The 72,089-nt window shown below is 28.1% G+C and overlaps 3 protein-coding genes across 3 annotated transcripts; all 3 read left to right on the top strand.

The window, feature by feature from the left end:
* The first annotated feature begins 20,563 nt into the window (after window positions 1–20,563).
* Window positions 20,564–21,297, top strand: LOC119684713 (mitochondrial fission process protein 1-like). The gene is made up of 2 exons (XM_038098812.1): window positions 20,564–20,735; window positions 20,802–21,297. Exon 2 carries the CDS (start codon window positions 20,804–20,806, stop codon window positions 21,269–21,271), a length of 468 nt encoding a protein of 155 aa, XP_037954740.1. The 5' UTR covers window positions 20,564–20,735; window positions 20,802–20,803; the 3' UTR covers window positions 21,272–21,297.
* Window positions 21,298–53,493: 32,196 nt separating this feature from the next.
* LOC119675104 lies at window positions 53,494–53,806 on the top strand. The gene is made up of 2 exons (XM_038086291.1): window positions 53,494–53,645; window positions 53,715–53,806. Exons 1-2 carry the CDS (start codon window positions 53,522–53,524, stop codon window positions 53,804–53,806), a joined length of 216 nt encoding a protein of 71 aa, XP_037942219.1. The 5' UTR covers window positions 53,494–53,521.
* Window positions 53,807–63,029: 9,223 nt separating this feature from the next.
* Window positions 63,030–65,482, top strand: LOC119682217 (zinc finger and BTB domain-containing protein 11-like). The gene is made up of 4 exons (XM_038095589.1): window positions 63,030–63,078; window positions 63,177–63,379; window positions 63,588–64,932; window positions 65,382–65,482. Exons 2-4 carry the CDS (start codon window positions 63,272–63,274, stop codon window positions 65,450–65,452), a joined length of 1,524 nt encoding a protein of 507 aa, XP_037951517.1. The 5' UTR covers window positions 63,030–63,078; window positions 63,177–63,271; the 3' UTR covers window positions 65,453–65,482.
* Window positions 65,483–72,089: the final 6,607 nt, after the last annotated feature.

Genomic DNA, 72,089 nt, shown 5'->3' with positions numbered 1-72,089 from the left:
AAGTAACGCAATTACAAATACGTAAACATATTTAATACTTTTTTCCATTTACAACGATTATACTTATAAGTGTATGTGTGCGTCAGACTATGTTTGTAGTACATCAAATTTGTGGTTTCGGAATTTAGGGTAGCAACATAAGAATTTTGATGGCGTCATTTCGGGCGCCAGCATTTCTTTTATGATTTTACCAGGTTGTACTTTTAAGTCGGTACTCTTAGTTTGTGAGATACTCTAGAATTCAAATTCATAATATCTCGAGAGAAAGATACTGGAACACTTATTGTTCAAATATTATTAAAATAAAAAGTTCAAATATTCTTCAAATATAAACTCTCTGTCTTAATCCATAGAACTAATTCGAAAGTATCTAACATAATATAGATTGGATTATAGAACGGCGTACTCTGCTGAAATGTTTACGGAAGGGCGAGAGAAAAATACTGTAACATTTATAGTATTTTTGTCAAGGCTCATCAAGACTCAGGTTTAAGATTTAGGGCGATTCATTCTTTAATTCATTGAACGATGTTTTCAACATAAGTTTTGAGTAGATCTTTGCATTAATGAATAAGTCCGGTTTGTTCTAGTATGCTTAACTATAGACGGCAAATATTTTAAATGACATTTAAGCATCAAATTTCGGTCAGGAATTTTTAAATAGATTCGAGCCTGATGAGCAGCAGAATCAGGGCTTAAAGGGGTGTTGATTTAAAATGATGTTTCTTTAATTGAAGAAAACGCAAGAGTAATTATGAAAATAAAGAGATGATATGCGATCACCACAGAAACTACAGCGATCTTGAGGAATACCGGTGATTAGGTGTTGGTCGGATACAAAAGTGTGTTCGATTCTTTCTGTAGACAAAATAATATTGTATATAAAATTGTTCCTAGAAAAGCAAAAGTTTTTTTATATATCTGTACATAGTAATCAGTTTTATAATAACTAAAATAATTAATAAATATAATAAATATTAATAATATATGAAATCTGTTTTCATCAGTTACTTACACGTTAGATTTAACAGGTAGAAACATTGTTGTTCAGTTATTTTCTTCTCAAAAAGAACGTGATGCAATTCCTTTAAGCCTTCAGGACTTATGTGTAATTTGGCATTGGCATTTTTGTGCCTTTCTTACAATGTTTTCCTTATAATGTTACTCTTTTTTTGATTTTTTTAAATGCTAAAGTTTTCAATGTTGTCCTGTCGTCTACTTTGTAAATGCTTTAAAAGTCTTTTGTTTTTGATTATTTTTCGGCAGTCTTCAACCTCACCCTTAATGTGTTCCGTCTACTGGGGGTTGCTGAAAAGATAAAGGCAGAAATTGGATACAGTTTGCAAATGCATCAGAATTTTGTGAATATCATAAAATGTTATTGACATTGTACATAATAAACATACATATTAACATATACATAAAATGGCCAAATGAATTCATCAAAGAAACACTCATTCTAACATCAGCAAATACGTAGATATGTCAAATTTTAGACAAAAACGTTTTTATTTTGTGGAGGTAGTGTGGAATATATAGGGTAAATATATAAACATAGCTATACATTGTACATGAACCAACAAAAGTACTGAAACTAGGTCAAATGACATTTGTACTTTTTAGATAGAATGAAGTCACGTTAACAATACATAAAAACATTTTGTTATTTAGAAATTTGTACAGAAGTTTTGTCTTTTCATCAAAGTTACTCCTTGCTGACATAATTAATGTTTCAAAAGGAATTGAATAATTAACACCAGCAAAGCTATTTTTATTTTAAATTAATATAGGTAAGTATGACTGTTAATTTTTCCTTAACAATGTTAAGTCACAAGCATATTTTCGCTCAAAGTCATATTTTCTTATATTAAATAAGGAAAGGATTTTTATAATGGATGCCTTCACGTTAGTTGAGTTTTTTAATAAGGAAACTACTTACAATTTAATTTGAAAAGTTTTTTGTATAAAATACTGCATCTACGCCAAACTAAAACAAAAGATTCTTGGGGTAAAAGAAAAAAATTCTCTCAGCTCAACACTTCAAAAACACGTATGAATATTTTCACATGGCATTTTGCCAAAAACCGTCTGAACAATAGAACATTTGTTAGATAAAACTCATTAGGGGGTTAGGTGGATACAAAGTGTCTACACTTGTAGAGGTTAAACTATGTTTGTAAAAACACAATGTTTACAACCATAGAATCCTCTGATAGCCTTTTGTTTCCAATTAGTGAATGCATAAACCACAGCAGATATAGACTCATAAAAACGTTTGTACGTAGTTGCAAGGATTTTTAATATTGTGCCTGTTGATTACAGACTAAATTGATGAACAAACTTTGATGGGTAAAGATAATTTTTATTAATTGTTGTTATTTATGTTTTGAAATCTAATTTGTTAATATGTGAACATATCAAAATCTTAATTGCTTAATTTTAATTAAAAGAATGAAGTACATTCGACGGAGATGCAGTATTATATTTAATGCTAACAGGTAATTTCATTTACTTACAAACGTTTATTTTGTGAAATAAACATCGAAAGTTATTAATTCTATTTAAAATACAAAAATTTAGAAAATAAACATTAATTTAAAAAACTTTTAAACAAAATACGAAGAGCATTTGTAGAGTTCTGCGTCTAATATAGAAGCTACAACACATTTATTGGAATACACTTATTTCAACAATAATTTGACTTCCGCGCATCTAAATAATGTTTTTCCTTTCAAGTTAAAGTTTCAATTTTAGAAACTATAAAAAATCTGGAACCGAAATGGTACCGAAGTATGTTCTAATGCATTGTCTTGATGGAACAAAATTTTAAAAAACTCTGGTTTAGACAAATTAGTCTGGTTTTGTTATACAGTCAAACTTCCATAACTCGAACTTCTATAACTCAAATTTTCTATAACTCGAACCAAAAACAGTGCACCAAGGTTTTAGAAAACAAATTACAATTCTACTTCCATAACACGAACTTCTATAACTAGAACTTCTGTATAACTCGAATAAAAATTTTGTACAGTGCCGATAAGAATATTGGAAAGTGCATTCTTTAAGTCGAATGTTTGTTTTAAGTATAAATGCATTTTGCTTTTACGGAAAGTCTCTTTTTCCAAACTAAATGTTTAATTTTTTTTTCTTATGTTGCTTCTTTGTGCAAATGCCAATCGTTGGCAGAGTGGTTTAAAGTAAATCAAATAACTTCCAATGCTACTCTTAACGATTATATTAAGCTTGACAATGAAATTTGTACATCAAGTTTTCCTACAGATGACGATATTATTGATCACTATAGCTCTAAATTACTGGATCCAATTCTATGCGCAACGGAAAGTGATGATGAGGCTTCGGTGGATGTAATTATTTATCAGCCTTCCAAGAATGAAGTAGAAGACTCATTCAAAATTCTGAATTTATATTGGAACATTTTCCATAAGTCGAACATTTTCTTTGCAAAATTGGACTTCGAGTTATGGAAGTTTGACTGTAGATTAAAAGGAAAATATTATATAGTTTAGAGAGAAAATATTCAAAATTGAAAGCAATTTTTTCTCAAAATATGTCTTTTCATATGTAAAGCGAAAAAAGTATTTAGCTTATTTGTTATTAAGAAATTACATCTCTCCCTTAAATCTGTTCAAATTCGCACAGTGAGCACATTCATATTTCATATTTTCATATTTGATGTTGTAGTATTATATCTAGATTTATAAAATATATACCATAAAAGTTACAGCAGTGGCAACACAACATATATATAGGACTGTTTTTTGCACTAACAAACCTTGGAGAAAAATATTTCTTCAAACCAATAAAATCTCATATTTCATTAAGGACAATATTAATTTATTCTTAATAATAATATTTGAAATTTCAAAATCAGAAATCGATATAAAAGAACATAATGTTTATTAAATTCTCATGCATAATCATATCGATAAAATTATTAAAGTATTGCTAGCAAATATTATTCATATAATCACATCCCAAATATATATAAGGTATTCATCTTCAAGGACCAAGGATGCTTTTGAAATTCTATTGCTTAAATTTGAAGCACCTCTTATTTAGTTGATTTTGTTGAATCCAGTGCATCAATACTTCTTATTATATCTATCATTGATAATAAGGATTTTATTTTCCTTTTATTCAATTTAAATGAAATTGCATCGATATTATATTCAGTTGTGTTTGTTTATCTATAATATTTTTATTTGTAAATATTTTTCTGAACATTTCAGTATCGCATTCCTTTTATGCATTAAGTGTTTTCATTGCAGCAGGTCCATAATGTTTCCATACAGCCACAAGCCAAGTAGGTCAACAATGCCGCAAAAAGCTGAACTTAAGTATAAATTGAATCGCGATGAGAGGGGTTCAAATTTGATTTAGTCCTTACAGCAACAGAGCAAACGAAGCAAAAAAAATAAACACTTTTTCTCAAAGGAAAAGGATATAGCGAAGCAGTTTGTACAAGTTTTTCTGTATTACAAGCTGCGAGTTGTATGAGTAATATATATTTGTGCTATCAGTACTACATGAGACTGAGTTCTTAATGGATTGTCATAATTGTAGCATCATTTAATGCTACATAATAGCGTTATACAATATAAAATATTAAAAAGAATGCTGATAATATTATTTTCCAGAGTAAATCACTTTTCAGTAAACATTTTTCAAAAGACTTTTTGTTGCATAAATTATAGCAATTTGAATGAGTAATTTTCAATTAAAAGGATAATAAATAATAATAAATTTTTAACTGAAATTGTTATAATAGCGAAATTACAGGCATATCACAATTGATGGATGGCAAATTAAAATTTAATTAAATCACTTTTCAGTCAATGAAATGATTCTCGTTGCTTTAAATTACAAACCATAAAACGAGAAAGCATTTCAATAAATTTCTTATGTTAAAATAATATAATAGAAATTGGAATTTCTACTATAAAATGTTCAATGCTATACACAACAAATGCAATGGATCCATACCAACAACAACATTAATCCGACATGTAACAATAGAAAAAAGCGCACACAATACTTTAAGTCCATAAAATAGGTTAACCATGAGTAAAATTCTACTTTAATTCGCAACCAAGGACATCTCACAAAAAAAAAAAAAAATCCTTTTTAAATGAAAGAATAAAAACAAACGCATGTTAAAAAATAAATGGAACATTGCTGCATTTTCAGGGCTTTATTGCATTTTAACCACGCCACCAAAATCGAGGACATCCATCGACAACTTTGTTGAGTGTTGCAAACCTACTTTTATTTCCCTTGACTTGAAGTACACATAACAGGAAATGGAAGTGAAAGCGAAAGTGAAAGCAGTGAGGGAAGTGCATTATATCCTGACTGCCAAATTAATGAAAGCTGTAAGCACGGAAAGGATATTGTAAAACATGCAATAAAACACGGTAAGCATTAAGAAACCCCCATTGAAAATTCTTTCAATGGATGTACTAGTGGGAATGGTTTGATATGTTCAAACCATTATGCATTTATAATGTATAACAGAAAATATACTATGGACGTAGTCATGTTATTAATAACATATTAATATTATTTATTTATATTATTATATTGCGTCTGCCACTAGGATGATTGAGTTTTTATTGAAGTAACTGAAGGTTTACTATGTAGTACAAATATCATACGTTGATAATAAATAACTTACATATATATATATGTGTATTACCGTATACCATATAGGTATATATATGTATATGCCTATATGAAGCTATATATATAATATAAAGGTTCACACTACTAGGATTACATTTAGTGTGAACTTTACATGTGCATGTGATAATATTTCGTTTTACTACGAGTATCACAGGTAATAGGTAATAAAATTTCTGACAGCATTGAAATTTTAATGTCAGTCAAATTTTAATATAATAAAGTAGGATTCTTGACTCGAAATGATGTAATAGAAATAGTTAAAGCCTTTAATATAGCGAACATAAAATTGAATATACATTATAAAGTTAATGCAAAATGAATTTATTGCTTCATGATATTTAAATTAAATTTCAACCTCAGTATTACCAACACCACACTAAAAATATTTAATATTTCGAATTAATGTGTTAAGCCAATGTATAAAAAAGATATTTTAATAGGTTTAAACAAAAGGAGATTTTATCTTTAAGGAGTTAAGTGCTTTTTTATTGACAGTTAAATTGTATATGATCCTATAAAATTTTAAAGGTAGATTAAAATATGTTATTATCAATTTACTGCCACCTAATTTTATCCATAAAGCATCTGTGAGGTCATAGGTGTAACCAAAGTAATATGAGCGTATGTCTAAACTAATATTTTATAACGAAAAAGGGTGCCAAACGTATTTCTCTCCTAAATGTGATTAATCAATGATGATAATGGTCATGTGTATGTATACAAGTAATGTTGTGCAATAACAGAAATCAGATTTCCAATTTTAGTGCAAATTTTTTTTTAATAATATAATCATAGACATTAAATGAAAGTACAATAATTTTATTTTAATAATTTCTATTTTACTAGTCAAGTAACGTAGGGCGTTTTTTTAATTGATATTATGCTCTTACTTCCTTGACATTTACATTTACAAAAATACCACCGATGATGAGTAGTGGGCAATACTCGAAACAAAATTCATTTCATTAAAAATAATAAAATTTTGTTGTAATCCACTACTACTCAAATGTTATATTAAGAGTTCAACAGCAACCTCAGGTATATGCTCCAATCGTGTAAAAATGACAGCCCCTAAGTATATTTGTCCAGATCTCGAGAGAGCCGGGCAGTTACACAGCAAATGCTCCAGAATTTTCTTTGCATCCGGCTCGTATTTCCTACAAGCATCGTTGCGAATTAAGCTTATTTTGTGCACACGTGATGCGACCAGACAGTGACCTGTCAATACACCAATTAATGCTCTACATTTTCTTCGGCTAGACAAATCTTTATGTCCCACAATTTATATAAAACATAAATTCTTTTTTAATAATTTTCATTTCTGTTATTTTATTAAATTTATATATACTTTTTGATTTTTTAATTAATGAATATTAAAACATAATACAAATATATGCTAAGTACTTCCTGATTATGAGGAAACATGAACTCTCACTATTGAACAAGTCGGAAACCTATTCGCTTGCACAAAACGTAGCCGACGAAATACTACTGTTAATTAATATTGCCATGTAGTCTTTTTATCATGGTATTATTAAACAGTATGTTTGTCTACCACAAATAATCTTTACTTATAACATATACATATAATAAAAATTAGTTAATATATATAAAATAGTTTTTTCTAATTATTGATATATATATTCAAGCAACATAATAGACCATTCTTGTTCTGTATTTTAAAACAGACTCAATTTATTATATTAACGTTTATACAGAATAGTGTTCTTAGGTCTTAATTCTACACTAAGAGAAAGAGATTGAGTGGGAGAGATTATATACATACATATCAATTATAATATAGAATACTTTAATTTTTTAATGTCTATAAAAAACACCAAAACAAAACAAAAACCTACTCATTTTGTTCCCCTAAAATGCATAATAGATGTCAAGAACGGCTATCAAGTCTATGTTTTGTGTTTCACTATTCACAAAAAAAACTAATCATGCAGACGTTGTTAAGAATAGGGATCTATCTGGTTTAAAATTACAATAAAATATAAATCATAATTATTATAAATAATAATAACACTAAATACAAGAAAAACTGAAACAAAGGAACTACTCACCTCTACAAATATCTGTAGCTAAGATAATTACTAGTGTAATCACATTTAGATAAATATAAGAAAACAACTGTGCAATTTCTCATTTAAAAAATAAAACTATTAAATTATTTTTCAAAATGTTAATTAGTTTCACGTAGGCATCAAAGCAAGCAAATTTATACCCCTTAACCTACTAACTAAGTACCGGATTTGTTGACTTGGTGTTGTCTTTTATCGTCACTTCTGACTGTCATTGTTTACATTGCTTCGCCATAGTTCCGCACAATTTTTACACGCTGCTGGTCTGCCAGGTAGTTGACCAATATTTTGTTTTTGTTGTTGTTGTTGTTGTAGTAATGTTAATTTTACACGCTTGTTTATTTTCGCAAACAAAACAACAAAAAAAAAAAACGAGTAATATGAAAAACTGTAATGAACGTATTGAATATGTGAAAAAAGTTAATAAAAAAAAAACAGCCAGCATACGGAAAAAGTTTTATTTTATAGTAAAATTAGTGACGGCCAACGTACAAAACTTTTGAGCCCATAAAAAACTCATATATACGGAACATGGGGGTATGTGCCTGCTAATAAGTCCATTTGCATACAACATATCAACAATTTAAAGGCAGAAGCGTCGATTCGTCACGTAGTTTGTGACGAGCCGGGTATGTTGAACTCTTTTTTATTTTTTTATTTTTTGTTTTTTTTTTTCACATTATTTTTTCTTTTTAATTATTTACTGTTTTAACTTAAAAACTGTCATTTTACAGCAGAAAAGTAAATTAGCCGTACTGTACATGCGGCAGGTTGATGTACAAAAGGGCGGACAGACTGGCAAATGGTCTCATTAATTCTGTGCGCACCAAAAATCACAACAATCGGGTACAAACTTTGTACTTTTGTAAGGGAATTGAGAGCAAAAAAATAAAAAAAGAAGAAAAAAATAAAACTAAAATGGAAAATAAAAATAAAAACAAAAACGGAAATAATGTGAAACAACAAAAGTTGTTTGCATTTTTATGCAATTTTGGAAGAGGAAGGAAGTGTAAAAGAGTTAAACTTTAACTTAAATGTATGGGAAAATCATGGGCCCTCATATTTCCTGAAGTTAAAAGTATTAAGTTTAGAGAACAACATAGTTTTACTGGAATAACTTTAGTATTAAAAGTTTAAAGTAATAAAATATTTAAAAATGATTCTAAAAATTTATGATTTTAATACCGATGAAAACATATTCTCAGGTACTATTAACACAGCAGCAGATAAATCCACAGGATAACCAATTGTATCAGTATATAGCCTTCACTTGGTGCTCTTATATGCTGTAACCAGATGTATCAGTCTATAGGATATTTTTATTTTAATTTTTCTCTTAAGAAATTTATCACGTATTATCAATTCACTTAAGTTACAAATTGTAGATATTTCTTTTCATCAATATTAAATGTTATATCCAAATCACGTAATTTTGTTAAATTCATTCAGTTATTTTATTTTATCGAATATTTTTTTGACTGCATGAGAAATATCGATATCGATAACTATGGTTTCAAAGCTAAGAATGTCAAACTGTGTTGACATTCCTGTTAGGTAAGTTTTGGCATCATAAATCATACATCATGAATCGTTTAACGCTAGAACAAAGCTTTCGAATTGTGGAAATTTATTTTGAAAAATATAAATTTCTTCGCGAAGTTCATAGAGCATTTCGTTCATTTTCCGATCAACATAAGCGGCCTAGCAAAATCATTGTACATGGAGAGAAGATAATCCTCAAACCGTTCAGGAATCACCATCACATCCATTAAAATTGACTGTTTAATATGGTTTACACGCTGACGGTATTATCGATCTTTATTTCGAAATGAGGAAGGAATGTTATGGGTACGACGAGCGCTATCAAGCCATGTTGACTAAATTTTTGTTTCCGTAAATTAATCAGTCAAACATCGACGACATTTGGTTCTAACAAGACGACGCGGCGCGAGTTACGATACAGCGTGCTTCGATTTATGTGAAATCAATGTGGTAACAAGTTTATTTCGAGAAGTGGTCCTGTTAATTAAGGACCCCCTCTTAAATTATGGAGTTATTGAAAGCCCATGTTCATGCCAACATTGAAATGAATGGCGATACACACATTTATAGCAAATAATAGTCAAAAATTGGACTGATCAAATGGACGATGTAACTCGTAGCCGAGGCGAAAATTTCATTTCAATAATATTTCTGTCTTGTATTATCATTTTAAGTTCTCATTCAGCTAATGAAGTACCCGGTATAAAGATCTAACTTTAGCTTTCAGAGACTACTTTTTTAGTGTCATTATGGTGCTTACAAGGAAATTTAAGTAAATATATTGTAGACTTATAGCAGATAGAGATTTACTTTTTTTGGTAACATTATAAGAATTAATAGTGCATCTCTGTGTTTTACAGAGATGTGTAAGTTCGTAAAACTCACTTGGACTAAGGGGAATGTATGGTGCTCTACATATAAGGCTGTAATAAGAATTTACGCATCACCGACATAAAGCGATAGAATAGATTCAAATTACAAAAATTTAAAAATTGATTAGTATGATAATAATTATTAGTATAATAAAATTAAATAATTAAGATTTAAATAATTTATGCGATATTTTTTAATTGTTGTTTGAAACCATTATAAGGAATCATTATCATTGTAAGGAAACATACTTAAAAGGACAACTAAAACTATAGCGTATACTTCTCAATCTCAATTTCTTTATTATTTTAATATAAAAATAATTTGTTTTATTTATTTTTTTTATATTTATTTCGCTTCAGATACTTTATATTTACATTACAATAATATTTATATCTATACATGTTATTTATTAATTTATATTATTAATGCATATATTATGTTTTCTAATCAGTTTCTTTTATATTACTTTATATATTTTTATTTATAATACTATTTTTAATTTAAATAATTTTTTTAAATATTTTTTTTTGGAGTCAGTTTTACTTTTTTTTATAAAATTTTAAATTTTATTTTATTTTTTTCACATTTTTAGCGAAAGTTTCGCCGTCATTCATGCAAAATTAAATTTCTGCACTTGCAGTTGTTGCAAGTTCGGTTCGGCTTCCATAGTTGAAAGTGCATATTCTGACACGTAGTAACGTTAAACCAAATTGAAAAATACGTTTTCTCTATTCGATTTCACCAAATAAAAACTTTTCAGATTAAAGTTTTTAAAACAAAGTTAATAGATTTGAAACTCTTTTGTGGAATATATTTTAATTACTCTGAATTGATTAAAAATAATTCAAATGGATAGATTTAAATTCACTTTTAAATAATATATAATAATAATAAATTATATATATTATATTAATATATTCTTATATTTATATATAATATAAATATTAATAAATATCTAATTAATATAACAAGTTCGTTCCTTTTAAGGGTTCTTGTTGTTTAATTAAAATATTAGTCAAAATTTTTGCTTAAATCGTATATGATGATTAGTTATAAAGTATTACATATTAAGGCATATTTTTAGCAGTTCTTAGACCGTGTTATAAGGACTAATGGTCTCAGAGCGACAAAACTGTTGAAAATAAACAGGACAACTGTTCGAATTAAAACATTTTCTTCAAGTGAAAAAAAAACATATAAACTGTCAAAATAATCAGATAAATAATTGCACAAAGATGCATCTTTAACAATACTTTAATTAATATATTAGTATATTTTCAACTAACACAACCCCAACTGAGTCTTTATTTTTTCACCCTAATGACTGACAGTTGTGCTTCGGGTCAAACAGCATACTCTAACTAATATAATTAACCGCCTCATCGTTTGCAATTACTCTAAGGGTTGTCCGAGATCAACTCTTTCCAATTTGGTGCAATACAATCAAATATTCACATCTCCATAATAGAAATTAGCACAGCGACAATCTGTATTTCAACTTCAACTACAATATTTCAACTTCTTTTAAAATGTAGTTAATCTTAAAAACAGATGTTGAGGACCGAATCATAGATGATTAGCTATGTTTCATTAAAAGTAGTACACAACATTCTGTAACATAAGTAGTAAATATGAGCAGCCAAACTAATTTTACGAATAAAATTAGTTAAAAAGGTGAGTCACTACTGATTCCAAGATTACGTATGTAAACAAACTGCACGGTCTTCGTGCAACCAGAAAAACTCAAATCAACTAATAGGTTTTATTTTTTTCTAGTTGCTCAATGAAAATATTTAAATTATGCAGCCATACCAACCGAATAGAGGCTTATTGCAACGACTACTGTTATAGCTGTGGGGCAAGAGAGGAATAGGCTACTCTGTCACCTATTCCTTCGTGATAAAGTATTCCTGTAGATATTTAGAAATCATATACATACTAGGCGCTTCATATCTCTAACCGATATATATATAATCGGGTCCGATAAATAATCGACAACTGATACATATAATCGATATATACAAATAAACACAGTCTGCATTTTTTTAAAGCGACACAGTATTTTCCCAGCCCAAAATACGGGTAAATTTTCCAATACCTTTTTTAGTATGAGTGCTTTAAAACTTGTTTTCTGCTTCATAGGTTGGCACTCATACCCATCAACTCTATTATATAAAGTAATGGAAGATTTTTGAACTTTCCTAAACAACTTTATTAAAAATTTTCGAAAACGGATTTCTGTTAACATATATTCGGTATAGTTTTAACAATAATCATGTTGTAGTACCTATGAATTCTCAACACTAAGTTTCGGAAAAATATCACAAACTAATTGTGACTGTATGATGAAAAAAATCGACTTATATCTATTGCATTCATTGCAATATAACTGTAAGAATAGTTCATCTATTTGATATTACCTCAACCGTATTCTAACTGTATTACGAAAAACCCCATCTGCGGTATTCTAAGTTGCATAAACCTATTAAATTACAAAACAAATTTGCTTTGAAGAGTCTACAATATATTTACACATAAAATCATAATTACTTTTTATTAAAATAAATACATCAAATGTAAACTAATTAACAATATGATTTCAGCTGTTAACAGTTCTTAATTAGGCAATGAAATATATTTAAATTTATTTAATGTAAATTCAATATTTGTCACACGAAAGATAACAACACCTCGCACTCCACACAAATATTGTTTTTTCCGCAACTAATTCACTACAATTAAGCTATGTTGACAGACAGTCATGTAGTGTTAGAATTGGACGGACAAAGATACTCTTGTCTGAAGTTCCACATTCATGTTCAAGTGTAACATTAGAGCATCCATGAAGGTTTAACCAACATAGCGTGTACTCAATTTCTTTTTAATTTTGCATCTAAAAAGTACATTTAAAAATTGCGAAATTTTGTTTTTCGCTGTGGTTTAGCATATTTAACTGATCTTAAAACATACGATCGCAGCTGATACGTCTGATCATAGTGCGGAATTTTTTAATTCTCGGCAGAAAATGTAGACCGTTTCTCGGCATATCAATTCTACAATTATTTTGAGAAACATCGCGATATTTGTATTCAAGTATGAATCATAAATAGTTATATTAGTTATTGATGTGATCATAATATCATTGAAAAGTGATCATTGCAATGTAGAGTTACTTTACTATTAAGCATGTGATTTATTATCAATGTTAAGTTTGTTCACATGTTCTTCTAATTCATTAATTGCAATACAAATATTAAACATTTTTTATTACCCAACGATATTAAATATATATATAATATATATATATATATTATATATATATATATACCCATACGTGAAAACAAGGTATTTGATAAAATGTTGAAAATCAATAAACAAGGAACTTAGCATGCTACTTAGAAATTGTAAATGCAATAATCTAGTAAAGACTAAACAAATACCCAATAATTCTTTAATGAAATTACAATCAATTTTATACATACAGGGTGGCTGACGAAAATTGCAACAAGTCTCGCACCGATCTAGCTGTCAGACGAATAATGACAGAAAGTTCAAAATTAATTCATTTAACAGTTCATTGTCTTGTTTACAAGGGTACCAAGGCATTTTAATTTTTGTGTTGTTGAAAAGAAGTTGTATATAATGGAGTTCAAATATTACAGTATGATTGCTTTATATTTGGCCGGAAAAACACAAGTGGCTATCGTTCGAATCCTCCAACACCTACATGTGACCAAATCATTTGTGTCTCGTACCATAGCTCGATAACGTGATACGGGTAGTGTTGCCCGACGCCCAGGAAGTAAATAAAAAAAAACAGTAACAAGACCAGAAATGATACGTGAAGAAGTAAATTGAGCAAAACCCACGCTGCCGTAACTACAATCAAATAGCAAAGGAGCTATACTTATCGCAATGAAAGTATGCAACACATTTTAAAAAAAGAGCTCGGACTAAAGCCATTGAAGTTGCACAACCTATCGCGTTGATGAAGCTTAAAGATATCGATTTACAATATATGTTCCAAATTTGTAACTGATTCGATTAGAATTAATACTGATTCAGCCAGATAGTATCGCTTTTAGATATATTGTCCTGGAACTTAAATGCAAAGAAATAAATGCTATGGTTAAATTTGGTTGCAATGGTAGACTTTAAACGCAAGTAATGGATCATTGCGATACCATGCAAAAGAGGCGACTGATCGAATTTGAAACTGGCAATAGATACGCTCCCTTAAGTCAACAGAATATTTACACAATAGAATATCGACAGTTGGGTCAAAGAAGTGTTACTCAGTTATAAATGTTAGAACTTAACACGTTCAGACAAATTTAATCACAACCAAAATATATCAATATAGTATAACACTTCTAAATTGACATTAGTGAGTCTCTGTATATTATTCCTTAATGTTCAAGTGATCATTCGTAATCTGATTGTGAGCAACAGCTCTACTCAGTGCATTCAGCATCATGTTAATGGGGTGATTCATCAACTGTGTTTGAAATCTACGAGCGACTACTGAGTTGACAAGATTCCAATTTAAGCGGAATAATTCTTTTTTATGATATGTTATTTCAAATACTGGTGTTCACATTTAAAATAGTTATAAATATTGTTTCAAATGGACAATGACTAAGGCAGACGAAGAAGCTTTAAAAATTTTTGAAAAAAATAGATCGCCAAATCTACGGGCCAATCCAAATTGATACAAAAACTTTTCAAAGACAAACAAATAATGAAATTGAAGAACTGCTTAGAAACGAAAATATAGTGAGATACATTAAGTCGCAAAGGAATCAATGGGCTGCTCATGTAATAAGAATGGGGTCGGAGAGAAAGCCGAACAGTATATTCAACACAAAGCCGATGACAACCAGGCACAGAGGTAGGCCAAGAACAAGATCGGATGAGAACGTATAAGGTGATGCAAGAACGATTGGAGTACTGAACTGGAAGAGAGTAGCAGAAGATAGGGACAGATGGAGGCAGATCGTGAGGGAGGCCAAGGTTCATACTGGACTGTAGTGCCAAATAAGTAGAAGAAGATTATTTCAAATATTTAAAGCATTGTGGTTACGTAGTGTAAATAAATTGTACTTACCCTTTAAATATTATAGATTTTTACTCAATGTAAAACAAATATAGTGTTTTTTTTTTAAATACTTTTTAAATGCAATCTGACTACTGACTTTAAATATATTGAAAGAAACTCATGCTACTGTCATGTCAAAGTCAAATATAATCAACAAGCGATTCAGTAAAAAAAAAACAAGCAAATTAATAGTATTATTAAATAGTAATTTTTTTAATTAAGATTTTTTTGTATAATTTTTTCTCGTCATTAATTAGTAGTGAAAGTTAAATTCGTTGATTTCATTTAAGTGTCATAATATCGTTTAACTGCGAAAAATGATCGCTGAGGCAATCAAAAATGTATCGCGTGAGATAAGAGATTTGAATTTCTAATTGGTGTCAAGTTGTCAAATGTCACAAAAGTTGAGCCATTACAGCAGCAGAGGCAGTGATAGTAGAGTACGGCTTATGCTGTCATAGCTTTTAATGTAAATATCACATCAGAGTATTTAGCATAAATAAGTTAATAGAGAAGCGCAAATTGGATACGCAAACGTAATTAGCAAGATGACATAAAATATGCTTTATTTTTACATTTTTTCATATTTTTATGCTATTTCAGTTTCAATATCTTATATACTTCAATGTTGCAGACTGTCTGAAGTGCTTTTTTACACAATTCTAAATATTCAAAGTTCTTTTCAAGTACGAAAATTTATATGAGATATTCGTATAACGCAATAAAAGGAATCATTCATTGTCTGTCCTTAAAAGATTTTCTACGCATATTTTTATTAGTTTTTTAAGCAAACAACGTTCCAGGCATGATAAATAGAATGACAAAATTATAAGTTGACTTTGTCAACATAATGATAAATCATCGACACTGTGCCTATCAATTTTAGTTGTGCATACATATATTTATGTAAACTAAAAGGATTTTTACAAAATTTAATATACATGTAAAATAAACAACATATTTAATAATATATGTATAATAATTTTTTCAGCCTTTGTTTTAACATAAATAGGAAGGTGAGATTAAAGTTAGGACAGAAAAATAAATACACTACAAGCAAATTTAAGCATAGTGGAAAAATATGAAAATTCTATTCTATATCTATTGAAATATGTATTTATAATTATAAAAATAGAAAATATATAGAACATTTTCTATATAAATATATTTTGAATTCTATTTCTAGAAAATCAAAAAAAAAAAAATTATAAAAACATGTTTCAATAAATCAATAACAAATTAAATATAAGCGCTCACGAACAGCACTAAAAGTAACCACCAAACCTCTTCAAATAACGAAAATGTACTTCAAGTTATTGGAGTGGAGTTTGTAATGAAGTCTCGATGAGAATATATATGAGTATTAATTTTTTAAAAATTTTTTAAACACGCCTCAGATAAAACAACAAATATACTAAAAAATCGCTCTCACATGAGAATTTTTTCTCCTACTTTTCTCCTACTTTGTGAAATGCGAAATTTGTTTGTGTAATAGTAACATTTGAAATTTTAAGAAATGTGTTGACGAAAATCAAAAAATTTTGATATTTCTTCAACCACGCTCGTGTTTTTGCATATACAGTCGGATTTGGTCGGCATGCAAAATTTAATTTATTTTGAGGAGTAGAAGCGTAAACATCGTTTAAATGCACGCATGATGTCGTTAGCAAGCGATCCTTTGCAAATATGAATGAATTGTATCTTTTATTTTAAATATTTGTATTTTCTACCTAGGTAAAATTTTTAATTTCCAAAACATGTTATTAAGAAGAATTAAAATATTAATAACCTTGGGCTAAAAAATAATAACCAAACATTAAGTTACAATGAAAATTTTGTTTTAAATATTAATTGCATTGTGCATTTACGGAAAATTTGTTATTAAAATATATCAAAAAAAAAAAATTAAATTATATAAAATATAATATATATAAAAATAAATATATAAATTGAAATCATAAAAATAAATATAAATATATATATATTAAAATTATAAATAAAATGTAGAACATCATTTTTCGTAAGGAAATTACGCATAGCAGCCGCTGTTGACACTTCAGCGATTGCTTTAATACTGATGAGTGAACAAATTTTGCATTGTTTGCTGGAGGCGTGTTTAAAAAATTGTTGGTAAATTTAATGTGTAATGGCAAGAGAAAACTTCGTGTGTTTGTCAACGCGCGTTGATGTCTAAAGGCCACTTAAGGGAAAGCCACTATGTATGCAAATTCTTTCAAATGGATTAAAGTTGAGTTCTGCAGGCACATAACATAAATTTGTATATAATATAATAAATTTAAATATTTACTTTGTTAAAAGTAAAGTAAGTAAATTTATGCGAATTTCAAAATGAACAGTTAAATCTATCTTGGGGTAAAGGACATGTACTATCAAATCTTTTACAAAGTTCCAATGACATTTTTAAAGTTGAAATAAATTTTTCTAATCTCAATTCAAATCTTTAACAAAATTATCAAAAACTGCGTTCCATAAAAAATTATAATTGGATTAAATTTTAGTTTGGCATTGAAGATACGTTGCCATATAAATAAATCTGATATTTTTTAAATTTAATTTATTAAACGTTATCATATTCCTTTATTATAGTGAAAGCGCACAGAACGTACAATACGCATAGAATATTTTCATCGAAGCGATGGATCATTACATTAGTTTGTTTTATTTATTATAGTAGAATGAAGTTATTGGTCGAGCGTTAAAAATTAAACTAAAGTAACTCTTAATTGTTTTACACTAATTTTTGTTGTGTTCAATATTTCAACCTTATTTTTAAGTCGTCTTCTGTAGATATTTTCCTGTTTGAACCAGCTGTGTTTGGAGTATTAACTTTTATTTACTTCTTATTTTAACAACTAAAAAGGTTATAAATTTTAACAAAGAAGAAAATTAAATATTATTCAATAAAGCAGGCCGCTCAAATAGAACAAATAGCATTATTTGCTGGTAAACAAATTACTTTTTTCTAAAAGATGATTATGTCTTAACTCGAGTTCTTTTCTAAGTTGCTGAATCGGTGTATCTAACATGTATGAACATAAGCGACCGAGGATATAAAATATTTTGAATTGCCCCCACACAAATTTTTTTTAAATAATATATATTTTCATTATTTCATTATCTCTATATAAAGTGTTGGAACAAAAGAAATAATACTTTTATTTTCTGTCAATATTTGATGTTACTATAATACAAACATTTTCCTAAGATCTAATGTTGTATAAAGCCGCTTTATCGATCTGGTTAATATTAATCCTATATAATCTTTTTATAAAATAACGGAACAATCGTTCAATACACTAAGCTCATTTTTCGAAAATTTTTTTTGCAAACGTTTATGTCGATATTTTAACATAATCCACCTGTACAGTTAATTTTTGTGAGTATAATTTTTTGTCATTAATGCATAATGTTTTTTATAATAAAATTTGTAAATATAAAATTTGAAAGTATTTGTACAAATTTGTAATAATGCTTGATAATGCTTGTTTTGAATAGCCAGGATAGTTTTTACGATATTAACTTACAACCAAAAATGATTTTTTCCCCTTTTTCGTCTTTGTAGTGAATATTCTTGTATTTTTCTACTAAATGTACATCACTTTTTATATTCTGAACCGCTTCCATTAGGGAATCTATAGCTTGTTTGAATGTAGATGATATATTTGGCAGGAATATATACATACTATTAGACAGTTAATCTACATTAAAGTCCTTGAGTTCAGTCCAACTTACATCTAGGACGGTTCTTGACTGCTATACATCTCTGAACTAAATGTCGACGCAGATCAATATTTCTCTAATCTGGGTTCCCCGCCATAGGGATATTTTCGGAAATTACAAAGCCGACGAGTTAGCCAGAAGGGGTGCTTTAGGACCATACTCGGAGCACCTAGACTATCTGGGCATATCGCTAACATCATGTAAATTGTTATTGAGTTCTTTCTGCACTAATACTTTAACAAAAGATGGGAAGACTCAACGATACATATACATCTGTATGCAATCTGGCCACTTTCTGATAAAAGGAAATCGAAAACTCTAATTGAGATGTCCCGCAAAGAAATTGGTCTTCTGGTAGGGTTGACTATAGGACACTGTAAACTAGGGAACCATGCTAAAAGACTAGGCCTTCCTTTCAATCAAATTTGTCGAAGCTGTGGGGAGGACGATGAGAGCGCATCTCATCTTTTGTGTTTTTGTCAAGCTCATGCACGTCGTATCTCAAGTCGGATCTGACTTGAAATAGCATTTTATGCTTTGCAAAAGGTGGTTTTAAACCCTGAGGTTTTCATTATTTTATATACGGCATCACAATGGGCCAATAGGCCTAAGTGGATCCACTGGGGATCACCAATGTAACCTGACCTAACCTAGACTTAATTTATAATCTTCGCATGCATTCGATTATGATAAAGCGATTAAAAAAGTTAGTTGTGTTATTGGTAATCAAATCATTTATTTCTCGGTTTCGATATAATGTTAAGTTTTTCTGCCGTATCTTGGCTCGGTGTTCAAATGCATCGAAGATTTTGTCTTTAACCAGTGCTTCAGCTATTTTATTCCTAATACTGGCAGATGTTCAATAATGAATAAAAAACTATTTGAGGCATTGTTCAATGCAAAAATCAGTCAAAACTGATTATGTTATACCATATCTGGTAGAGTAATTAATGAAGTAACATTTTTCACATAAATAATATGTTTGATATATCAACTAAGCTAGGTGAACGTAAGCACGCAACAGCAACCAAGTCTTTATGTCTAAAGCGCGGTGCAGACTATAATTTTGGAGTCTCATTCAGGAAAGGAAATCATTGAATGACACTCAAAAATTATAGTCTGCACCTTTGAATTTTGTTCATTCAGCTTCTCTCCAATATATTGTGAATGATATTCTGTCATCCAAAAACTTGCATTTGTCATTCAAGAGCATATTTTTGCGTGGTTGCACTAACACACTTACAGCGTGCGTAAATACCCTTATTCTTCAAAAATATTGCATAAACGACAACTGTTGAATGTGAGCACGTTCAAGTTCGACCGCGCTTAAGAGATAAGACTAGATATTGTGTTAGCTTAGCTCTCTAGCTGCGATAAGTTTTAAAAATATAAAATTTAAAAATACTTTAATTTCTAGAAAATTATAAATTATCTGACGTATACAAATTTTAAAATTTGTTTCATACGAAAAATTCAATATTTTTAGACAAAAAATTTTAAATTTCTAAATTTTTAATTAAAGTGCGAAAAATATATGAAAATGTTAGGGTTGCTATTGCACAATTTTTAAACAATTGTATTCAATCGCTATGAACTCAAAAAACTAATACGATCAAGATAAAATTGTATGTTATGCAAGGATGATATCCTATACAAAATGTAAAAGTATTACATTAATAAGTAATTGTGTAAGTGTTAAAAAAATATTTAATGGTTTTTCAAATTAAAGTGTAATTTACCAAAAAAAATTTCAGAAATGCAAACTATGTCTGATGACGCAGAACCTTATGATATTTTTCGGCATAGCTGGTTGCGTTACTTGGGTTACGCGAATGAATTAGGTGAAGCCTTTAGACCCCTTGTCAGAGTCTCGATAGTACGAGCGCTATATTTTGTCGATACAAGTTATATCATCGCGGATGCAATAGACAAAACAATTAAAATAAGAAACACAGATAAGAGTGATAGAGTAGCTTTAATTACTTTTTCCGATGCTATTTTATGGCAGATGATGGCATCCGTTGTAATATCAGGATACACTATAAATCGAATAACTTGGACTACTGGACGTTTGCTCACATATGTAAAGGCATATAAGAGAATTATTAATATAGTTCCTACAGCTACAGGCATAGCATCCATTCTAATTATAGCACCTCCTATTGATAACTTGGTTAATCGCATTATGAATTATACATTCAGAAAATGGTTCAAAATTAATTAATAGTAGATCATATAGATCATATTGTCTTGTTTTTTTTAAATTTTTTAACCAAAAAATATATTTTGACAAATTTAAATTTTCTAATATTGCAATTTTCCTTATAAAAAATAAATGAATTTAACTATTGAAATTATTTCCATCTGCATCACTTCTCTCTGGTGGTGAAGTACATTGCAAGTTAAATGAAATGTATGCAAATTTCGAAGCTGTAGAAAATTATTCAAAACTCATACGGAATAAATTCCACAAACATGCAAATACAAACACCATTTGCATATGTAAACTCACATGTGATTTCAGCACTATTAGCTGCATCTGTACTAATATGAGTAATTCCAGCAGGCCGCAGTTGGTTTTACTGGAATTGCAGTTTTTAACTAAAGTAGCACCCTCACCGTTTTATTTACCAAGTCAGATAAGTAAAATCTATTCCTCTTAATGTGTTCAGTTCGACTGAAAGATCGAACTGTACTTATGCAATAATTTATCTCTTATATTAGATGTACCTAGAAACTATAAAGTTGTTTGTATTGCACATATATAAATATAGATCAAAATTTTTTTAATTTAAATAAATATATCTTCTAATTAGTTTAACTTGAAGTATTGTATATAACAAACTTATTGGTTAAAACTTTTAAATTTCTATAAAGCCATAATGGGCTTAATTTAAAAAAAAATTTTTTAAATAATTAAACTATAATTAAATCATAATTTTATATAAAAATATAATAAGCCGAATTCTAGAACTTCATTCTAATTGTTTTCAAAGATCATAAGTATTCAAAGCTTTAAACTATTTTTTTGTTTACTGTTTTGAAGAAGACATCAAATAATATTTTATTATTTTTTTTATTAAAATAGCAAACCTTTATGTTACAATCAGAAGTTAAGTATTTTAACGAAATACATTTCATAGTCACTATTTATAGTCATCGATTGCACTATTACTAGTTATTAAATTTCTGGTTTATATTAGTTAATACCTATTAGTAATAAATATTATTAATATTAAAGCTTCGATGTGAAATTGTCCAGCAGCTGGTCCTATTGTACCAATTTCTCTATTGATTACACAAAGCCCTTTAAAACTTTGTGAATTAAGTCCAGAACTAAATCTAGAGCAGAGCTCTTAATCTGTTCTGGTGACATAAATTCCATATGAAACAAATTTCTTCTCTGTGTTAATAAAGCTAAACAGTCACAAAGAATATGCATAGTAGTCTCCTCATCTTCGAGGCAAAATCTGCATTCCGAATTAGCAGACAATCGTAGTTTATGAAGGTGATATTTCAGACCATAATGACCTGTACTGAAACCCGTTATCAAATTAGTAAATAATAGGTACACGTAACGTGTTTTTATACGAAAATAAATCCGATCAATTAAATATTTGAAGAACTTCACTTCCCTGGCAGTTGTAGTAATTTCGGTGCATTTTTTGCTTTAAAATCGCTTTATTTTTCACATTATTAATATTTAAAATATATAAATTAACGTTTTGAGCAAATCTCGCGTATTTAATAATATTGCAAATATTAATAATTTCAAAACAAATTTCTTCATGATATGGATTTTGTGTTGTGGAACACAAAACTATAATTCTAGGCAATAACACCATATAGATCTAAAAATTATTATATGTAGATTTATTAGGTTTAATGTTGATATACCCGATCCTCTGCTTATTAAAAAGCTTTGATTTTTATATCTTTTTTTTTTTTGGGAAGTTCTTTGCCGTTCAAAGTTAATTTTATTCATTTATTCATTTTATGTTTCCGAAAAAAATTATAAACAAAGCACACTTGTGAATAACCCTTCCAACCCTTTATTCAAATAACCCTTTATTCAAATATGCTCCAAATGACATCTTGCACTACAGGATCATTTTTAAGTAATTTTCGGTGACTTGTCGATAAAAGCTCGGTCATAATGTGACAGATGTTTACATTCAAAGCTTCGACAGTTTGAGAATTATATGCATGAACTCGAATTATGTGATATTACAAAAAAAACGTCTAGTAGTGACCAAGTTCGGCAAATTTCTCATGCAGCAGAGCCTTGAGCCTGCATCTTCAATATGAAATATCTTAAATTCTCGCAAAAAAAAAATTAACATATACCACTTTTTCTATTTTTATTTTTAAAATATAAAATATAAAAAAAAGATATGTAAACATATTATCAACTTATTTGATATTAGTTGTTTTTTATATAGGTATTATATACCTATTATAAGATAGGTACATCCTGACAATATTCTATAATCATCCTTTGCAAAGTGCATAGTCAGTCGCTGGTTATAAGAATCAATAGATTGCAGTTTGACAATTGAGTATTTTACTAATAAAAAAAATAATCTATTTATTATATGATATAGTCGCAATAATACTGGATATTTTGAAATCATTTTCAAGCATCTAAATATAATATTATCAAATTTGACTCTATGTACTATCATGAAATCCAAAAGCATATTTTTTTATAGTCCTGTCTTGTTTCAGGACTATAAAATCCTGTCTTGATTTTACATATTCCGCGGAAAATTTAAAAATTGCTATGTAAAAGTTTGGGACATAGGAAAAACTACTTCTGCGAAATAAAAACGTCAGTTTATTGTCATTTAACTTCACAAATATTCAATCTATTTGTTTTTTAAAATGAATTTTTCAAAATAAACGAATCAAAGTAAATATAAAAACTTTTATTTACTGAAACTCAAATACAAATAAATGTTCTCAATGAGTTGGGAAAGCGAAAAAAATATATATTCCTTTGAAGAGCATCCCTGGGTATTAATATTAGTTTTATTCAGTTTAATTTTTTTATTTTATTTGAAGCCATTTGAAGAATTTTCTTTTACAAAAACTATTAAATTAATTAAAATGAAACAATCAATGAAGCTCTGGACTATAACAATTTTTATATTATATACTAAAAAAAGTCATCAAGGACTGTCTGTACACATGACCATATTGCAACCATCGATTCATCACATTAATAGAAAGGTGTAGATTTTTGGTTCAATTACTTATAGCCCCTTTTTTATTATGAGTATTATTTCAGGCAACCTTTAGGGAATGTCTCCGCCCCAATTTTTGCAAAGTGATGTAATATTTCTTACCTTAAAAAAATACGCAATTTAAGTAATATCGTCTTAAATTACATATTTTATAAATATGTTCTAAACATTAAACTATTAAGATACGAAGGGAAGGCAGATAAAAAAGGGAAGAGTAATTTTTAACATAATAAAGACATGAATTTGCTCTTGTCAAAGTATCAGCGAAACATTTTTTATTTAAATTATATGTTATTTGCGCTTGAAAGTAAAACTTATTTCCGTAGAAAATAAAATGGATTAAAAAAATTCACATAGACGTAAGCTGCTATTTTTAACAATCCTTTTGCTCTGTTAGTGACAGCTTAAAGAGATGGAGAAATGATTTTCCTTGATACAAAAGGAAAATGATATCGTAAACACTTATCGGCATTTCAATGAAGATGAAATGCAAATAAACAAAATAACAATATTGTGAAGTCAAGTGGATTAAATAACAAATAAAAGTATGAAAAAAATATTTGTGTTTTTTGGTATGACAATAATATATAAAAGGAAGAAGTAAAACGTAAGTTCTTTGATGTTTCAATATTGTATAACCTATTTAGTTTTGATGTCCCGTCAAATATAAAATATTTCTTGAATAATATTAAAAGAAACTTACTCGATTATTATTCATAATCATTGTACTTATTCATTAATATAATTTTCTTTTTGCATAAGTTTTTTAAAATTAAATTAATTGGTAAACAGAGCGAACGAAGCTTTCAGGAGCATAGACATAGTCAAGGAGAGGATATGGATATGTCTCCTCATACTCCTAAAAGTGAGACGGAAATAGTTGTACCCAAAAATCCATATATAAATTTTTTGCTTATTACATTACTAAAATAGTTAGCGTCAAATAAATGAACATTTAATAAATAATATTAGAATTAGAAATAAACAGGATACCAGTTTCTATCGGAGCGGAGCACCGTGACCATGGTTGACCATGTTGTGGTGCAACAGACCCTAACCGAACATAAGACATTCCGCCTTCCGAATGAAAGCCAGAATGTCAGCCGTTGAGGACCTCCTGATGTCAGAAGGCTAGAGAAGTTCTCGACCCAGTGACCTCCTCCTGGCCCAGATCAAGGTTGGGCAATCACAGAGAATGTGACTGAAAGTTCGTCTGCTTCTAAGCAGAGTCGACAATCTATCTTTTCGGACAGACCCGTTTTGTTAAGGTGATAATGCAGTTCATAGTGACCGATTAAATATCCCACCAGCAACCTCAACCCTGTTCTGCTGAAGAAGTACACCTTACTATAACTGCAGGGATGAACCAGTTCTTTAGCCTGACGGTTAGCTGTAATGTCGCTTGTTCTGTCAACCCTTTTCTGCTGAAGAAGGATACCTTATCATAACTCTAGGGATGAACCAGCTCTTTAGTCTGACGGTTACCTGTAATGTCGCGACAGTAGTGACTTCTCTTATCTGAAAACCATTTATCAGTTAGAGACAGTTGCAGACCAATTTAATTCACAGTATGGTTCCGATATACCGATTTGAGTGGCAGATCTTGACCTCGCATGACGGTCCGCAGACTCTTTACCATTGATTGCTTCGAATATTCTAGATAATTAAATAGTGTAAAAACATAAATAGTTCAGTTACGTACCTACATTAATATGTGCATGTTTTGTGTGCGCATACTAAAGAAACCAAGTCACAAGGATTGACAGAAAGAAACGCCGACCTGTTGACGGAAGTTTTAGGTTATAATGAAAAGAGAGTTTGTTTGAAGGTAGCCCTTATAAATCTGATATACCAATAGCGCAGTTATGTGAAACATCAATAGATGATTTTACCGTAAATGATATAATAATAATTGTTCAGAACTTTTATTTGATTTAAATCCAATTAATTTTGCTTTTTTTACAACGCCCATGGTCAGGTTTTAAATATTAAGAGAAATACAGTTTTTAAATGAAGGAATTCTTTACAGAATATATATATTTTGTTCAGTTATAGTTCAAAAAAACTGACTGGAAAAGTACCTGACTATTAATAAACACATTAAATGAATAAATATCAATTTTATCAGTTAAGTATTCGGCAACATGCACCCTCTTTGGTACTTGAAATATTCGTTCTAAGAAAAAAATATGGTTTTTTTATTCTAAATTAATTCAAATTTGTTTATGCAAATTGTCTGCCAATTGATTACATTACCCCTTGCCATAAATAGGTAATGTAAATTCACTATCTTCTAATTTTCTACATTTTTAGTCATAAAACGTTTGCCTTTTCATAATTTAATGTTTTTCCTTAACCTTCAATTAAATTATTTTCATTTGATGTAGTTTGGGTAAAAAAAGTATAGAAATTTACTTGACTGACCTCGTGAAATGCTAAAAATGCGAATTTGTTGAATTTAGGCGTGTTGTCCTTGTTCGTTTTCAAAAGAAAGTAATTGGCCTTATCCAATATGAAATTATTATGCACAGACTAAAATATTTCATGTTTAAATGTAATAAAATTAAAAACTCAACTAATTATTAAGAGTCTTTGGTTGTTTTTGAACCTCGCACTCTTTTCGAACTGAACCTTCTTTGCCTCTTAATTATAATGCGGTTAAATACACCTTACGCAAATAGACATTAGGCATTAAATTAAATCAGCTATTTCCGCTTTGATGAATCGCTTAGTAACACTTCAGTTATTGTGACTTAAAAACATTTTGACTTGTCGATTAAATCACGCTACAAATTATTTAAAAGAACCTTACCCAGAGCATGAATTTTAGATATACCGCATCCATTAGTATATGCGATAACTGAAGTAATTTATATAAGAAAACTTAAATATAAATTTAAAATTAAAAAAAAAAAAATTAGTTGCGGACACAAATTGCATATTTTATATAGCTTGAAGAATTTTAAATCTTATACTTACATACCGACATCTTAAGTGAATATAAAAATATAATATTTTGCATTTGCATATTTTATTTCTGAAATTAATATTAATTTAAATATTACAAATTTCAACCAATTTCAGTTATTTCAATTATTAACTATAATTAATAAAAATAAAGCTTAATGATATTCGAATAATCGGCTGCATTTTATTTTTTTTTCAATGTATTTTACACAATTACGTTTAAAGAAACTGCACTCAATGCTTAAATAGAAATATTACTCAATCATCAAATTAATATGTCTTCTTCACATTTTATTAAAAACATATGAAAAATAAATAATGCAAATATTAATTACTGGACTATCACAAAGTAGGGTACTTAGCCCAGTCCTATATCGAATTTACACAACGGATATATCAACTCTGCTCGAAAATCGCGATATGAAAGCCACATTTGCCGAACACTCAGTCCTGTTATCCACGCAAATTAATATAAACACGGCTTGAAAAAAACCTGCAAACTCTAATAAATAGAGTAACCGAATTATTAGAGAAAACTATATAACTCACCTGCTTAAGCAGAAAGTAAGAAATACCATTCAAAATTGATTGTTCTAACATGAAAGGCAAATATCTTGGAATGACAATGGAATAAAAATTCAACCGGATTCAATCGAATTAAAGCGTATCAAAGATAAAATATAGTATATTACAAACAGTGACGACTGCTCTAAGGTGCGGAGGTGTGCGGTGAACACCCTAATATAATTTGCAAAATGTTAAATAACATAGGTATATAAATTTATTAAGTATCTTTACATCAAGAATTATTATTATTTATTACATTTCCATATAAATATATATTTTTAAAGTTTTAGCAAAAACAATTAAATATAATTGTCTATGAAAACTCAATTAATTTGCTTCTGTTAGCCGCTATACTTGTTAGTTGTGCTCATATATTTGCAGCTCAAATCACAGAACATTTCTATTATATTTCGTCTCTCCCCTTTGTGTGCAAAGAAGTTGGCCGCACATTCATACGTTACATATGAACAAAATAATGTGCGTGTGCTCCCGTTCGTAATATCAGAGATAGAGATTTATATAGTCGGAATTGTATGAGAGTAATTTTCTGTTCTATTCGAATATCAACTGTATGCATACGAATCCAACATGATGATTTGCCAAAGTGGTTGCATGAGCGGCTGAAGTTTGCAGCTCATCTCACCATACATTTCTATCACATTTCGTCTCTCCCCTTTTAACAGCAGCACCCACGAATTTCTGTTCTTATTGTGCGGGGTACTTGTGCGCACATTTATACGTTGCAAGTGGTTTCGATTTTGTTTGATCACTGCACAAACATGTATGTTTCTAAGTACAAACTCTTTTGTTTGAAAAAATTTGGTTTGATGTTACGAGAATTATGTGAAAAGTTTTGTTTCTTCCATATTGATATAATATTAAACTTGTATATAAATTATTAATTTAATTTGTTTAATATGTTATTTTGTTAATGAATTGTTAATATAATATTGCGCGAATATATTGTTGCCTTATATAATATAGTTATTATTATTAAAAGATCTCATATATTTTAATATAAATGGTACATGTAAAAACAACATTAAAGAAGGGCCGCACACCCTTCCAGATAGGGCACGCGTCGTCACTGATTACAAAGAGATGAACGAAGTTATGGAAGTACAACCTAAATCCAGTACAAGAAATACTATATGATTAATTTCCTATTTAAATTATGACAATTATAGAAACAAAATTATCCAAAAGAGATTAAAACACTCCATGCCTACGAAGTTGATGAATATCAAATAAATAACACTCATAAGTTTACCCTCTTAAATCTAATCAACTATATTCTCTAGACTATATTTTTGATGTTATTGTAATTATTTTACGATATAAATAGGTATATAAAAAGGTATAATTATTGAATGTTGCTTGGATAATTAGTTTTCTAAGTTAAATGAATTATCAAGTGACAAAAAGGCAAATTTTTTAAAGAAAGCAAGAAAATTTATATTAATAATCATAATGATATTGAATTCTTATATAAATATATAAAAGATATATATTAATTAATATATAAATGAATTTTTTAAGTAATAGAAATTATGAAATTCAAAACATTTTCAATAGATTTAGATTTCTAATAGATTTTTCAGCTTCAAAATAAATTTTAACTTTTCTATTATATTTTTTGAAAATAGAAACATCTATATACGTATTAAAGTAATAAAAAATATCTTTTCATGCTAACACATATTTGTTATTTAACTAAAAACGGAGCCTAAAATGTAATCCATTATACACACTCGTATGGGATATGTAGGTGTGACTTTGTCTAATACTTGCAAAAATACCGATTAAAGGCAACTTCCACTATCTTACAAGGTTTATGGGTATATGACAATTTAAGATAGAAATTTATGAGGCGTGACGTTGTATTACAGTTGCTAAATAGGCTTCACTTTATTTCTCTGTGGCTATTGTGTAGGACTTTTACCAAAACTGCTTTCTGGTTAAATGATTGTAGGAGTGCTTGTTTTATTATCTGGCTTGTTTTTAAGTATTTTAACAGATTTATGAAGTGGTTAGGAGAATTGAGCTACTTTCATACATTAATATGTAAGATGTTTCATTTAATTGTCCATTTGATAAATTTTCCTGAATTTATGTTTGTAATTTGAAACAAATGTATCTAATATATGAATAAAAATGTTTGCAATTTCAGCTATTTTATGCATCAATTTACCAGACTTATTAAGGTGATTATATATGCAATATAATTTAATATTCTTTACTTATAAAGTCAAACACAAATTTATGTAAATAAAACACTTAGTTTGTTAATATTATATTAAGTACTTAAATTTTCGAATTATATTTAATTATTAATTAGCGAAATGAAATTAATGAATGAATTTTAATTAATTAGTTTAATTAGAAATTTATTGTTGATTTGATTGTTTTTATAAATAAACATATAAACCCATTTCAAAATATGAAAAATAACTCTACATTACAGTTCATTAAATAATATTTCATTAAATTTTATTAAATGGATAGTGCGAAAATCTGTCTCCTCACTTTTAGGACCTCAAAAGTTAATTAACAGAGAATGGATATTAATACAAAAATTACCTACAGATTCCATTCCAGCAACAAACAAAATTTAATCAATAAAAAAACATTTTTCTAATATTTTTTAATATCTTACCTTTTCTATTTTGTCATTTATCTATTTTGTAAAATGTTGTAAGACATTGTAAGACAAAAAATATCATTATATTAATAAGTACCTATATTCATTATTATATGAAATATAATATGAAACTATTGTATTACTTCTGTTAATAAGGCAAATATGTCATACCATCTATTTTGGGATTAAAGTATTCAATATACAGAATGAAGTATAACATGGGTATAAACTAAACGTTATCTAATAAATGACCTTAAGAAGTAAATAGGTCGATATTGTGATAACAAATTTTCTTGAAATGAAATCTAATATTGTTTGGAAGCAAAAATCAAACGAAACCTTTAATGAAAATAATAGTAATTCATTAAATTGAAAGCTACTGCTAGTAAATTGAATTTTTCGATTAAATATATAAGTGACTTTAAATCTTTGATATTATAAGAGTTAAAAGTAAAAAACTTTTACGTTGAAATGTGTATCAGATTTCAGTTTCAGAGTTCAATTCAGTTTAGTTTCTGACATCCCATATTTTTATTTACATTTGACTTAGTCAAACCTGTATTTTGTCTTAAATCCAAAATGAAGTGGGGAACCATACTGACGATAACTACATGTGAAACATACTGCCACTTTTAAACATTTTAAACAATTGAATTAAACAGTAATAATAAAATAAATTTTGTTAATAAAAATATAAAAAACGAAAAAAGACATCAATATTCTGCTTTTAACTTCTTCTTTTTACTTACTAAATTATTTTTAAAGTGTATTTAATCTAAAATAAATGTAGATACTTAGTATAGCTTTATAAATTTATATGAGGCAGTCACATTCCCACAGATATAATCAACGTATTTCATATATACATGTACATGTAATTTCATATTAATTTCATACATACATATGTCGACTTGATCTGCTTGGATTCGGAATAAGTTCCTTTGCAATATAGTTAGACCCCGCTTAACGCGTTGAATACGTTCCATCAACATAGAGCGTAATGCGAAACAGCGTTAAGTTGGGACTTACTGTACTTCACTCTAGGAAGTAGAAAATTCTAAAGAAGTTCGAGTTTGTGTTTTTATAAACAAAATAATTAATAGTTTGGCTTAGTCTAGACTACTGCTTGAGAATAAATTGAAATTATTATCAGTACTGTGTTGCTCTTAGGGGTCGTACTTTATTGCAGACCTAAAAATTAAGTAAAACAAATGTTTTCCTTCTACAATAACAAATTCAAACAAGAACTTGTAAATTTTTCATGTATAGATCATCAATAAGTACTTGTACTTGCTGATGGGAGTGTGGGCAGGATAAGGATTTGCCATATAAGAAACTCTTGCAAAACCGATTATTATTCTACTGAATGTGACAAAAAAAGCTGTTCAAATTAAATAAGTTCCAATAGTGGACCGAAGTCTCTCACTACTGATGGTAGTAAGTATAAAAAGGAATTTATCTTTCCTTTTCTTTGTGCACGTACTGCTCTTTGGAAGCAGAAAAAAGACTCTCTAGTCACACCGCTCTTCAAAAACGACCTGCACACATCCTTTTAAATTGAAAGGATTATATTTAACGAAATATCTACAAAGAAGCAATTTAGTAATTTGTAATTAGGATATGGTATAAAAGTGATGCGAAAGTTTTAATTAAGTTCTCGGAATAAGTCACTGAACCAATCAATCTACTTGAATTTATATTGGTTAATTCTTATCATAAAACTAATCAATTACATATTTACCATAAATATTGCGATTTCATCCCTGATGACTTTTGCCACATACCTAATATTCCGTTTACTTAGTTACGATAGCGTGCAGAGTATTGGAGTTTCAAATGTCTCGACAACTCAATTACACATTAAATATAATAATTCGTATAATATTTCAAAGTCGAAAATTATTTTTGCAATTTGTATTAGTGTCATTGAAATAATCTTTTGATATAATCTTAACATTTGATATTACGCGACTTTAATAGCTATTCCTTGGTACCAAGTTCAAGTTAAGAGTAATGAATTCGATAATTTAAGTAATAAATCAACTTTGCAAGGTCAAACCGCACTCCAATTTGGCGCTGTTCTGCCCGAAGTGGAAAAACAAATTTTCACATTAAGCTGTTCATCTTGAATTTTTTGGCACAACTCGTAACGTTGAAATCAGTATTTAATCGCTTCATTACGAGCCAACACAGCACGTCGCATATATTAAATCCTTTATCACAACAGTAAACATAAAAAGGAAAATATGGAAAATTCTATATAAAAAATGTACTCCTGTTTGACACTGATAATGGGTGCGTCATTTGGTTTATTGTGGGCGGAAGCCTTTTTAACATCTACGTAAATAAATCGAAAAAAGTAATTAAAAGTAGCACGTAATACAGCTGGAAAATTAAACAAAGTAAAAAAGTAATTAATAAAATATTTGTTAGGGACTCTCAATAGCTTCCTGTGTGTTATAAAATTGTCCTTCTGTTGGGCAATCCGGAACGTGCGGACCTCCATAATTTATGCTAATACAATTTTTGAAACAAATTTAATAAGTTTTGTTTTATGCAACTTAAATACATAATTAAAGTAAAATTAACAAGAGGTTAAATATAATTTTGGGGTTGTCCACACTCTCATATACCGGTAAAAATCATCACTAATCTATGTTTAAATGTGATGCACACGGGTTAAGTCATCATACTATACCGCTAACATTGCACTGGCGTTAAATGAATTGTAATAACATATGTTTTGTTATAGTTTATTTTAAAGCTATGTTATAAAGATTAGCCTATTTAATAATTATAGTTTTTAACAAGAGCTTTAATTTCCATTGAGCTTAGAATTATAATATTCTTATTAGATCATTATAATTTTATATAAAATCTTTATTTTACTTCTATATAGTTAGTGGATAACGTAGGTCTCTTTAATATATGAGTTTAATTTTACTTCTATATGTACATATATACGTTAGTACATAATAGCGTAGGTCTTCTATTTTCATCAGTTCTGTAGAGTGCAGTTAGTGTAAGTGGGTTTACGTGATTGTTCAGACCTTTGTGAAGTAACTTCTAACATTCTCGAGTATAGTCTTGTTAAAGTTTTGTATATTGTGAACCATGAGACGCTAAGTATTAATCTTAGTTTTTGGTTTATACTTTTACATCAATTGATATTTGAGTAGATTGATATGCCTCATAACTGTACTTAACAAGTCCTCACAGATTCTAGTATAACTTTGCAATCACAAAAAATTTTTATAAATTAAAATTAAATGCAATTCATAATTAAAATTATTTCGCTTGTTGTACTTGTTCATTAGTCAACAAGTATTGTATAAAAAAAAATTATTTATAAATAATAACCTTCCTCAAATCTGGCGCTTATAAATCAAGTATATGAACTACTTACTCTACCTAATAAACTTACTTACTTACTGTTGTCCTTCTCTCTTAGTTGATCATAGAGTGTACCTAATATAAAAATTATATATAGTTATTTGTTAGCACAGTGTTAACACTATTTGTAATTCCCGAATACGTAGGTCTAAAGTGGCAAATACGATATTGCGTTAACGTACTTACTAGTAGTAGGAAATAATCGTATTATGCATCTATTTATAGATACATTTTTGAATCTATCTATTGGTTTTTAATAGTCATAAATTGAATATATAAAAAAGAAGAAACAAGTCTTCAACAAGTATCTATTATACATAAGATGCTTTTGAAAGTAGACTCAACTTTTCAAAATATATATTTGTTGTGAGACCAACCATTATTCACTGTAAATTGTATACAAACCAGCAGAAACAAAAGCAACAAAACAATAATTCACTGATCGAGACTTAATTGTCTTATATTTACGTTTCATATTTGATATCAGAGCAGTTGTAATTCGATATTTAACACAAACAGGCGAATAATGAGAGACAAAGGTTAAACCAGATCACTAAATACTTTGTCAAGAAAGAAATACAATTCAATTGCCCAATATTCGTATCTGGTGATATAAGATTTCTAGTACCTTTGGTCGAAAACTAAAATTGATTCGTACGTTTCCTCCTACTATCGTCTTGATAGGAATAATAAAATGCATTTTTTTTCAAAAGGTAGGATAGGTCAACTGGTTTCTTACAACACAACTAACTCAGCCCTAAAAGCGTAATAAGCTCTTCTGTTGCCCATTTAGGCTAAAAAGTTATAAAATAGTTTAAAGAAACAAACACATGTACAATAGCAACAAATACAGAATTTTTAGCAGTTAATCAACATTAAATCGGTCAGTGTGAAAAGGGAAAACATGTTTTTTTAAGGCGTGGAATAAGATTCGTCGTGAAATATTAAGAACAAATTTATACTCCTAATTGAAATAAGAGCATACATCCTGCAAAATATAAACATGCTCGTTCATACCTTAAAATATTTTAATTCAAACAACTAAGACATATCGTTAACGTAACTTAATTTAAAGATACTTGTCAAGAAGTATAAAAGAAATCTTAAAATTGTATGTAGCGATGAAAAAGTACTTTCGTTGGTAAATTGATAAATAAATCTTCTTGGAACTCAGTTTGATTAAAATAACAACGTAAAAAATTGAAATATTTACCCCAAAAAAAAATACTACAATAAATGTAGTAGAACATTTTGATACTGTCGCAAACAGAAAATGCTGTGAACCATCAAACTGAACAAAAGGAAAGCGTTGAAGTGAAGTGACTTCAATTGTTGTCTGATGATTACATTTGACACAAAAATCTGAATGTATTACCGAAGTTTTGTGATATCTAAATAAATAAGAATATTTTGCTGTGAATAGAAATCTGAAGTGAACACTACACAGAGTTGCTACAAATTTGAAGGGCATCAAATTAAGTGATACTATGATTGATTACCAAAAATTCAATGACCAATGCATTGATTAGTAATGTTATAATCCAGAAAGGAATTTCTTTACTTTTCCTTTTAAATACTAATAATTACAAGGGTGGATCATATATTGTTTTTTTTTTGGTGAAAAATAATTTTTCCGCAATTCAAATTTTTTATATACGATATAGTTTTTAAATATTTGTATGTAATATTATTTAACATTTATATCCTTTAACTTCGAAAACGCATTGTTTCCAATTTTATTTATAATCATAAATTTTAATGGAATGTCTGTGCTATCATCGCTAAATCTACAGATTCATTTATTGATGAATTAAAAGAGAAAATATTCATTGGGGGCTAAATCTAAGAAGTATGGGTACATAGATCAATCAATGAAATTTCGCATTGATGATTATGTATGTGGTTTTAAAAAACAATTAAAGGTTATGAGTTTTTAAAATTGATGTTTAAGTGGCAATTTTATTTTGCCTTTGTAATGATATTCGTTATATTAAGAAAATACAAAATGTAATTATTAATAACTAACCCTCAATAGGAACAGATTTTCTGCTTAATTTTATTTTAAATCATGCCATTTACATCTGAAATATTATATGTGAACGAACTTATCCTTTACGACATGATAATTTCCAAAAGAAGTTAACGTAGGCACTGATGCAATTATAGCTTCAATGCAAGTATTTAAGACATCGATAAATTAAGCTTTAATAATGACCAAAGGGATTCTGATGTCCAAACACTTCAATTTATTTCAATTCAATATTGAAATAATTTTTGAAATCTTTTCGCTCAGTTTTTCAGACAGAAATCACAGTCAATGAAATCTATGCTAGAGATCCATTCAGAACGGGGTTGTCTAAAGCACTGCACACGCGCCTCATGCGACCCACGGTTAATATTTGGTAACATCACATTATTTTATTTTTATGATATCCCAAATAAATGGATTAAAATATTTTATATAGTTTATTACACTTCATGTTAATTATTTAATTAACAATGACTTTTGAACAGGGACCGAAAATAACAGTTATTTTAAAATTTTTTATGAAAAAAAGCAGCAACAAAAAGTTGTCTAAACTCTTATTTAAGTAAATAGTTATCATTCTAACAACTTTTATCCTTAATATTATGCATGCTTTTTATATATGAGCTTTTTAAAATAAAACTCAAAAAATAATAATTAAATTTGATTTTTATTATATTCATCAAAAATAATAATTTTTATATGCCTTTTATTTTTTTCGTGCTTCTTATTTTAAAACGCACAATAACTGGTATACTTGCGTTATATAATATAAAAAGCAAGAGTATCGCGCAAATTCTGCGCGATATTTTTAAAATGAAAATATAAAATGCAATTTTCATACAAGGTAGTTGTTTTTGTAATTCCATAGAAAATGTTTTAAAAGGTTGGTGCAGGTAAAGATTTAGTTCAGTTTTTTGTTTTTGTATTTTGGATTCATATTTTGTATTTATATTTGTATTTTGTAGGAGAACAAATTTGTATGCAAAATACAAAAACAAAAAACTAAACTAAATCTTTACCTGCACCAACCTTTTAAAACATTTTCTATGGAATTACAAAAACAACTACCTTGTATGAAAATTGCATTTCATATTTTCATTTTAAAAATATCGCGCAGAATTTGCGCGATACTCTTGCTTTTTATATTATATAACGCAAGTATACCAGTTATTTGTGCGTTTTAAAATAAGAAGCAAATTTTAAGAGTTATTTCTGCGCGAAAAAAATAAAAGGCATATAATAATTATTATTTTTGATGAATATAATAAAAATCAAATTTAATTATTATTTTTTGAGTTTTATTTTAAAATGCATATGATAACAGTTATAAGATGATTTTTATTTTTTTTATGATAACTGTTACGGTCCCTGGTTTTGAACAATTTTTCCTATGACATCAACTAATATTAATAATGTTGATATTGATAGAATTGTAAAAGATAAATTAGTGAAGAATCAATAAAATTTATTATTTTAATTTTTTTGTAATAAATTTAACATTATCACTGAATTCTTATTTTTCTCACATATTCATTGGTTTCTATTTCCCCGCGGTATTATCTGGTCTGGACAGCCCTGATTTAAAGAATCCATAACGCGATATAAATGTCAGTATTATGATATATTTTGACCGTAAGGTGTAGTAGAATCTTTTTTATATTTGATATAGGTATAAATCCAAATTGGTTGGTATTTACCAAATCTACATATCTTAACAAGGTAATCAAATAAAGGAACACTTGTTTTAATTCCTGGAAGCAACTTATTCAATAGAAACAAAGCAGCTTAAACATTCGCAAAAAAGATTGCTTTTTCTGCAGGAAATCCATGTTATAGAGGATTATTATTTAAATCCTCTATATTGTATTATAGAATATAGAATTAGGTGATCAAATAAAGAACACTTGTCTAAATTCTTGAGAATGAGTTACTCAACAGAGGTAAAGTCTCTCAGAAATTTGCAAAGAATATTGCTTTTCTGAAGGTTATCCAATTGTTAGATTCGATTAGTACTCAAAAGTAAAGAATAAATTATTTACGCAGTCTTGGACTGATGGTAAATGCAACAGACAATGTTTGCAGTTTATTCGGGTCAATAAAAAAAATGCTGTTAAGTTTGGAGTATCAACTGTAAATAGATCTGAACTTAGATTAGCTACTAGCTTTTTTAATTAAATATCATAGTGTTAACTGAAGTTGTCAGTATAATATTAAAGGATTAAAGGACATTAGTAGATTTTTTAAATTATAAAGTAAAAAATCTATTTATCTTTTTCGCTCATATTTTGCAAACAAGTTCTAGACTCGCCTCCTTCCTCCTTGAAAGCCAATCACTAAACCGAAACGAAGCCTAGAAGCTTGCATTAGAATAAAATATTTTTATCAGAAAGATTTTATTAATTATCCTACTATTAAGTACTACTATTAACAACAACAATAGTATTAATAAAAGACAGTATTTAATTCAATTTTATTTCTGAACACTATACTAAAAGAACATTATTTTTTAAATATATTAAGAGTCTGTATTGAAAACCAGAGAATGTAAGGAACTTAGACATTAAGTGTTATGCTGTCCTTGTTAAAGCCTTCAAAAACATTCAGAATCATTTTTATCTAAGCTCACATTTAGTCCTCGATTTTACAAAAAACAAAATAATTTATTTATAATATATTATTGTGCTTGAGTTGCCAATATTATACTATCTTTATTCAACACTCTAACTGGTAAACATCAAACAGTTTTCAATTATTAACACCAGTTATCTATTATTAATACACTGATAGATAATTAAATACGAACTGTTGCTATATTATAATCAGAATAGATAGTTATGCAGTTTACTTTACTTAGTAATTATAATATAATACGACTAGCAACGCAATTAGCAGTAGCTGAACAAAAGTAGCATATGAAACTTCCATGCAGCTGTGGACTCAAAGTAGATATAAAATAAATTATTTAGCTATAAACAATCGTCTTATCAGTATACTGTCATGCTGTATTTTTTATATTTTGTAACATAACAATTTCTATACTACCGAACTTTTCTATTTATGTCATCAATATATTTATATAGAACATTTTCAGTAAATTTCATATATATTAGACTTTATAAGTGAAATTTATAGCCCATTAAATGCAGGTTGTAAATCATTATTTTTTCTAATGATGAAAACACAATAAATTAGTTGAAATATAACATATACCATTTGTTATTACTTATTAAAGAGCGTTACCAATTTGTGTGTTCAAAATTATTCAGATTAACTGATTATAGTGATATATTTATTTATTAAAAACAGAAACCCATATGCTTTTGCTTAGCTTATACTGTTACTATGGGATATAGTTATCTGATCTCGGTGAATTCAACAAATGAAGTTGCAATTTATAAATTATGCATAGGTTTTTAATTTAAAGTATATACATTGCAATCTAAATCAATAGGAATAGAACTTTGTATATGCTCCCATAAATCATAATATATATGTATGTTAAATAGTTTCTGAAACTTATTTCATTTTATTATTTTTGTCAAAAACGAAGGAAACTCATATCCGATTGTTTAGTTTATATGGCAGCTATAATGGCCTGAAATCTTCCAAACCGACCAGACTCCACTCCCGGAAAGTATGTGTGCAAAATTTACTTCAAATAGCTTATAACTGAGGGAGTAATATTAATTAAAACATATAGATGTACAGAACTAAATGAATTATACTTAACGAACTGATCAAAAGAACATGTACTCGTGATTTATAGGGTCTAAGACGTTTTATTCAATGCAATACTTAAGTCTTGGCAAATCTAATAAACCATTTTTTGTATATTAATTTATTATTTTTTCACTTTAAATTCATGTTTTAAGTGAGTAATTGACGCTACTTCTAGCCACGGCCTTATATAAATGTTTAGGTGTTTCAGGTGCCAGTTTACATAATCGACAATAGTTGATGCTAGGCATGTCTAGATTAATAGATGAACATTTAATCAGTTTGCAAAGGGCAGTAAGGAGCCACACGATGTTCTTAATTAATTCCTGATTAGTGTCATAAGATGTTTAAATCTGCTTCTCACTTCTATTGTAACATTTTAAACATCTTCTCTTTCTTTTTTAAGTGTTTGTGTATTTCAGTAAAGTAAATAATGTATTTACTACTCGTTTTAAGGATAATTTATATACCATTTATTTACGTTAAGCCAAGAGCGTTGGTACATTGATATTAAAAAAATTTCATTATTTGTATAATCTATGTTCAGACAGCCTGTGTTAATACTGCCCCAAATCAAAGAAATCATATGTTTTTTGTTTAGACACTGAATGTTAAAAATTATGTTATATGCTCCAAACACCATTTGTATCTGAGAAACTTTAAAAGTTGATTATTATACCTATTAATGATGGCATTTAGTAGTTTTAGTAGCTTTAGTGGATTTCAGGTATGTGAATTATTATTTTTCATTCCATTTTAAATTAATAACAGTTAGTTTTTTCTCTATATTCAAATTTAAAAATTTGCACTACTTTCAAAATACTTTTCCGGTTTTATTAAAGTCAAATGTCACTCTTTCGTTATCTCAACTTTATCTTTTGCTTAAAATTTATCTTACGCATAGTTGCATTTGAAATGTCCCTTAATTTCAAGCTTTGTTTTTATGAAATTCGGTCATTTTCCTTAATTTCGTTCTAACCTTAAAACTGAATTTTGAAACTGAATTTTTGGACTTTTGAAAAAAGAAAAGAATAGATCTTTTCTTGTTATGTTGGTACGTCCTTTCTTGACATATGATACAAATTTGAGCGCCATCTATTAATTAGTTTGTTTACGGCAGCTGTTAATGTGAGACTATCTCAAGTGCATATAGCGATTTTTACTATGGAAAATTCTTCTTGTACGCGATTTTTTGATCAAACACGGCACCCCTGTCATCGCTCAGGCACCATATTCGCGAGATCTGAATCCGTGCGACTTTTTCCTATTCCCGAAACTCAAATTGCCCCTTCGTGATAAACGTTTTGAGTCGATTGAATCGGGAATTCGCTGAAGGAACTAAAACCCATACCTTCACGAGCCTACGAAAAGTGTATAGAAGATTGGGTTAAGCATTGGCATATGTGTATCGCTTCAGAAGGAGCATATTTTGAAGGAGATAAAATAAATTTGGAATAAAATTAAAATTTGTGTGTTTTATTTACAAAATCCGAGTACTTTTTGAGCAGAAGGTAGTATAATATACAGATTTTTCTTCAATTAGTTTTGACCACTGTCCCAAATATGGAGTAATTAATTAATAGAATACAACTATATCGCTGTTTTATATATTAACGTTCAAATATTTCCAAAATTTAAGGTACATTTTGCAGTCGGTCATGGTCAATACCTAATTTTGTATATCGATAAATTGAAGTGCTGCTTGAACTTATGTTTACTCATTAGTTTGAGGTTTTTATTGATTGCTATCATGCAAATTTTTTTAGTATTTTATGTAAATATAAATATCGTTAATTGTGCATATAATATGTGCCATAATTTTTTTATAGATTCGAAAACGGCGCCAAGCATATGAATAATTAACATTTTGTTACTACAAAAATAATAAAAAATGGTTTTCTATTGTCGACAAAATATCTTTTAATTATTCTCTTATCTAGATATATACATCAAGTCTATTTAAAATAGTTTTTATAGGCGAAATATTTAGTTTATTCATTTGAGATTTGCGATAGAAAAAAATGTATAAAATGTGAAATAAGATACTATAGAGGAGGATTTAATAAATATAAAATTTTTTGCCAATATTTATTGGTTGTTATTGGTTTGTTGTTATTGGTTTAATTTTATATTTAGGTATGTGGTAAGTTTATACTCTTCCTGCATTAGAATTTTTTTACCATGGCGTCAAAGAGTATTTTAGTATTTAAAGGGTTTAAATATAAAATCTTGTGGGTGCTTATTTTACACTAATTAAGCAAAAATATTTACTTAGTTGAAGTGTTTAAATTGCTTGAAGCATGAAATGCATTATTGTTATTGACTATTGTTTACTTTGTGCCCTAAAATAAATGTTTATATATTTCAAATTAATTAACAATGAAAATAAGTGTACGCAAGTTTAATATTTACAATTTAAATAATTTGTTATATTTTTATTGAAATATATATATGTATTATTTAATAATATAAATAATATGAAATTAGTATAAAAATATAAAATTTAATACAAATAAAACGAATAACAGATATGAAATATCAAACCAAATGTACATAAATTAGCTGCAAAGTTAGTCAAATGGCTAATGTTATTATGTGGAATGAAACGATAAAATTTTTGCCACTTTTCTCAAGTGTTCTTCACATTTATTTACAGTATCATTAAAGTTTTTCGATTTAATGTGAATCCTTTTTTGTCCTCAGCATCATCGCTCTTCAACGTACTCGATAAGATACAAAACTTTACGCCTCTTCATATCAGCCTTACTACATTAGATTATGCGGCCTTAACCATGGCCTTGTAACACCATGTGTGTTCGTAAAAGTTTTATTAACACATCTGTTCCGCTTCTGGTAAGTGGTTTTCAAATAGAGCAATGAATAATGATGTCTGCAAGCACTGAATATGTTTTTCATAACTAAGATCATTTTCAGTGCGTTTGTGGTTAATTTACCATCCCACTTCATAAAATACAATTACAGAACCTTAAAGAAATCTTAACAAAGAAATTATTTCGCACAATATTTTTTGTTGTATGTAAAGTTTTTATCAGATCTGAAATTTAAAAGTCCTTTAAGCCGTTGCTCTGCATTCAAGGATTATTTTCGTAGCACTGCTAACATTTTTTTATAGGCTCAATTCATTTTAATCAACCATAATCGCGCTTTGGGTAGCAGCGAAGGGACTTTCTTTTATATTTTTTCCCCCAGGTCGTGGTTTGAAATTTATTTTATTGTAAAGCCAGCGATTTTCCTATTAAATTTCAAGTATGAAAATGAATGAAGTAAGAATTTAAAGTAATTCCAAGATTTTAGTAAATATAACTAATGAATTTGCATTAGTAACCATTTTTATAACGAAATAACAGTTTTATTATTTTGAGTATAAAACTTTGATTTTTTATTTTTTAAAAAATTTAAAAATAATAAATTTTATCTCATAAATTTATTGTATAGTAAAAGGTTTTAAGCTTTTTACGCAAAAAACATATTTAATAATAGACCATAGCAAAAATGAAAAAGTTTCATTCTAACCAAAAGTAATCATAAGCAGCAATATAGATTAAGGGATTAAAAATTATAGTAGCACTTAGGTTTATATGCTTAAAATGTACAATGCAAAATGATTTATAACAATTTTATTTGCATATGAATATATTACAACATTTATATGTTTATAAAAATCTATATGTACATATATTTCACACATTATTATTTACATATTTCTCTAATGGTACCTTTTGTTTTATGCTTACCTTTTAAATGCATTTACTCTACGTCCTTGCAGTCGACGAGGATTTGTTTTAGATAATAATTTTTTCTCAATACTCCAAAGAGGAGAGTAATAAATTTTTTTTTCGGTTGTTATAACTAGTAACCAAAACCATAAATTTATTAAAATTGGGTTTCAATGATTGGTTTATATCGTTACATCAATGTTACAAATTGTATGTGCGTACATACAAATAAATTTGACTTTAAAAAACGGTCGCTATATCCGGTCGGTCGTTACATTCGGTTGGTCGTTATATTCGGATGGTCGATATGTGTGGTTAGTCAATATGTCTGGAATCATTTTAAGAGATTTCTACTGTAATTTCAATATTCATAATAAAATGGGCTCCGCATTCCATCAGGGGTGAAATCTAGAATACGAGACGTAGGTGCTTACGGTTCCAGCATGGTTTTGGATAATGGGTTGAGTTTGTAAGGGAGTTCCGTGATTGCTCTGGTGAAGACCTGTAGTATCTCAGTTGACACTTATCTTACACTCAATGTTGAGTTTCATATTTTCAGCCAAGTGCTGTGACCTAAAGACCAGTGGCGATTTATATGGACATCATTTTTGCACAAGGAGGAAACTGTATCCAAATATATAGTTTAAATTGATACCAGCGGAATTTTTTAAACTGATCATTGGCATTGATCGGCATATTATTTGGTATAATATGTTCGTAACACCGCGTTGTTAAGCCTTCACGGTAGATAACCAAATTAAATAACTAGGACTCATATTTTATCATAAACTATTATATATAATAGACCCTGCATATTTTAATGTTTATCAATTTATAGACTTAATCAATTTCATTCATAAGAAAATTTTTCCGCTGAATGTTTTTGTAATTTTTAAATATAAGTAAATAAGACATTGGAACGTATTTCATAAAGATCTCCGTAAGAAGTCCCTTTTAGGAATACTTTAGGAGCTAAAAGTTACATTAAGCATATTTAATTGTTTATAAAGATAAAATATAATTTTGTTTACTGTACTTACGCCATAATTAACCCTCCTTACCATGACACAATATTTGTGAAAACTAATAATATTTTTTATTCTTTATAAAAGATAATAAATATTAAATTTTGCATTTAAAATATTTATTATTTAAAAATGTGAAAAGAAGTTAAAAAAATATTCTTTAAAACTTAAACAATTATTAAGATCGTTAAACCAAACATATACAAAAATTAAATGAATTTATTCTGTTTTCTTTAAACTCTAAAAACACTCCTAAATTCATTTTTATAACTCCTTAATGACCTCTAAAACTCATTCTAGCAGGAAGATTTTGGAAGAATTTGAAACTGCATTGGAAATAACATTTCTTACGGATTGTTTTAGGAGGCCCCTAGTGTGTGTTTTGCTCTTAAATAGAAGAGATTTCTTTTTCTAAAGGACTTTTTAAGACGCTTTTTGTGTAGGTGATTGGAACTGCGATTTAATATATTAGAATTAATATACAAAACCCAGTCGCAAATATGATAGTAATAAACAGTATATGTTGAAAAACGCCATATAAATGTACACATTAAATATGTATTGAATACCGTTAAGGCATAATTAGTAAAAGTACTATTAAAGTTAATAATTTATTAGATAATAAAACCTAGTTTGAAAAATTTTTTTTATTAAACAGTAAGTGAAACTAACTCTACTTAAGTTCGATTCAAATTATATTTTTTTTAAAAATAATTTAAGATGTTCATTGAGTTGTTTGCGAAACCTCGTTTGATGATAAGTGAATTTCTTTGACAATCTCTTTTTATTCATATACATATATTAGAAAGGTGAGAGTTTTACCGCTCTCTATTAAATTTATATATTGTGTTATCACTAAACTCCTTTCTACGTGCTTGATATAGCTTGATTATCTAAAAAGGGACATTTTTATATTATGTTTCTAACCTTTAAAACTCAGACAATGCCCTGTGAGTACCACGAAAAAGCAATATCTAAAAATAAGCTGTTATAATTCTAATTCTAAAGCGATCAATTTTTTAATCTTATTAAATTTACACGACTACAAGTATTCTGTAGATTTTTTAAAACAAACTTCCCTTTAAGACAAGTCTTAATGGCTTTTTTTGAGACTGACAAGGAGTGACAAGGAGTCTAAAGGAGTGACATATGTTTATCTTTCGATATTAAGTTGCTAAACAATTTCGCTGGTCCTAACATTGAATATTTTATACAAACTTGCTTGATAATTATTAATGGTATAGTTTCCAGCCCAGCTAATGTAATAAAAGTTTATGTTAAAGCGCTATCATTATTTTCAAGATTCCTATGTTAGCAAACATTGCCTTGAACTGTGTTTTAAACATAGAAATGCTTGAGATTTTATATCTAGCGTATATAAAAAATACTCTATGCAACTCTTTGTGTATCTCCCACTGTTTGCTTGAAATTGCCTATTATAAAAGCCAAATCAGATAAATTTTTGTAGTGTATACTAAGGCTGCCTCAAAATTTATATATGTTATACATAAATATGTTATATGTATGATATGTTATATGTATGTTGTCACATGCAAATTGTAAAAATTAGATTTCAACAGTGCTGGGCTTTAGCCGTAAAAAGAAATGAATTATTGAAAATTCGAAATTTAAATTTAAATTTGTTAGTTAGTTTTAGCGGCGGTAGAGCTTCCTAAGCCGAAATGTGTCATTTTGTTTCTAAGTTCCAGTGGAATAAATTTAAAAATTTTTTCAAAGCTAATTTGCGTGATATGTTCAAGATTAAACTTGTAAGATTTATATGTGAGACGTTCGTAAAGCCAATTAGTTTTTTTTTCAGATATCTCTTTTTAAATAGGATATCTAGGAAGAAATTGGACAACATCAACACCAACAATATTTTTGAAAGCTTAAACAATTTTTGGGATACATTAAAACATAAAGAAAACCAGAATTTCAGAAATTTTTTTGTAGAGCACCCGAACCGTTCAAAAGGTTGTCAAGCAATAAAATTTTCATTACTTGCAAGTGCCATATTTGAAATTTCCTTTATGAAAACGGCTCCAATATTAACCATGTTCCATACATAGCGTTTTTAAGCAACTGGAAATAAACTCAGATTGCATGCAATTATAAATTTTTATGACTTTTGAGGAAAGAATTTCGGGCTTCATGAAATCTTTGTCAAACGTGCCCACGTCGAAATATGACTAACAGCGCGTTACGGTAACCAGAAGGTGCAATTCCAACCATTAAAAATAAATTACATTCTTCAAAAATTTATTACCCAAGATTAAGCGGATTGCGTTGTCAGATTTATTCATATTTTCAATTATTTAAAATTCTAGAATTTAAAAACACAACATTTGGTATTAAAATTAATATATAATATGTATAATGCATTAAAAACTTTGGTGAATGTTTTATGAGTTGATTAAAGTGCTTTTTAATTTGTAAGTTTTATTTTATAATTCTCTAATTGAATTTGCATATTTCGAATTTGTCAGTAAAAAAGTCATTAATAAACAATAAATTCAAAAAATTGAATTTTTTATATTATATACTGAACTGCTTAGAAATTATTATGATGAAGCCGAACTTAGATAACTTACTCTTAAGTTCTTTTTAAATCAGTTTTAAAATTTTCGATATATGAACCCAGATTGAATACATATATTGTATACTTTCAATTTGTAAAATTTCAAAAATTACTTAATAATTTTATAATAATATTGGTAATGGTAATATACAAACTAAAATTGGATTATTTATTTATACAGCTTAAGGGATCTGTAAATTATTAAAATATATTTAAAAATAAATAACGATATTCAATTTTGATTGACATAAAATTTATTCCCAATAAAAATTGTAATTTGCCCAATCCACAAAAAATGTTGATCCTGCAATCTGTGTTAATTATCGTTGGATCAGTTTTTTAAACATCGTAAATATAGCAAGGTTCTGTCAAACGTACTTTGTGAAAGATTGAAGCCAATCGTCAATCAACCGATTAAGCTTTACAAATCCATAGATTAGATCTCAAAGCCGTTTAATACCAAATGAGGTTTCAAACAGAGTGACTCTTCGTAGTGTGATTGTAGTGAAATTAGATAATCTGATGTTGGAAATGATACGCCGAACTTATATAATAAGCAACAGTGATGAGAAGTCGTTAGCAGCATACCAGATGATGATTTCTTCGCATGACTTATAGCAACGAGTATCGAATTAGATGGAATGATGAATGTATGAGCTATACCACGACATTGTCATAGTTAAGCGCATAAAAATTCAGCAGAATCGAAGCTTGGGCTTGTCATGTAAATGCAAAAAATAGGTTCCGGACTTCTATATCTTCGGTGGAAGGATCAGGACTAACGATATGAGGGATGTAGTATTATCAACCGGCGATAGCAAGCCACTGATCGGGCTGGTTGGAGGAGGTCACTGGACATGGTAAAGGACAACTGACGTCTGATTTGACCAACTAAGTAATATAAGTTACGAGTAATATGAACTTACAATAAAAGTTTTAGTCGTGTATTTACACTATTTAAAAGTAATTTGACAAATATATAAAAAAATAATTAAAAATGTGTCTATGAGGATAACTTGTTTGAACCATGACTTATTAAACTACATCTCGCCAACTGAAAGCGCTGTCTAACTTGTAATGTAAATGATGAAATATTTCAAATAAATTGTTTGTTAAAATTAAATATTTTTTTTATATTTTATTAAGAAAATATTTAATCCGCATATTCACATCGCAAACAGAATTATGAATTTTATTTAAATGTTAAAGTACTAAAGTGCATATCTTAAGAACATAAGAAGATGAATGAATAGAACTTCACTTTATTCTTATCGTACAATAACATCACATATAAATTACTTAGTTAGTGTAAATAAGTAAATAAAAGCTCTTGTAATAATTTAACTTAAACATTTAAAATTCAACATAAATAGGAGAAAACAAATACTTTTCCTCGCAGAGCAAATGTGTATTTTGTTATAATTTTTTTAATGGTTTTGAAGGTTGAAATATTTAGAATGAACAAAAAAAAAAGTTATTAATTTGTGTTCTATATTGGAACAATACAATCTGTATTATACGAATAAATAATACTCTGATGCTATTTAATTTTAATATAATTGGGAACATTTTAGCATTTAATTATACATTCTGTAGTATTTAAAATCAGTAAAATATATGTATTCTTATATTATATTTGTTAAAGCTCAACTCTATATTATAATGAAAATCTATAATAATATTCAAGTTAAAATGTCAAAAATATACCATTTTTTAGTCGATCAAAAGCAAAATACTGCTGAAATGTGTAGAAATACTAATACTATTATGTTAACAACAAAGTGATATTTTTGGAATTCCTAAAAATGTCAGCAGCTGAGACTCGTTTCAAATTAAATTCATAAGAGGATATGATACGAGTTATATTTGAATGCCAAACTTGATATTACAGAATTTCAGAAATGAAATTTAATTTGTAAAATCGTTGGAAAAATTTAACGAAATTGAACAATTTATGGGATGAAGGTAAGACTGATATAAACTGCATTGATTAACTACACAAATATGAAGAGAAAATTCCAGTAGTTCAAATCAGTTGATGAGTTTTAAACAGTAATAAGGCAGTAGTTTAAAATAATCCAATTTAATTATATTTAATAAATTAAGTTCAGTTATTTTTTTTTTTAAATATTTTTTATAAAAATAAAAATAGTTTGTCTTTTGATAGTCTTTATTAAGATATTAGGTACCTTCTCTTGTTATTCTAATAAAGTAAAGCGTCTGTTCTATTGTATATTCTTAAACATTTTATAGAGGAAGCTTATGTAAGTGTTTCACAGTTTTTTTGTGATACATTTAGTTGATATTTTAGCGATAGTTTGTCCTTCATATTATATTTTTTTCCTGCAGTATTCATTACACCATTGATTTCTTATAAAACCATTAACTAATAAACAATATAACCATATTCATGCGTTGTAATAGTCAATGCTAAGAATCGTTAAATAAGCTATTCGTTAAATTAGTTTTTCTATTCTTGAAAGAGCTTTTTCCAGTGCTATTTTCTTTCTGATTTTATTCAAAAACCATAAAATGAATTTGTTCTGTTCCAGGTTTTATAGTTTTTGACACTAGAGATCCTAGAGATTATTTTCAAATTTAATTACTTTTATAAAAAGTATTTAAATATTTTACATGTGACTGTCAAACTGAGATTGAAGAGATTAAGTGGAATATTGTGACCACAATCAATCTATTCTCGTCACAGTGTTGGACATTAAGTATAACCCAAACAGATCTTCATTGTTAACAGCAAACAATTATAGTACATTAGGCATTTAGTCCTACGGTCTTACAAATGAAGACCAATATGTTTGTTGTTAACTGTTTCTTATTATCGTATGTGTGTAGGAGTCCTCTGTACTCTACATTTGTCTATTGACTCAAAGCAAACTCAAATAATAACAAAGAATGTGAAAAGAGGTGTTCATGTCCTTCTATCCAGCGACAACATTCTGTCGCCAATTTTGCTGTCCTGATAGGAAGACACATGAAATGCTTACATGGAGCACCACGCTAGTAGCAATAATTTTCAGCTGCAATAACTAATTTACATTTTTAATTAGTTGCTACTAATTCTATAATAGAAGTTCGATTTATGGAGTCGTGTCCGATTCGGTTCTAATAAATAATTTTGTATGATTGTAGAAGTCCAATTAGGGCAACTGAGATCTAGAGCACGCATAAATATAAATCCCAGTCACCCAAGTTATCTTTAAAAATATTATCTTTAAGACTATCCGCAGACAACTTTCACTTCGATAGAATATTGTAGAAATAATGCCACAAACTGATTATAAGTAGTACGGAGAAATTGAAACTAAAATAATAAATATCAACTTTCCCATAATGTTTTTTTTTATAATAAAAATAAAAATAATATTTTATTATTTAATATAATATATGTTACTTATTTGTTCGATGATGGCTTCTAAAACCACTACACATATGGATCGATTGATCTCCAAGTTTGTCTTCATGTCTTGAAGACGTCTTTGATAAGAACTCGATCCATTTACAATCTAGATAAAGTAAGTACATATTTACTTATAAAATATATATAAAAAATGTACAAAATATAAAAGATATAAGGACGAAAGTATTTATTTTAATGTCCACATCATGTTCAATTTCCTATATCATATTGTGAAATTATTATGTTTTATTCCTAACATATAAATTAAATATCTTTTAATGAATCTTAATTAAATTACAAAATAAGCAATTATATTATATTAATTTATTTTTAACTTCCTATAATTAAGCACAAATATTTATTCTTAATTGTTTGTGTATAAAAAATAATAAATCATTTGATTAATTTAATTTCATGAAAAACAACAAGTGCAAGTGAAAAACAAAAAAATCAAAAGATTCTTAATTTGACAATAACTTAATTACAATTCAAGGAGCGTAATTATAGCCATTGGTTTTCTGTCCTCGACGTTGATTCTCATTAATCACAATATTTATGCTCCACCAGCAACTCAAGTCCAATGTTTACAAGTTGTTAGTGACTTAGCGTAATTGGGATGAGGCGATGATGACGTGGTTGTGGACATTATTGACTTTGACTTTTTTCGATGTCCTACAAATTATGGGCTTAAATACTAACTTCTGAAATGTCATTTCAAAGTATCTGCAATTGAGAAGTCAAAGTTAATTATTGTATCTTGGTATTGTATCTTATTCTATATTGTATAATGAGTAATAATTTGTTGACAATAAATAATTTCAATATTGTAAACAATATTTATTTTCTTATTTTTACTACATTATTAACGTTAATTAAAATACATTGTATAAAAATAAATTGTACAGAAATCAATTCCAAGTAATTCTGTTTTTAATCCGATAATTGGATGTTGTCATGAACGATTCGGTTTGTTTATTTCCTAGATTTTTATTCTATTTATTTTTTTTTTTTTTTAATAGGTCAAAGTTTGACACACTTAAAGTAATTTAAGAATATATTGGAAAATGATTTTAGACACCGGCCCATAAAAATCCAATAGTTGAAATTTCAGTTTAGTAATCTGGAACACATAAAAGTGGTCAATGTATATATACAAGCATAACTAGCTAAATTTATTAATATGAAGCCAGAGAGTATGTGCCAAGTTGTGGCTTGGGAATACACTGGAGTTGACGTACAACTACAATCAGATTGGAATAATTTTAGACTGGCTTATTTTATTTTTTTTAATTTATAATTTCATATATATATATATATATATATATATATATATATATATATATATATGCCGTAGCATAGCTTAAGTGCATTTAAATTTCGCAGCATAATCATGGATGAGCCAATTTTTAATCTTAAGTTATGTGGTGGCATTCCTGGTAAGTCCAGCGAATTCAAAAATTCAACAGGATAGTGCGATTCATTTTAGATACTTTAAACTTTTTAAAGAAATCAAAGTAAGCATGAATAAATTTTAAATGTTTAATATAAATGTATGTGGATACCAAAAAACTGTATAGTAATTAAAAAAACATTATCCAGTAGACCAAATTATGAATCTAAACCATCCTTGAATCCACTTGAACACACAAAAAATTTCATCAAAATCGGTTCAGCCGCTTAGGAGGAGTTCACTGTTAACACACGTACAGAAGAATTATATATATAAAGATATATATATATATTATATTGTATATTATGTTATTATATTATATATATTATATATCAATTTATTATACAAATATAATTATTATATTTATATATATTTATTATTAATTTATATATATATATATTTATAGTATATTAAACATCCAAATGGTGTTTTTTTAGAGCTATTGAAACTATAGTTGAGAGAAGTATTCTATGGCCATTAAATTTTAAATGCCAGATCTTTACAAAATCACGTCGATGCCCAGTGTGAACGTCATTTTAGTGTTAACAAACACGTCTATGGAATATATGGTAACTAGAATATAGAAGCACTGATAAAAAAGATCTTACTTCGTGTCATTAAATGGTAGAAGTAGTAACTAGTGATTGCTTTCCAATTGTGTCAAAACTAAGTAAAGTCGTAAAGCAATGTTTTTTTATCTTTTTGAAATCTTTTAATTTAAAAAATCTTTATTAAATTTTTGTTTTTAATTGTGAAACTGGAACTTTATAAGCAATTGTGCTTCTGCATTATATAATAAATAATTAAATGCAATATAAATCACTTCGCGAACTGTTTTTATATGTCAGATAAATACATTAAATATTTATTAACAAACTATAACAAGAATAAAGAATGTATTAAAATTCTTCTATTAACTCATATATGATTTTATTCATACTCACATTTTATTTTTAACTTCAGCGAGATTTATGCAGACATTAATTATATTCGTACTTGTACCTTTAGAGAAGGAATTTCCAAAAATTTTACTTTCATTGGCATTAATTAAGTTTAACAATTTAAATTCTGTCAGAAACAAGTTCCTAGTTTCGGAATCTTTCAATTTAATGATCTTGTGTTGGATATTCTTCGAGTGTTTCTTACCTGAAATTTATTCAAGTTTATTTTTGTTACAGTTTTTCCAGTTTCGTGCAATGAACTCGAAAGCGACAAATTGTGTTTGTTTACAAAAATTAGAAAAAAATAAAAATATTATTAAAATTCTTATGTAAATTGGTTAATCGTTAGGTTGACAGAGTTTTGGACCGGAGTTCCAAAATGAATTACAAAATATTCCATGTATTAAAAGTCTTTTATGCTTCGTGTGACGTATGTCAGAAGCACACTTCAAGTCCAAAGAATCTGCACAGTCGGCGGCTTTGGACAACAATAAGACTAATTTATTAATTTAATAATTTAAAACGATTTGTAAGGGGACGCTATCGTGTATTCCGAGATGAACGATTCGTTTGTTCTTTTGCGAAACGAGTTTTGCAGACGTAAAATTTTACCAATTTGTTAATTTATTATTATTCAGCGTCTAATTATATTTCTAAGCTGCGATTGCAGAATATTCCCGTGGATATAAATAGGCGAAAGGAATGAATGGGAACTACTTCCAATTCAACACTTGCTAAAAACAGTCAATTTTATTTTAATTAAAAAACATGTCGAAATATTTTGTATTCGCTATTGTTCTCGCCTTATGGTTATGCCTTGTCAACAGTGCCGCTGTAGGTGGACGCTCAGGACGTCTTCTCGATGCTAATACAATAATTCAAAGGATCATAGGTATGAAAAATGCTTTATCTTACAGAATTATTTTAGAATTAACTTTAATTAATAAATAAATCTTTACAGCTGAATATGAGAAACTACCCGGTCCATCTGTGCACCATCCTCATGAAGTAGCAACATTGATTGATCCTGAAAACTTTCATCTGAACTTTTAAATTGGCATATAAGGATAATGATTTAAAATTAATAACCAAGTACCTTTTTTAATATTAGTGTTTATATTATGCAATTCTTTAGAAAATAAATTCGTTAATCAACAATAATCTTTATAATGTCTTTAACTACATCTACACGATTAGAATAAATGTTGTTTCATTGCATTATATATCTTTTCAAGTGCAATTTTTAACTCTATTATATCAATATTTTCAGGAACATCTTTAATGTTTAATATGGTCTGATTAAATCGAAAACTAGTGTTGAATACAATTTTTGTATTCACAACAATACACTAGTAGATAATCAGAGAACAATTCTTTATCCTGAAATTCAAACATAATATCATAACTTCTAAGCATTTAGAACTGCGTTTATATAAGTTTTTATACATAGAAAACCATTCTCTTTAAGAAAATTTCAAGATAAAATTACCTTTTTTTATTTTTCATACATATTTTAACATCCTGGATATACCGCTAGTCGTCTATATGCAAATAAGTTTAGAATGCTAAGCCAAAATCACTAAGCGTTGAAAAATACCAATGAATCTGAAACTCGCAATGATGAAAAAAGCGACCAACTCCATACTCCAACTCCGTCCAAATACCAACTCACTGTATATGCACTGCACCGTTCATCCCTTTTATAGTGAAACTGTATAAATATTGATCCGAATTAAGATTATTTTAACCTACGTTCGGCCCATTTATATAAATATACATATAAATTTATATCAGATCTTCTAGAATTAAAATATTGAACTGTAAAGTAATTAGTTTTCAATGTTGTCATACTGAAGTATTTAAATATTGAATATTAAACGTTGTCATTTATTTATTATTTCCATTATTTTTTGAGTTGCAGAAGCAGTATAAATTTTTTTAAAAATACAAAAAATAATTTTAACCAGGACATTTTTTTTTTTTAGATTACAAACTTCAGAACTGCAGAACTTCTAAATGATATCTGGCTTTAGCTGTAGCTTCAAGTAAGTAAATGTAATAAACAATATTGAAGACCATCAAAATTCTATAACTATTTCCATTTCATTAACTAACATATTTTTTATCAATATTTTACTAGGAAATACTTATTTATTATATATTTGGTAAACGATACTTTTTGACATATATAAAATAACTCTGAAGGCAATTATTCAGAAAATTTAATTAAAATAAATGTAAGTTGTAATTCAACGTCATATTTTTCTGACAGAAGTGATTATTATATTTTTAATAGAAACTAGTATATTTCATAAAGAGGTTTTTCGAACAGTAGTGAACTACAACAACAAAAATTGATTTTTATATTATTTTTAATTAATTGAATTTGACTGACTGTTTCGAGTATTAATTTAAATTTGATAGGACACGAGTTTGACTCCTGGTACTTGTAGTTTTAAATGAATTATTTACGAATAATTAAATATAAGAATTATTTCCAAGTCTACTAATGATGGGTATTTGCTGTATGCTGTATGGTCAGCCAAAAATTCAATTAATTAAAAATAATATTAAAATCAATTTTTGTTGTTGTAGTTCACAACTGTTCGAAAAACCTCTTTTAAAATAAATGACAATTTAAAATATCAGATGATCAGATTGTGTTAAATCTAAGATTTTCTAATTATCATGTCCTAATAGCTACTTAATAAACTTTTTTAATATGAAAATCTTTTCCAAATTTCTTGACCTTCAAAAGAGCAAGTATCTTGCAAAGAATACAACTATATATAGCAATAATTGAAAAATAAAATGAATTCAGTATGATTTAGACCAGGGCTGTCCAGACCAGTATAAGATCGCGGACCAATTGAAATCACTGAATAGGTTGGAGGGCGCAAAAATATTTCTTTCATGATTTTGCCGGAGAAAAATAAAAATATGGCGATAATGCGTAATTTATTTAATATTAATTTTTCATTAATTTATGAAAATGAAAAATATCTTATTTCTAATGCAATGACTTACGGCACTGGAGACGAGTATATGTAAAAAGACTAGTTGTGGAAAAAAATATATAGAAAGTCTTTGTCAATTGTATAAATTAATGTGAAGTATAATAAATTATTTAAAACATTTTAATTCATTTACTTAGGATACCATAAAAATAAATTAATGTAGTTTTAACAAAGAATATTTTGTCTAATTGTGGTAAATTAGAAACTGTCTGGGCCCCATAAAGAAAAACCGCCCCATAAAGATTTTTTTATAGCAATATGATTTATAATTCTGAAATTCTGAAAATCTGAAAAAAGATATATGATAATTTATGAAAATAGTACTCAAAAATAAAAAATTTCAAAAACATCTATCGAAGATAGAATAGTAACACAATGAGTTCCACAATCACCAACTCCATACCATATCTACCTACACTTTTACATAGTAAAATGGGAACCAACTATACCTTTACATATTGCATACATATGACTGATCCTATACTTAGACAGAAGTTACAGAAGACTGGAAGAGAAATATAACACCTCACGCAGGTAAAATAGAGGCAAATTCCTGTCAACGAAAGACCTTCCGACCTTCAAACACATAAATAATAGATGAAGTATCACAATAAAGCATCGCAACTAACCAAAAGGTGTTCACCTAAAAGATAAACTAAAGATTTTAAGAATCCTATCTCAAACGAATCTAATAATCATGTAAAAAAAAACAAATTAGTTAAATAATTAAATGATTTTTTGAATACCTAGATATTAGTACTACATCCATCAAATAACAATTCTAACAAATTAAATCCTTAATTATCCTTAATGGTATACTTATTGTTAAACTCGTTATGTAGTTGATTATATTACGATAATAAAAGTAGTAACTATGAAGTAAATAGACTATATGAATAACTTCAATCCTATTTTGTAAATTAGATGTTTAACAAAAAACATTAACAAAATGAGGTAGTTTCAACTACTCTTTATAACTACACAATAAAGTGAAGCCCTGTGTAATTTACTTTCTGGCAACTGCAATGTAGGGAATAAATATTCAAGCGAAAAACGCAGTGAGTTCCTGCAGAGGTCGGAAACCAATTTTTCACACCATATTTTGGTTTACAAATAAACATATGTACGAAAATCTAAATATACATAACTTTATATAACATAACATATATATGTGAGAAATGTATATAAATTTATAATTATTCAACTTTTCCTTTTAACGACTACTTAACAGAAATTTATTATCCTTCACATACAAAAGTGATGGAACTTATTGGGGCTGTGTTTACTGAAATGAAATATTTGAAGCTGGCATTACATTGAAGTGCAGAAGTTTTATGACTGATGTACATCAATTCCTGTGAAGTGACCAAAACTAATTACCACTAAAAGAGCAGTTAGCTTCATTACCAATAAATTTCAATGCAAACACAAGTTCGAGCTTTAATTCTGAAAGTTTATTTTACGAGTTCCTTAATAGCAGTCAAATGTGGGCCTGAACTTTTATGACGTCTGCGAATTATTTGGTACTCTGCCGCTAAACTAAGCCATTATTTGTAGCTTTAATAAAAATAATTAATTTTTGTACCAAATTAAATGCAATAAATCCGCCTCTTCCGTTTAAAAGTGGGTAAGTGTAAGTAGGTGCATTAATAAAAATCTCCACAAACTTTTTTAAACTTCCATCTTTTAGTAAATTTTAAATTACTCACAAAGTTTACGAAATCTAATAAACGAATGCATCATGTACATTAAAAAAGAAATTGCATTCCAAAATGTTTAGTAATTCTGTAAATTTCATCAAAATACTCGGGTTGTTTAAACTAAATTGCAAAGGAATTTTTTAGTATCTTCAGTTCGTACGGAATTCATATGGGATTCTCATGTGCTTAACTCTTTCTAACTGCAGAAAGGAACATGTACTATTTTTGCAAATATTGCATTAAGGGAACACGCACCTCCATAAGTAGATAATAATTACATACAAGCTTACAAGGCATGTAAGGATGATATACAGGATAACATTTTACAATTTTTAATATTTTATTAAAACTGTTCTATCTGCAATGCATTCGAAGTAGATTGAAGATCACAGTTGTTTACAATACTAACAATTTTATTTGACATTCGTACAAGACTTCGTAGTTTGTGAAATATTTAGGTACTTATAATGTTATTTACTTATGGGAATGTACACATTTTCTACAGTGCAGTTTATATTTTGCAATTCCAATTACTAGAAAGATTCATTTCAGATTTGTATTTGTATTTGAATTAAGTAATTCAAAGATATCAAGTGATAAATTATTGTTTAAAAATTTATTTTTATTTAAACTATAAACTAAAACTATAAACTAAATGAATAAATAAGTTTTACTTTGCTTATTGCTATTAAATGATTAAACCAATGTAGACTGTTCAGTTCACTATGTTTCGAATGATTCCATACATTTCAACGCAAGAAAAATAAACACAAACACTAAAAATTGCACACCACCAAATAAATATTTTATAAAAATTTGTGTACATGTACGCAAACACTAAAATTGTAGTTTACTATTTACGTACATGTACATTGTACACTACAAAACTACTTAAGGGAGATTATAGCTCAAATTCATTTCGAAAATTTTTGCCAAAAAATGTACACTAAAAGTGTACATTACGCTCACGTGTTTGCGTACCTTTGTTTTGTACACTACTGGTTCTACCATTAAAGTTTATTTTTGTTAAAATATAAACACAAATTTGATTAATTAGTCAGTGAGAAGCTATCAAAGAGTAAAAGTGCACTAACTCGCAAAGTACTCAACATGAACAAATTTAGTTACCACTAATTTTTTTATTAAAGCTTTATTTAATTTAAATAATGCATCTTAATTATCTTTACTAAGATCTTTGGCTACGTAAGGGGACTAGAAAGCAATACTTTTTTTGATGATAATTCTAAGATTCTTTTTAAGTACAAATTACGAGTAGTCTTATACTTGCACTTATGTTGTTGAAGAAATATTAAGCTAATATTTTAAACGTTGTTTACAACACTATTGTTAGAATGTATTTACCAAAATTACTTGACTTTGAACCCATAAATTAGAATATATTAAATCAACCTTTCTTTTGGTTCCTTTAACAAATTGTTAACTTTAAAAAAGCAACTTCAGGGATTGTGAACATCTTAATTTTCCGCAATGACGTGGTGATTTCGTATGTGAAATTAATTTAACAGTTTTGCAATTCATGGGCAGCAGTTGGTTTCCGTTTATTTTTTTTAATTTAAATATTATTCCGAAATTTATTTTCATTGAAAGCTTAGGAAGTAATTTATTTAAAAAAGTATTTATTTGCACTTTAGTAGCCTATTTTAAACTAAACTGTTAAAAAGCACTTTATAATAAAATACATAATAATCTTCTCGATGAACGATTAATCGTTACTCGACGAAACATGAAATAGTGTCTAAAGCACTTTTGATTAAAAGTCACTGCAACAAGTGATCCGTTGAAGGACTTAAACGAGATATATAGGTGATTTTATGGAAGTATAGTTTGAAGCACAGCATTCCATCCTGGTGGAGTAAATATTGTATTTGTTTTAAGACAGTGCAATTAATGTAAGCATTTAAGGAATCAAATAATATCAGCTTTCTATCTATGATGTACTTTTACACACTCTAGATTGTCAAGTCCTAGTGTATATGTTCTTCCTTGATATACCATTGAAAGCTATATAATATTCTGACAAGTTTCAAATTTATTAATGGTGGATTTAGCAGCATTACAATAAGAAATACAAACATAAAAAATCATTTAGATATAATTACTTGCTAATAAAGTAGTCAACTTTCGTTATATTAATGGTTTCAGAGCATTCAGAGTTATATTACAAGCCACTTTTTTAACTACTCAAGTGTATCTTCTATCAAAAGTAAGATCTAAGTGTTACACAATATGTTTCCGTTCTACTTTCACATTATTGGCTTTTATGTTTTTCAGGTTTTAATTTTCATGTCTTGTGATGATAATAGTTTTAATTTTTTCTGTATTTATTTTCGGAAATATCTTATTATCTTATTAACATGAAGGTGTAAACTGTTTACAACAAAATAACGTAGGTATCGTCAGCAAGGAGAGAAATTGAAATCATAGCTTCCGAAAGAAATTGTGCTATATATAAATTACACAATAAAGGATGCAATGTGGAACCATGAAGAATACTCGGTGTCATTTTCTTTGTAATTGAAACGTGGTTTTGGACTTTGACCAAGAACTCTATAGTTGATAAAAAGCTAGCGAAAAGTTTCATCTTGTCAAAGGAGATATCACAACTATATTAAAAACATAATTAAAAACTTACAGAATTCAAGTGAAGAAAGTATTTTTGTTTAACTTTCATATTTTCTTAAAATTAGTTTTATTTAAAATTGAATCGTAATTTTAACAAATTTTTAAACGTCTCGTATGTAAAGTAATGGTCAATAGTATAGTATATACATAGCTACATTACTAATTTTGAGCAACATACGAAACAAAGTTTGAATAAAATTCAAATCGCCACAAAAAAAATGAATATTGTAGTTTTTTGAAATTAATTATTAAATTGATTTTTAACGTAAGTTTTGATGAAAGAAACTAAATTCTAAATTATTGTTTTCAATAGAGAGGTCTTTTAAACAGTATTGAATTGCAACAATAAAATTTTATTATTTTTTATTAATTAATTGAATTTTTGGCTGACCATACAGCTGCATTGAGTATTGCCAAATATCCATCATCAGTGGTCTTGGAATTATTTATTATATTGAAATATTTGTAAATAATTTTTTTGAGACTGCAAGCAACAAGGGTTGAAGTGGTGCCCGGCAAATTTGAAACTCAAAGTCAGCACTTAACTTCTACTGATTTGTATGTTCTGACTTGGAATTTTATTAATTTGCTGTGAAAGTTTATTAACAAATTCACTTGCTGTGTTGTATTAGAACGAAATCATAAACCAACTGGAGAATAATTTATTTAATTAATTCTATTGAAATTTTTAATTGTTGAATTTCAATATAATTATTTTCAAGAAACATTATTTATTGTATGATTTTACTACTTTTTTGTGCAATAGAACCTAATTTGGGAACCTAATATGGATAAAGTCTTAGTATGTCGTGACATGTTATTTCACGATTCGATTAGGCGACATTGGAAAGGTGAATAAATATTTCTATTCCTATATTTTATTCCATCATAATTGTATATTAAATTGATTTTTAACTTCCGTTTTTTTATTTAATTTAATTAATTTACTATGTAAATAATATTTTTAAAACTTATATTTTATTTAACCAATTTTTCAATTATATTCTATAGCCATCTCAGGGTATTGTAATATTTTTATAATATAGCAAAAATTAAACATAAACGATATAGAAATAATTACAGAAAGTTACAATTAAACGGAAAATACATACATATATGCAGGAATTTCAATACTATTTTTATACTTAACGCTGTGTTTATGCCCAGCTAAATGCGTCTTCAAGTTGTTTTTCATTGTACCAACAGATATTTGGTTGCATATATTTTTTTTGGAACCGTCTCTTTTACATTTGGTTTGTTGATTTGATAAACTACATTATGCTTATCCATTGTGTCAATTTTAGGTTTGGTGTTATATATATAACGTGTCGGTTGTATTTTGTGTTCTATATATGATTTTATATTACTGCTTATTGTAAATACTGGATGCTGAGATTTGTTCCGAAAGTTGGGGGATATATACAACGCTGAAATTCGGTTATCCTGATTATGTTGTTTTGAATTATGAATTACTAGGTTTGGAAACCCATTTTCAAGAACTGAACCAATTAGCCCATTTCAAAGAAAAATATTATTAATTATAAATTTTGGTAATTTAAACAAAAAATTATTTATCTATAACAAAAAACTATAACATTTAACTATGGTTGGTACACATATAATTGTTATAAATACTGATAAGTACTGATAAAATAATTGTAATAGTTTTATAAAAATAAATTTTTTTAAAATAATTTGAAAATGGAAATTTAAACCACGAAATCAGTACAAAAATAGTTCATATAATGACATCAAAACGAAAAAATTATTTTACAATGGCCTTTTTTGAGTGAGTGGTTTTAAGCCTCAAAACCTTCACTAAGGAATCTATGCATATAAAACAGGCAAAAAATATGATTCTAAATTATTATTATATTATATTATTATTAAATATATATTTAAATTTATGTATATTAAATTTTATTTTTAAATTAGATTTTTTTCAATAAATGGTTTTTTGTCTTACATTACTATCCGCTAAGTTGCTTGTGCCAAAATTGTTAACTGTGATTTATTAACTGTAAGCTCAAAACATACTGAGAATGTTTTTTATTGTATGCAACAAAATTAAATTATTTCATGCGGTTTTTTATTCATCACTTCTATCGCAGATCTAAGAATATCTAATGAATAAATACTAAAATAATACTTTAAGTGAAATAGTTTTATCGTGTTTTTCGCACGTGTTATAACTCACTACTCAACAATAAACTAGTAATTTTAAAAATTAGTTAAAGAAGATTTTAAAAATCCTAAAGATTTTAGAGTAACCTACAATAAATCTTGTAATTCAATTATTATATGCTTAAAATACAAAAAACATATATCTTGAATTATTTAATAAAATTTATTCTAAACCGTTTTAACTGTTTAGTTAAATTTTATTACATTTATATTTTTTCAAATTAATAATTTATTTAATATTTTTTTATTTATATTGTGTATATTAGGTATGTGAAGATAATCAAACTCAACGTATTTTTCAGATGTTGCTTTACTTTTTATTAACAGCCGCTGTACACATATTTAAGCAATCAATAAGCATTCATTTATTTATCTCACTCTTACACGCGTTACATTATACGAAATGTCATTCTTTTCGTTTAACTTATGTTTATACATTCACACCCATGCGCTTTTGCGAAATGCGCATTCACGATAACGTAATGAAAAGATTTATTTCGATTTTTGCCTATACATTATTTTTCAAGATGGCCGTAAGCGTGTACGCGTATACATATGAGAGAAGTCGCAAAAATTTTAAATTTAATTGTTAAAAGGCACTAAATAATGAATATAAAATAAAAATAATATATATGTGTCATATGTATATTTCTGTATTTTAAAACTTTTATAAAATTTTCATTATTGTGAACGTAATAGAGAAAGGCTGCCGCCCCGCAGGCACAAAATTTGCATTGAATAAATTCTAAATGTGTCACAATTTAAATGCTATATGAAAAAAGTAATTAAAATACTTTTTTGTATTCAAATTAATATATAAAATATTTAAAAAAAATTATTCTGGGTATATTATAAACACTTTTTCACTGTCAAATTAAGTGGCGCGTTTATTCAACAACACTTCAAGGGGGTAAAGAATAATCAAATAAAAACAAAATACTAAAAAAGTTACATAAAAAAAATTTGTGTGGAAAATGTCTTCAGCAAAAGTTACAGCTAAAGAAATTGTGCTACCGGCATCTATAGTAAATGGCGATACCGACACTGACGGAGCTGAAGGTTCAATAGAATTTTTGGAAGAGGTAAGTAAACATTTATAATACTGTCTATAAACGAGGGGAACGTAAAAAGTTTAAAAGTAACATTTTAATTATAATTTGTGTGAAGCATTATTTTAAATATCTATCGATTTGTTTTGTAACATTTAATGTGGGTATTGTTTAATAATATAATTATAAAAAATCTTGAATATGGAATTAATATAAAATAAATGGTGCATTTTAATTTTAGCATGATCCGGAACACTTGAATGCACTTAATTCAAAACAACATATTGGAGAAGAAGAAATTGAAATGCTTACTGAAGAGGAGGGAGAATATTATGAATATGAAGAACGAGTTGAAGATGAAGAAGAAGAAGAACCCATAGCACCAGAAGATAATACGCCAGTAACTCGCAAACCAACTCAGGTGCCAAAGAAAAGAAAAAATCCAATAATAGATGCAGATGAAATAACTAATAATGATATTAAAATATCGAAAAAATCGCAACAAATTAAGAAGGAAGATCAAGCAACAAGTTCTGCCAAAGATATTTCGAATAAAGAAAACGAGGTAGACGAAGAACAATGTCGAGTTTGCACATCGAAAGAAGACTTAGTTAGTCTCTTTAAGAAAATTGATAAGTATACAATAGCTGATATGTTAATGACTATTTGTCCAACAGTATCTATAGCGCGTAAAGATTTTATGCCACAATACGTTTGTAATGTATGTGTAGATAATATTACTATAGCCATGAAACTAAAAACTTTATGTGAAACAACGGAAAGAGATTTACGAAAAAAATTATCTAGAAGTAAAAATAAAGTAAGACGACCAACCGGATATGTTGTTATTGATGCTCCTGCTGAATCTGATCCTGCATCTGAAGAAGAACTAAACGATGATGTAGAATTTAAAGTATCAGAGGAAGGAAGTATTTCTGCTGGGGATGATTCGGATGATTCAGATTTTAGTACGAAAAAAAAACGGCCAGTTCGCAGTACAGCTGGGAGGCGAGGACGTCGAAAATCAAACCTAACACCCGCGTCCCAACAGAAAGAAAAAAAACGAATGGGTCGCCCTCCAATGAAACGTAATATACAAGCAGTTGACAGTAGTGGTGAAGAAAAAGACACTTCCTTGCAAAAGAAGAAACGTATGTCTGGTGGTGATACTGAAACCAGTCCAAATATACAGGAGTATGCGTGTGATCAATGTGACCATGTTTACACGCGAAAGTTGTCCTTAGTGTTGCATAAAAAATCACACGATGGCGCACGTCAGCCTATTAGTTGTGAAATCTGTGGCAAAAAATTTAAAATACAGGGTGCATATCGTACTCATTTAGAAAAACACAAAGATGACTCTGTTGGTTTCAATTGTGAAAAATGTGAAAAAATTCTTGGTTCAAAATCAGATTTAAGAAGACATTTAGCTGAAGCGCATAACGAACCCGGTCTTATTTATCAATGTGAAAAATGTAAGAAAGTATTTGTTTCTGAAACGCGATTAGATAGACATCAAGAAGGTCGTTGCCCGGGAGTTGAACACAAGCCAACTAAAAGACATGATCATGACGCTTTTTCAGTAGGTAAAGATTTATTTAAAAGCGTGGCACCTTTAACTACAACATACTGGAGTGATAGTTTTTCAGATTAAATATTATATTACACACACAAATCGTTCTTTAATTTTAAGTTTTTATTAAGAATTCATTGGTCTTAAGTTTATAATTGACATATATAATAAAATCTATATATTTTTGATATTCATTTAAATATATTATTTTTACGCTACAAATTTTAAGCACATAATTACGTTTAGTTTTGAAGCATTATCGAAAGATATGGCTCATATAAGAAATTATGCATTTTTAAATTTTGGAAACGCATTGTTTTCAACCATCCTGTCATTGACAAGTCAAACAATTAAAAATTATTCTTGCAAAAAATATTAACGTTTCTTTATTTAGAAATATAAGTTTATTAATATACCTATTGTTACAATTAATATATCTAAATGAAAGTAATTTCTTTTTAGTGTCTAACAAACCAATGTCTAATCAGGAAAACAGTTTTTCTTCAAGAACTAAATTCAAAATTTTTAATTAGATTTTTTTTGTAATATTAAATTATTTTATAAGTAACCTTTAAAAATATAATTAAGCTTATTTTAAGAATGTAAATTTTTATTAAACTATGAAATAAAATTTATTTTTAGTATAACTTTATTTAAGCAAAGAGATCTAATTGATTTTCTTTCCAATTCATATAAGATTAATGTGCTGATATATCATATATTAAATATTATGTTTTTAAAGTAGTACATTTAATGTAGTTTTTCTGTTTACTAATGATTAAATAATAATACAAATAAAACATAAAATGAATTTTTTTTCATAACACATATTAAATTAAAAACATATATTTGATGTTATTTTTTTTTTAACAAAGCATTAGGTAAATATTTAGGAGATATAGTCTGGAAACACCCTATAACATAATCTAACATATGTTCTACGAATACGACTTTCTGAGACTAAATCATTGTTTTGTTAAATGTCGTCGCAAATCTAAACATTATTTTGTATATAAATCCAGTATATGGATGTAATATGTATCAAGTTAAAGGATATTTAATGGATTAAAAATCGGTTTATGTTTTAGTATATTCACAAAATATATTGAATATTTTAAAGATATTGAATGTTATTTGACATGTTTTTAGGTAGAGTTCTCTTATACCTCCTGTTACTTGGTACATACTGAAAATGCACCCGCTCACCCATATGATTTTTCTCGTTCTTTGGCCAAGGAATCACCTTCAATATTTGTGCTACTTGGAAATACCATGAACAAGGTGAATTTCATATTATTATAACATATTTCCGTCAAAGCTGTATAATTGCTTTATGGAATTTAAAATTAATATGAAAATTAATTAAAACGGAATAATTTTTAATGAAAATTACTGTTCAGCATATTTGTTATTCCATTACGACGAATCCATGTTTATGTCAGTATCATATGGCTAATAACGTGATGTTTATAGTGTATTCAATAAAGATAATAATTAAATCGAATATCATATAGTGAATGATACTGTACATTAAAGTATGTTGAAATTAATGAGGACATATCGGATGAGGTGTTTATTTTGCGTTCGAGCAGCGCGCAGTTAAGCTTGGTGTTGCAGTGTTATTAAATTTGCCTTTAATTTATGGTAGCAGTTTCCGTTACGAAATAATCGAGATTGTTCTTATTAATCTGTCTCTAGCAGATTAACAGATGAACAAAGTCGTTGTTGACATCACATGATAATATTACATGCAATGATAATGTCTGTGATTTATTATTATTCAGCGCCAAACTGAAACGTGATTTTCATATTTAACACTTCACTGGATTTTAGCTTCCTGCACCATCATTATTGTTCTTGTCCTGTATTCTGCCGTTGGTTGCTTTTCTATTTTTCTCTGTATCTGGCATTATGAGTTAAATATTCTTTTTCGTATACGAGTATTAGTTGATTCACGGAAGTGACTTCATTCATCATTGCAAATCAATGGAAATTTAAAAAATTAAATTGATAATAGAGGAAATGTTATCTTTTCTTATTTTAATGAAAAATCTTATATTAAAATCCAAATAATATTTACTTATTTATTTGTAACAGCGGGAGATTGAGTCAATTTTAATATTTGTTGTCCTCATATTTATTTTTCAAATTTGACATATTTTGACAAATACTTGAAAGCAATAAATTTATTTTTTTTTTTTATTGCTACCAACCTCCGGTTTTTATAGTTCCAGAATGAAACAAAGATTGGAATTTAAATCAATCTAATAACAATAAGACAGCATTAAGTGGTATTTAAATTTTTTTAAGTTCGAATTGAATATTGAGTATATACAATATATATTTTGCTATATGCCACTGCTATACACTGAATACAACTGTAAAGGCAGAGGTGCTTTATTCTTTTAGGTGAATATTAAAACCCAGTAATTTCCCAGTTCGAAACGGTACGGTTCATTTTCAAACATGTCTAAAAGACATGAAGACATATGTTAACTATAAACCTATCGAACCAAATGTTTGTTGGTCTTCGAGGACACTTTCGAACAAATTAACCAATATTAGCGTAGATAGTTACTCTTAAAAAAATCCATTTTCTTTATAAAAAACATTTCTTGATTGATTCACATTGTTTTATACATTTCTTCTACTTTTATAGGCAATAAATAACATTTGGTTTTTATCAACTTGTGAATACATTTAAAATTTCAAGAATCACCTGTGCTGGTACAAAACCTACAACCTGTGGTTTAGTAAGCGAACGCTTAGTCAATAAGCCTTTTCTATATCCATTTTTAATATATTTATTTAAACAAAAATAAAGTGCTTATATAGACATGAAAAATGTTTACAAAGATCTACTGAAATAAAATATCTTGTAAGCACAATAATTAAGAGAATAGAGACATGAAGAAAAGAAATTAATTTGCAACCTAACCGCTTAATACGAACCTTGTCTTTGACACTGTTTTTAAAACCATGTCTGCGAAGACGATTTTTGCATCTGGCTCATGGATACGCTAAACACTTAAATACATAAAATGCATTTAAACAGTACACTAAAATTTCTTTGTTTAACTTTCTCCTTACTATATACATGAAGCAGTTATAAACAGTCAGTAGTTGTTGTTGGTCTTTCGCTTTCTAATACTTTAGTTATATGATTGATTCTAGTCTGTGCTTGTTATTATATACACAACTATTCTCTATCGCAAATTGAACTAGTGTAGGACCAGTCATTAAAGTACCACGTCTAGTCCAAAACTATACCATTTTCTGGAAAAGTAAGTGGTCTGTGGCGAACCAATTAATACTTTAAATTTCTCATGATTTCCAATTAAAAATAAAAAAATTTAATATATCATAAATGAGTTTATAATTAAAATTCGATATTAACGTCGTAATGCTATTCTAAATTTATTAATTGAATATTTTTTAACCCAACATAACTTTGAAATGATTAATATTAGGTCATCCAGAGTTTTTATAGGGTATTTAGTCAAAATTTTCAAAAAAGTTTAAAAATTATATTTGAAAAAAAAAATTTTAATCCACATATTGCCGATATTCTTCGCCACCTGTTATTTTTCACTTACAACTATTATTCTAGATCCAAAACCATTATTGTAGAATTCGGGAATTTATATTTGAAAAACTTACACACTTGCTTTTGATAACCCATTTTCGAGATTAAATTCCAGATTAATGTTGCAAAGATTTGAAAAAATTATAATCTTAGAACTAGCTGCTATGAAGTTAGATATAGAGCACTTCAACTGTCGTAAGTGTTGTAACATAAAAAGTATTATAAAGATAGTACAAAAAGTTCTTGTTACTTTTTGAAAAAATTGTTTATGTTTTATATAACATTATAGCAATTCAGAACTGGATGGTTGCAGTGGCACGCCATCAGATAACTTTCCATGCACCTCAATATTGTACCCCGATTTACCGCCGTTTAGCTACCACATTCCTCGCAAGAACTTCTAAGATAGAAAAATATAAATTGAATACATCCCACTGAATTTAGATAATTTAGTAAGTCTTTCGTCTTTACCGATGAACAGTCTGATAAGCTTTTAAAGAAATAGCTTCCTACAAAACCTATTTCTTCTGAATGCCAAAGTCGGCCATTCACAAGGAAAGTGTTTAATGGTTTCTTTTTTGTGCAGGTGTCTATAGCTTCTGCAGTGAGGATTATAAGGAATACACAGTTTCTATGCAGTAAGGAGCAAAAAGAACTGCAGTAAGCCTTGCAGTGTTTACACGATCTCTTTTGATGAGTTCCTAAGATCTAGTTTTATTATAGGTGGGTCATGTTAACCGGGAAGTTGTACATGCCACATTGCTGACATGAAGTTGCAATTTAATACTACTTAAAAGCTTTATTTACACTCTGTTCATATGTATTTTATTCAAAGTCTTAAAAATATATAATTTTTAAAAGATTCAATCATCATATTAAAATTTTTAGAAATAAGTAGAATTTGGAACAATGCGACTCTATGAATATATTGAAGGATGTCGAAGTAACAAACAGTGTGTACGTTATTGTGTTTTGGTTAATAATATTATGGGTTGTTTTTGTACGCTTTTACGTTTTTACTTAGGTATTATTTTACTTTTCTTTCAGAAGTTTATAAATAATTAATTAATAACTAATGTTTATGGTGTAGAGTAAAAAATAAACAAATGTTTAATGCAGTGTACATTATGAGACCACTATCCCGACAGTTTGTCTATTTTGACTCAAAAAATAATTTCGTCATTATAAACATAAAACTACATTTTACAAGAAATACTAACTTTGCAGTACAGTGAAGAGACAGGAAGGTATCAAAAACTCATTACTGCCTTTAAAAGTTTATAGTGCAATCAGGCAAACGATTTTTAATTAAAACAATGTAAGAAACATTTGCCTGTGAACTTTAATTGGGTAAAGCCTTTCGTAAGGATGTGTGGCTTTACGAACATTCCTTCCTTTTTTGCTATATATTCACACTCAGTGGTAATTAATTATATAGTTGAAGTAATTGAAAAAGCTATTAGTTGGTTGTTTTATGAAACACAATAACTTAAATATTATGAGTTAAATGTAACAACTATTTAATTTATTATTTAAAGAATACTTTATATTGAATATGAATATTATTATATTTATATGAAAGGTGCAGATATAATTAGTTTATCAGATATAATTAGTAATTATATTCATTTAATTATATTCAGTAATGATCCTTCCGCAACCGTACATGATATGTAATGCTATTAATGTCTTAGTCTATCATATATGTAACATTCTATATCACTATGATAGTCTTGCCAGACTCAGACTTCGATACTTATCAACTGCCTATCCACTTATAACGGAAATAGGAACACCTCTCCAAGGGACATAATTGCATTTTTAACTGCTACTCGGGTATGGTATTAAAGTGGGTTTGTCACAATAATCCTCAAAGGATACACTGACATGGTGACATAGTTCTCAAGCCTTTCTAAATCTATACTAATCTGATCTTATGTGTAAAGGTTATAATCAGTAATTATTAATGTTGCTTTACCAGTTAATATACAAATATAAAATTATCCAAACATCAACAATATTGATATATGCATTACATTTACAGTGCAAAAAGAAGCCGCTTTATGTCAGCGCGAGATCTGCTTATGTACAAGACTAGAGGTTTCTAGTTTCACCTCCTGACACCATTATACAGTAATCCGTTTGCTGCCAATCATATGATTGGTTTTAATCGCACAACATATGTGAACAAATGCTGATTAAGTCACATTAGTCCACCTCTACTACTACTGTCCTTCTCTCCTAAGTGGAGCCTAAGCGAAAGCGAGAGTCTCTGGTTTCAGTCATCTGGATAGTCAACCGCGAATTTGGCGCGTTCACATCCGATGCGCCAGCTGCCATGACAGAATGATTAGTCGTGCATCGGTTGCCCCGTGGAGATATAGTCCCGCTGTGGTTTTCATGTTACAAGTATATGTAAAGATTAATCAATGAGTGATGAGCTCAAAGACTATGGTGACCTGCTTTCTTAGTAAGTTCTAGGAGAGTTGTTTGTCCTCATCTAATTCCTGAAACGCTATGATGTTGAAAAATTGACTACCTTCCCTCCTCCTTTTTCAACCGGCTACGGAGTCCGCCTCACATATTTATCGGCATTGTATGACGAGTTATAGGATACTTTTGACTTTATTGTATATTATCCTTGGAGACATCAGTCTACTGCTGACATCACTTTCAGGTTTTTAACATGTACTAAGAGGATGACAAATTCTGTTGAATAGTGCGAACTTATTCATCATGAATCTTTAATAAACAGTGACTTTGGATATTATGTTTTTTAGCTCATACGAGTACTGAAAACATATAACATATTTCACTTAACTAAAGTTATTGTAAAAGAGGACAGTATTTGGTGTAAAGTAAAATCTAAATCTATAAACTTAGTTCAAATATTATTTAAAAATATTAAATATAAATTTATTTCGAATGCACGATATCAAATTCGTGCAAATTCCATGCACAGGAGGAAGCAATCAACAAGGGAACAAGGACACAACTTTCCAAACTTATTATCTCTAATTTAACTTATTTATATTAACTTGAAAAAGAAAAAACAAAAATATTTGCGTTTTTCTGAGAATAATTGGATTGACACTTATATTTCAACTTGGAGCTAATTTTTTTAAACCATGTTAGCAACGTCGCAACGAATCCCAAAACAGCACACAATTTGTCCTTTTATGAGTTTATGTTTTTATTGATTCTTTTGTGCCAATTGATGTTGAGAAATTCAACCTAAATTCAATAGAAGAATTATTTTATTTTTATGGTGTTTATTCATCAGTTGTCAACAGTAACAATGAAATGTTGACAATTATTTTGGTTTGAGTTTATTTATTTTTGGCTGCATTTGTAAAAAACTTTTCATTGCCCCAAACCAACCGTATTTGCTCAGGAAAAAAGCAATAAAACAAAGTGCCCTACAGTTCTACAGTCTAAATGCTATTCCTAGGGTCCATTTCATATAGGAATTTTTATTAATTTTCATTATTAATAAAAATGCAAAAAACACAGAGCACAAAAGCACAAGAGGGAAAAAATGACAAATGTTTTTTAAATTCGTCCTTCAAGTAATATTAGCACGA

This window comes from Teleopsis dalmanni, chromosome 2 (genome assembly GCF_002237135.1).
Source record: "Teleopsis dalmanni isolate 2A chromosome 2, ASM223713v2, whole genome shotgun sequence".
NCBI classification, from domain to species: Eukaryota; Metazoa; Arthropoda; class Insecta; order Diptera; family Diopsidae; genus Teleopsis; species Teleopsis dalmanni.
The sequence above is the reverse complement of the archived record's forward strand: the minus strand, read 5'-3'. Positions and strand labels throughout refer to the sequence as shown.

What these genes read in the sequence shown, in the direction of transcription:
- LOC119682217 (XM_038095589.1), top strand. Translation starts at nt 63,272, where the DNA reads ATGTCTTCAGCAAAAGTTACAGCTAAAGAAATTGTGCTACCGGCATCT. An exon ending in CAATAGAATTTTTGGAAGAG is followed by an intron (nt 63,380 to 63,587) that starts GTAAGTAAACAT and finishes TTTTAATTTTAG; the next exon opens with CATGATCCGGAACACTTGAA. An exon ending in TCATGACGCTTTTTCAGTAG is followed by an intron (nt 64,933 to 65,381) that starts GTAAAGATTTAT and finishes ATTTCTTTTTAG; the next exon opens with TGTCTAACAAACCAATGTCT.
- LOC119684713 (XM_038098812.1), top strand. Translation starts at nt 20,804, where the DNA reads ATGCAAACTATGTCTGATGACGCAGAACCTTATGATATTTTTCGGCAT.
- LOC119675104 (XM_038086291.1), top strand. Translation starts at nt 53,522, where the DNA reads ATGTCGAAATATTTTGTATTCGCTATTGTTCTCGCCTTATGGTTATGC. An exon ending in AATAATTCAAAGGATCATAG is followed by an intron (nt 53,646 to 53,714) that starts GTATGAAAAATG and finishes AAATCTTTACAG; the next exon opens with CTGAATATGAGAAACTACCC.